General features: G+C 37.2%; 1 protein-coding gene, 2 long non-coding RNA genes and 2 pseudogenes across 4 annotated transcripts; 1 reads left to right on the top strand and 4 right to left on the bottom strand.

Annotated features, from left to right (window-relative positions):
• Window positions 1–5,909: 5,909 nt before the first annotated feature.
• On the bottom strand, window positions 5,910–7,100 carry LOC147504898 (uncharacterized). Its single transcript, XR_015220484.1, has 2 exons — window positions 6,418–7,100; window positions 5,910–6,268 (listed from the first exon to the last, which is right to left on the bottom strand). It is a non-coding gene; the product is annotated as an uncharacterized LOC147504898 (long non-coding RNA).
• A 9,316-nt stretch (window positions 7,101–16,416) lies between these two features.
• LOC147504897 (endoribonuclease Dicer homolog 1 pseudogene) lies at window positions 16,417–18,447 on the top strand (annotated as a pseudogene).
• A 12,608-nt stretch (window positions 18,448–31,055) lies between these two features.
• On the bottom strand, window positions 31,056–36,025 carry LOC147504895 (uncharacterized). Its single transcript, XR_015193148.1, has 2 exons — window positions 34,943–36,025; window positions 31,056–31,330 (listed from the first exon to the last, which is right to left on the bottom strand). It is a non-coding gene; the product is annotated as an uncharacterized LOC147504895 (long non-coding RNA).
• Window positions 31,983–34,949, bottom strand: LOC147504896 (uncharacterized; annotated as a pseudogene). Its single transcript, XR_015193147.1, has one exon. The product of XR_015193147.1 is annotated as an uncharacterized LOC147504896 (transcript).
• Window positions 36,026–38,179: 2,154 nt separating the features above from the next.
• Window positions 38,180–40,283, bottom strand: LOC147504894 (uncharacterized). The gene is given in 3 exon segments (XM_086605398.1): window positions 38,180–38,964; window positions 38,967–39,394; window positions 39,715–40,283. Coding segments are annotated over 3 exon segments (1,782 nt in total).
• Between the last annotated feature and the right edge of the window lie 31,806 nt (window positions 40,284–72,089).

Below are 72,089 nucleotides of genomic sequence, written 5' to 3'. Positions count from 1 at the left end.
GAGAAATATATACAATCATTTAGGGTTTGATAAACTATGAAAGATCGATAAAATTTCAACAAAAACGAAATTATTAGAAAATCTCTAAAGCCATAACTTATTAAACCAAACAATAATTAAAAGTAAAACACTTATCTTTTTTTTTTTTGTCGTCTGAAAGCACTAGGGATATCCATCTTGCCTGAAACCCGAAACCCGCCCAAAACCCGAACAAAAAACCCGCACCGAACTGTGCCCGAACCTGACAAAACCTGAACCCAAACCCAGACCGAAATACATAGGGTAGGGTAGGGTTTGGTCTCACTCTCTAAATCCAAACCGACCCGAGCCCGATCTGATAATTTAGCCCGAAACCCGTTAAAAGGGCTAAAAAACCCGAAACTGAACCCGGACCAAAACCAAACCCAAATCTGGTTTCAATTGCATATTACTAAGTTCATATAAAAGAATGAGTTAGATAAATATTTGGATTATGATCTCATTCATGTTTACAATGATGAGTTATTTAATATATTGGATTATGGAAAAATTTATGTCGAGATTTCCAATTTTTTCAGTAATTGCACGTGATCATATATCTATAGTTCCTTCCAAGTTCATCTATTTTTAAAGCATATAAAAGAATTATGTCTAAGTATAGGTAAAAATTACTTCCAAGTTCATTAGAAGTTTTATTTTGTTTGAAGGATTGGTGGATAGCTGAAGAAGGAATAAAATGTAGATATATATTTTAAATGAGGTTTTTTATTGTCTTCTTTCTTCATTTATATTGGGTTTTATCCTACCCGAAATCCGAACCCGAGCCCGATGGGTACCCGAAATATAAGGTTAGGGTAGGGTTTGGTCACACTTCTCAACAAAATACCCAATTCTAAGCCCGACCTGCTGAAAATCGGTCCGGATTTGGGTAACTCGATACCCTTTCAAAACCCAAAAAGTCGGGTTCGAGCCGGGTTGGGTACCCATTTGGACATCCCTAGAAAGCACTATCCTTTGTTATACTAAAATCTTTTCTTAAGATTGTGGTAAAAAGGGGTTAGATAATCGAAAATAACAGAAAGATAGAGGAAGAACGGACTGTCAAGGTGTGTGAATACATTGTACTTAAAAAGAGATTTTGCATCTCTACTCAAAGGATTCAATGACTGAAATAGACTAAGATACACTTCAATAGCCTACTCTACTAGAACAGTCTCTACTAACAGGATTCAATGACTAAAGTAGACTAAGATACACTTCAATAGCCTACTCTACTCTAGAACAGCTATGGCGGCTAAGGCTTAAATGAAAAAGATGGGTTTAGGACTCTATAATTGAATATTTCTGGTTGATGATGACAAACCTTTATATAGAGGTTCAAGTCACTTACAAAAATTTATCTAACCAATCTACTATCTATATACTAAAGCAGAGACTTCTAATGAAGGATTTTCTCTCTTATGTGGCACTCTAATATGAGAGTTAGTTTTTTTCTCTGTCCTATGTGGCACTCTAATATGAAATATAGTTTTTTCTAATAGGCTACAATACTACGTACATTAAACCTCTTTGGAGAGTTTGAGTGTATTTATAATTTTTATATTTAGAGAGTTTGAGTGTATTTTCAATTCTTATATATATGATCAAATAAAAAAAAAATTGCTAAAAAATATTATGAATCAAATATTTTTTGTGTTCCAATTTTTATATATTTGATCAAATAAAAAAAATTGCTAAAAAATATGTGATTTGTAGAAACTAATACCCTATTACAAATTATACAATTTTAGTGTTTATGATAAAGTACCAATTTATTTCGAATATATCTTTAACACGGCCTCAGAACATAGTTAAAAACAATTATACAAAAAATAACATCACAAAATATATAATAGAAAATAAAAAAAAAAAAAATTAAACAAAAATAACAGCAAAACAATAATGACAAATATTTTAAAAAATATATAATACTGAATGAAACTAACGTTAAAAAACAAATAATGAGGAACCGAAAAATGGATGCAAACGCATCGAACTAACCTCAAATAATATTTAATGGGGAATTAGAAACTGGATGCAAATGCAAACATTAAACTAATATTAAAAAATAATTAATAGAAAATGGGAATATGGATACAACTTCATTAAACTAATCTCAAATAATAATTAATGGAAAATCAAAACTTGGATGCAAATATATCAAACTAACATAAAAAAAATAATTGTCGGAAAATCGGAAACTGGATGCAAATGTATTGAACTAACCCTCAAAGATTAAATTATCGGAAAATCGGAAACTAGATGCAACTGCATTGAACTAACCTCAAAGAAAAATGAATTATAAATTAGAAACATGATGCAAATGCATGGAACTAATCTTAAAAAATAATTAACGGGAAATCGGAAACCAGATGCAACTACATTGAACTAATCTTAAAAAATAAACGAGATGCAAATGCATTGAACTAACCTCAAGAAATAATTAACGGGAAATCGGAAACTAGATGCAAATTCATTAAACTAACCTCAAACAATAATTAACGGGAAATCGGAAGCTAGATGCAAATGCAACTTTATCAAATAATAAACGAGAAATCGGAAACTGGATGCAGATACATTAAACTAATCTCACAGAATAATTAATGGGAAATCAGAAACTGGATGCAAATGCATTGAACTGATATCAAAGAACAATTAACAGGAAATTGGAAATTGGATGCAAATGTATTGAATTAATCGAAAAAAATAATTAACCAAAAATCAAAAACTGGATGCAACTGCATTGAACTGATCTCAAAAAATAAATAACGGGAATTGGAAATTGGATGCAACTGCATTAAACTAACCTCAAAATATAAATAAAGGAAAATCATAAACTGGATACAAATGCATTGAACTAACCTCAAAACATAGTTGGGTTATATGTTGTGAGAATGTCTCGATAAGTATAGTTTTGCATTTAAAATGGTGTTTATTTTATCTTTTTTCGTATGATTGGGAACTCATTGCTATTCAAATAGCTTCATTATATATGAACTTCACCTTATTAGGCAATCTCACAAAACTTCAATCAAACTTATTTTAATAAACAACAAAATGAAGTTGAAGGATTTTTATCAAAGGTGGGTTCTTTTTTTTAATAGAGAGTGAGGTTTTCACATTATAAAAAATTTGGTTGAGTAATAAATATAATATTAATATATAATAATTCTGCATATTTGCAAATATTTTTTAGAATAATTAATATAACAACACCCGTTCGTAGATAATCTTTGAAGATTCCACATAGTGAATCATACATAATTTAAAGAATAATTAATGGGAAATTGGGAACTGGATAATCTTCGATGATCCCACATAGTAAATCAAGCATAATTTACTTTTTATGTCATGTTTGCAAGGACACTAGAAGTAGAAGTTGGATGATCCCAGATGGATTAGTAGAAGTTGGTATTACACACCACATTGGATAATTAAAAGGAAATCAAAAACTAGATTCAAATACATAACTGAGCTCAGAGTAATTAAAGGGAAATCGGAAACTTTATGCAACTGCAATAAACTAAACTCAAAAAGTAATTAACTAGAAATCGGAAACTAGATGCAATTGCATTAAACTAAAGTCAGATAATAACTAACAGGAAATTAGAAATTTGATGCAAATTATTGAAAAATATTTAACGGGAAATCGAAAACGGTATGCAAATACATCAAACAAACCTCAGATAAATATTAATGGGAAACCAAAAACTAGATGCAAATGCATTGAACTAAACTCAAAAAATAATTAACAGAAAATCAAAAACCGAATGCAACTGCATTGAACTAACCTTATGGAATAATTGGTGGGAAATCGGAAACTAAATGCAAATGCATTGAAATAATCTCAAAGAATAATTAACGGGAAACCAGAAACCGGATATAATTGCATCGAACTAACCTCAGAGCATAAATAATCAGAAACTGGATGCAGATGCATTGAACTAACCTTAAAGAGTTATTAATGAGAAATCGGAAACTGGATCTAAATGCAATGAACAAATCTCAAAGACTAATTAACGAAACATTGAAAAATGGATGAAACTGCACTGAACTAACCTAAATGAATAATTAACGGGAAATTATAAATTTGATGTAACTGCATTAAACTAACCTAAAAAAATAATTAACGGGAAATCGGAAACTTGATGCAAATACATTGAACTAACCTCAAAGAATAATTAACATAAAATCAGAAATTGGATGCAACTATATTGAACTAACATCAAAGAATAATTAACGAAAAACCAAAAACTGGATGCAACTGCATTAAACTAAAATCAGAGATTAACTAACGGGAAATCAGAAATTGGATGCAAATGCATTGAAATAACCTCAAAAAATAGTTAACTGGAAATCAGAAGTCAGATGTAATTGCATTGCACTGACCTCAAAGCATAAATGTCTATTTTTTTAGCCTTCTCACATGAGTAATTAGTGAGTTTATAAAAATAGACTCTTATATGTATGTAATTTGTATAAAAATTGTAAGCAATCAAACTAACCTACAAAAACAATTAACGGGAAATCAGAAACTGGATGCAGATGTATTTAACTAATCTCAAAGAGTAATTAATGAGAGATTGGAACCTGGATGCAAATGCAATGAACTAATCTCAAATACTAATTAACGAAACATCGAAAACTGGATGCAACTGTACTGAATTAACCTTAATGAATAACTAACGGGATATCATAAAGTGGATGCAATTACACTGAACTAACCTCAAATAATAATTAATGAGAAATCGAAAACTTGGTGCAACTGCATTGAACTAACCTCAAAGAATAATTAATGAGAAATTGGAAACTGGATGCAACGTACTACATTAAACTAACCTCAAAGAATAATTAATGAAAAATTAGAAACTTGATGCAAATGCATTGAACTAATAACCCTAAAACATATTTGATTTATATGTGTGGGGACTAAATGTCTCGACAAATATAGTTTTGCGTTTTAAGTAGTGTTTATCATAATTTTTTTATTGTGATTGGGAATGTCATGCTATTCAAGTAGCTTTAATATTATCTTCACCACATTAGACATTCTCACAAAACTTCAATCAAACTTCTATTGTTAAACCTAACAATAAAAAGAAGTCGATGAGTTTTATCAAGGTTTGATGTTTCCTTTTTTATAAAGAGTGGTGGAAGAAATTTAAATGAGTAATTAATATAATTATCATATCTCATAGCTATGTATAGTTGCTAATATTTTTTAGAATAATTTAATATAACGACACCCGTTCATAGGACACGTTCATGTGATAAATCTTTTCAAGTAGGAGTAGTGTATTCTTTGAGGATATGGAAACAATCAATCTGTTTTAGTGATTTGTACACTTTAGTACATAAGCCGAGCGGTGATGATTTACCGCTAAATCACCATAAATCAAATAAAACTATTATATAAGCTAGATCGAGTTTAAGATAATTCCATTTGAAAATTACGGATTAATATCTAAACCACAAAGTGAAGAGGCTATCTTAATTTGATCCCTTAGTTTCCAAGTACTTATGCACCATAATCAACTTTCATTAACGTATTTCGGTTTATTTTCAATAAAAATATATTCTGATTCGAAAATTTGCCGCTAAATCACCGTAAATCTAAGAAAATTATTATACAAGCTAGATCGAGTTTAAGATAATTCTATTTGAAAATTATGGATTAATATCCTAAACGACAAAGTGAAGAAGTTATCTTAATTTGATCCCCCATAATCGCTGTTCATTAACGTATTTTGGTTTATTTTCAATAAAAATATATTTTGGTTCGAAAATTTGTGTAAGACATTTTGTAAAACCTTTTCAGCACACAAAATATTTAATAGATCCAGGGCGTATGCACGGGGTCCAAAATCTAGTGTGAGACTAAAACAAGAATATAGACTATAAAATTGGTTTCCAAGAGTTTACTAACCAATGTGGGACTATCACACAAAATACTAGGAGAGAAAAAACACACTTATTCATCTTCTCAACTAAGCTCACATAAGTATCTGAAATACCAAAAGGAGAATTCCAACATCAAGTCCTTGGTATGGGTAGTTAGCTTCAGTGGCGAGTCCTTTGTTTTGTTTCATAAATTCGAAGGCATCTTCCATGAGACCTCTTTCACAACCTTGGTCCTGGCCACTAGTGTCACAATCAACAAGCTCTTGCTCCGATAAGGAAATCAAGTTTTCAGTTGAGATTTGGGTAATACCTTCCGTAGCTGCAACAGCAGAGAATGCCCAACAACATCCTATATTTTGTTTTATAAAAACAACAGTTCTACCTTACAAGAATAATAACTAAAATACTACAAAAATCAGTACTTCTAAAGTGAGCAATAAAAGAATACTAATGTTATAGAACTACTATTAGGCGTCTTAAGTATTGAATTTAACTTACCACATTTTCCCTGGTTCTTGATGGGTGTAACAGCGCCTTTCATTCTCCAATCTAGTGTTGATGACAGGGTAATAACATTTTCATATCTGAACGTCGATAATGACCTTTGTTTGGCTGATTTCTTTTGTCCATTTCGAGATGCAATGAATTCTTCATTGGTCTGATCTGCATATTCATTGACACTCAGCACATATGACCGACCTCCATTCTTGTTAAATGTGTAGATAAACTCCACATTAGCATTAAATATTTGGAAACGCATATGATTCTCAGCAATGTCATTGTATATTCGACCATACTCGGTCATGCATCGCTAATTCCTGTCTTCCATGGATACCGCTGGTTGGTCGTCACCATGGTCACGAAGTGTACGTGATGACATACCTCGAAATGCAAATATGACCAAAACGAGCAAAACCGCACACAAGCTAGCACTGCCATTGGCTCGATGAATATGTAGCCATGATCCAATTCACTAGGGGGAGGGGTGTATGTGACTAAGTAGGATTGCTCTTAATGTAAAGGAAGAATTGTTTGAGTGGTTAACTAATCACATTCTTAAATTTATATAGGCACACACTTGAGACGAGTCCAGTGTATGAGCTCTGATGGAGGCATTCATCAATGTGCAAGAGAAGTAGTTCCACTGGTTTATCTGTTAAACTTGTGCCGATCGAGCCCAGGGTCGATAATCAAAACTTGATCGACTGTTAAAATTTGATTTGTCTGTCAACATCAACGTTCTACTTCCTTTATATTCACAAAGTATCCCATTGAACAGTATAATAGCCTCATCTAATTAACTAATGAACAGTATAATGATGTCTGCTTCCAGTTAATCAGACAAAAAACAGAACCATGCATTCTTTTACTCAATGCAATTGTTACGTATAGTATTTCACCTTTCACTTTCATATTGACGTTCAAGGGTACGTTTAGCTGATTTGTGAATGTCAAACTGTTTTCTCTAATCCTACTAGTGGTAGTTGAGATCATTCCATACAACGACATCATTATACTCAACTGCAAAGAGAATATGAACAAAATAAAGGTAAAACATACGTGTATTTCTCAAGTTTGCTCGAGATAGTTGATGATCCAGAAGGACCTAATCCTCCATGTGTTTTTTCTTGGTAAGTGATAAGAGCCCAAAACTGTAGTTTTAACCCCTTAACAATAATATTTTTAGACTAATTATGCGAGTAATAAATAAGAGTTAATGCTGATTACGTGCTTTTATGTATTTCAGACATTGGAGTCAATTATGTGCAGAAATGTGTCACTTTTGCGAGATAAAGGAGTAATAGTTGGTTGCTAAGAAGTTCTGTGATTAAAGGCCAAGATTCAAGGAAAAAAAACATTTTTAAAACCCGGTCAAAGCTAAAAAGTCAAAGTCAACACGGGCAGAAACAGTGCGCAAAAATCAGTAGAACTTCTGAAGACCGTATATTTGGACTCAGACCTCGAAATTGGGCCTACCTTATGTCAAAACGACCAGCTCGGAAAGAGCTTTCCATTGGTCTAAACCTTGACCTAATTAGAGGAGCAAAAGTGAACAAAATGTCTGCTGAAGTAAAATCTAACTGAAAAGGGCTTTGTGGACTGAAGAGATTGGGTTCTGGGTTCGATTTTCTGGCCCAAAACATAGCTCCTCAGCCCATGCACGAAAATGTGGCTCTGGTCTCCTCCATGTCAAGACACAAGACTTAGCTCTTAAGCATTCTAGTTTTTAGTTAGCCATTAGCCAATAATTTTAGATCTAGTTTTAAACTCCATTAATTAGTTCATTAGCTTGATTTAGATATAGATTTTATTTCATTCAGTTAATTAGTTTTTCAATTCCAATAGATTAGTTAGAACAAAGTAGATTGTTATTTTAGAATCGAATTTAGTTTTCAATAAAGTATTAGTTTTTCTATTCAACTTAGTTTCATTAGATCAATAAAGTTAGTTGTTACTCATAATCTAGTTTTAAGTATTAAATCACTTAGATCTAATTTCAATCATTTAGTTATCAATCATTTCTTAGTTATTAGTTTAGTCTTGAATTCTTGATTAGATCAAGATAGTAAATTTACAATCTTTATATCATGTCTTGCTTAATTCATATAGAAATGATAGTTTGATGACTCTAGGCTAAACCTCCATTAGAGGGGTTTGAGGAAGCCTTGATGAAAACTTGATTTTTTCTAGCTTAGAAATCGTCGTAATAATCTATTTATTTCTATAAAATAATTAGTTCACCATGAGAATAGGTTTGATTGCTTCACATGCTAGTTATTATTTGGTAGATATTGTCATAAATAATTAGGGATTAGAAATACCATTTGTTTATGCGAAAGCATTGAAATTTGGATCACGACGAATCTTCACTAGTTAATTAAGTCAAGTTAAGGTGAAATCAATCCCCCCTAATTACTTATCATATAGTCAAATTAGAAATTTCGTAGTTTGAATTATCGTATCTTGTTAGTATAATTTTCATCCTAGTATAATTTACACATTACTCTCATTAACTTTGGATAGACCAATAATCTTAGAAAACATTGAATTATAAAGAACTAGGAGTGGAACAAATCTTCTACTCCAACTCTATTGCGATAACATCGAGAGTAGAAAATTTTGATAAATCCTAAGCGTAAAATAGGTTTAGTTTTACTTGCGTTTGAGTATTGTACTTAGTCGTGGGTAAAACTATCGTTTTGCATAGTATCAAATGGCGTTCGCTGCCATCTTAGTTACGTTTAGAATTGTTTTCATTAGTATTGTTAGTCTTTTCTAAGTCCCATTAAACCCACCCACCCTTGTTGTTTGTAACAGTGATTGTTTGGTTCAGAAACTAAAAAAAATTACAAAGAACAAGCCTGAGCGCAACCCGCCCCCTACTAAGGCTAAATTCAAGCGCCCCCCACGCTGAAATGCTTGGAACTCGAATTGGACTTGGCGACCCGCACCCTACCAAGGCAAAACTTCGAGAGCCCCCTACGTTAAAGCGCCTAGAACTCGAGTTGGATCTGAGCGCGACCCGCGCCCTACCTAGGCTAATTATGAGCGTGAACCGCGCCCTCTTCTGGAAAAGCCCGATTTTCACTGGTTAGTTCAAACTTCCATTACTTCAAGTTATTAAGTGTTTCTAACTTGTTACACACACTGAGCTCACGTATACAAGACACTATTCATAAGCGAAGCAAGGAGGCATTTAGATACTTCTTTCTTCCACTCCTCGCATCTCCTATTAGAGGTTTATACTAGCATATCAGGATTGTTTTGAATGTTGTCGTGTTTAGTTAAGATTGGTATTAACCTTGCATGAGATTAAGGTCAGGCAGAAGAAAAACGCCTAACGTAATCAACCGGCAACGTCAACAAATACGCCTTTCTAGTATACCACTCACTACACCTCTAGCTAATATACAACACACCCCACCTGAAATAATGGCTGAAGAAAGAGAGTCTCCTCTCTCTAACTTTTACAAAGCCTTGAACGATAGCCCAAAATCTTGCATCGTTCTATCAGACCTAGTGGGGGATTTCCGAGTCCCCCCAAATATATTTAATTTGTTACCCATTTTTCATGGGTTAGACCATGAAAAACCTTATCAGTACATGTGTAGGATTGACCAAGTCCTTACAACATTCCACCATCCTACGGTTGGTACTGAACAAATTAAACTGAGGGTATTTCCTTTCACCTTAGCCAATAAGGCGGCGTCTTGGTTAACTGCCTAAGCGCCTAATTCTGTGGACTCATGGGCCAAACTTGTTCAACTATTTATGGAACATTTTTACCCATCATTGAAGACAGATGAAATGCTTTCCAAGATTCATTTCTTTCGACAGAATTCTCATGAATCATTTTCAGTGGCTTGGAATCGTTTCACCGATCTTCTTATAGAGTGTCCACACCATAACCTCGCGAAAAACACGTTAGTTCGTGCCTTTTTCAAGGGACTGTTACACCACCACAAAGAAATGCTTGACATAATGAATGGGGGGTAGCTTCCTCAGTAAGGGAGCCTTAGAGGCTTATAAATTTTTAGAATATCAAACAAAGCGTAATAATAACTGGGGGTAGTGACGATATCTCCTGCTCCGCTAGTTCTTCTACAACAGTTAAGGCCGCCGGTATGTTTGAGATTAAACCTGATCCTGTACTAAAAACTTTATTCGAATCTCTCACTAAAAAGGTAGAGGCTATTTCTGTTCAACAAAAGTCTATCCCCGTCATAAATGTCAACTCCAATCCATGTAATTTATGTTTGAGTCCAGAGCATCCCGACTCCTTTTGTCCTCTCGCCTATGAACAACAACAGTCACAACAAGATAATGTTTGTTCCATTAATAGCGAACCTAACACACCTTGGCGACAAAACCACAACTTCAGTTGGCGAAATAATCAACAACCTCCAAGGTTTAATAACTAAAATGTTAGGCCAACAAACAATTACAACCAAGCTCCACCGAGGCAAGGACAAGGACAAGGGAATTATAATAATTATAATGCTAATAGAGGTATCATTCCGGTAAATAATAACTATCAAAATCCACCCATTAATAATCAACGTGACATAGTTTCTGTCACGCAACCTATAGCTAACACTCCTCCACAACCGGATCGTTTCGATGCCTTTATGCAAACCCAATAATAGATTTTACAGGCCATCCAACTTTCTTTACAACAGTTAGCACAAGAGAAAGTACAGCCCAAAGGTGTGTTTCCAGGTCAAGCGATACCTAATCCTAAAACAACAAACACAGCCTTTGAGATAAACGGTAATACTAGTACTGAAAATGCAAACGTAGGTGAGCTAAATGCCATCACCACTCTCCATTCTAGCAGAGTGGTTGATAATACCGTAACTATGATTATAGTTACCCCACCAGTAGTCCCTACACCGGATATTGAGCTAGATACCGAAATAGAAACTGAAGATCCTACACCTGTAGAGGTACCAGTTAAAGCACAACCTAAGAAATAGAAAGCCAAGGTTAAACATCATGTTGATCCATATGCTAAATATAGAGAGAAACCACAATTTCCTCAGAGATTAGCTATGTTAAACAAGGATACAAATTTTGACGAGATTAGGGAAGTTTTTAAAAATCTAACGATAAACTTACCTTTTCTTGAAACAATTAAAAAGTTACCTCACCATGCTAAGTTTTTCAAAGAGTTGTGCATTATTAGGCGTAAGACAAATATTCCTAAAGACGCCTTTTTAACTGAACAATTTCCAACTTTAACTGAACACAATGGAATCGTTAAGTACAAGGACCCTGGTCGTCCTACTGTACAATGCACCTTAGGGGATACTCACACGACTACTGCATTATTAGACCTGGGGGCGAGTGTTAACTTACTCCCTTATTATTTATATAAACAAATAGGTCTACAGGAGATGCAACCTACAAAAATGTCGTTGCAATTAGCTGATCGGTCTATCAAGTATCCTAAGGGTGTAGTTGAAAACGTGCTTGTTAAGGTTCAAGATTTCTACTATCCTGCGGATTTTGTTATCCTTGATACAGAAGTCGCTAACGACTCTGTTCTGATCATTTTAGGGTGCTCTTTCTTGGCAACTGCCAACGCTCTTATAAACTGCCGCGATGGTTCGATGTCCTTGTCCTTTGGCCATCTTTTTGTTGAGGTCAATGTTTTTAAAATGATAAAACAATTTTCTGATACGAATATCGATGGAGAAGTTAGCATGATAGAGAGCTTAGCTCAAGAGTATTTTAGCAACACGTTTCCTGAGAATCATATGCACCAATTCATTTCCTTCGAAAGTTCTAATTTCGACAAGGACTCTCTGGATGTAGATGAAATTGAGTAAGATTTCTTTCAACTCTTTTGCAACTCTTCATTGCCACCTCGCGAGTCCCCACTTATCAATATCCATTCATCCCTCGACGCCATGATAGAAGAAAAAAAATTCACCTTCTATCCCAGTGATTCTTCTAACCCACCTATTGAGGAATGTCTTGCATATTTAAAAGATTCTGATGATCTAGAACTGAGAGCATTAGGTGAGCGCCATTTACCTACCTCATATCATCCTGTTACTCATTCACCTTTCATCAATGTTCCCCGCCCTCCACCTTTTCAAAGAAACCTTGAGTTTGCACTTGACCCTCTTGCTTCTTCTGCACTTAATGATTTTTTAAATCCTCCTAATATGGAAATAACTCCAAAGGGCAAAGTACTTGACACCTTCATTTTCAGAATTGAGACAGTTCCTACCTACACCATGAATGAGTTTTGTGCTAAACCCACTTTCTCATTTTTTCCATTCCTTACTTCTAACACTTATCCATATCCAACATATCTTCCACAAACATCTATTTTCTCACGATTATTCACTTGGACACCCTCTCGTTCAAAGATAAAGAAGAAGGTGCATGCTCGGTTATGTTCTCGATCTATCAGACTTCGCTTTCATTTCACTAAGTTGCGTCGTAGAAAATCTTGGTGCTTAATTCTGTTTGGGGGTGTATTCCATGTTATTTATTTATGGAAAGACCCACAACTCTTTAGGTTGTTGATATATATATATCCAGTTATTTGTTAAAGTCTCGAGTTTCTGACTATAAACAACTCATTTTGTTGGTTGGTGTACGTTCTTACACTTCTATATATTGGTTAGTGCACCATTCAGGTAACTGGGCCCTCCCTATGGAGTGTGTGGCTGTAAATACCGGATTCTAAGTCCATGTTTAACATAATTCACGTTTTCCACTCTTGCATGTTTTCTCAATTTTTGAGTCAAGTTTCTCTATGGTGTGAATTATGCCTTTATTGTTTTTCATTTTTCTTATAGTAAATCTTATTCATAAAAAGAAAAAAAATATCAAAACCATGAAAATAGTAATCTAGGAAGTCTCGAGAATCTAACTTTAAAAGACCCACGTTTTAAAACAAATTTTCAAACTTCATTACCAAAATTTTGTTTGGGAGTGGGGTGTTGGGTTTTCTTTCCTTGATTGTTCAAATTTCCATTTGTGTTGCTTATGTTGTTTAATCGTATTTTGATTCGGGTTAACATTATCTATAAATTTAGATTTCATTTGTTCGCATAATTTACATTATTCACGCACTTCGAGGCATCTATCACCTTTCTATATGACATCCGCGGTTAGATTAGAGTGTGGTATGGATCATTGGATTGGAAATTCTCTCTTGATTGTTTGCATATCTCATTCGCAAAAATCAGACCAGTAACGAGTCAATAATTCCAATTTTAATTTTTGCGCACATGAAGACAAAATGGGCATTTCCGAATTTGATTGGGCTTGGGCCTAAGTGAACAGTACAATTCAAGAACGCATCACGTTCTTCTTCTTCCTCACTCCATCTTCCACCATTACCAAACTTTAAACCTTATACCAAAATAAAAAATAAATAAAAACCTAAATACAACCATGCCAAAAGTTTAAACCCACCCCAAACTTTCCCCACCACCATCTCCAACAATTTCAACTACCAAAACAGTAAAAAAATAAAAATAAAAATAAAAAAAAAACTCGAACCACCGCGCCATCGCCCAAACTTTAAGTAAGTTTGATTCAAACTCCATCCCCACATTGCATTTAAACCCTCAAATCGTTTCAAAACTTCAATGGCGCTAAGACAAAGAATATTGGCGAAACAAGCTTTTACTACCGTCCGCTTTACACCATTTTTTGGTGACGAGATGATTAGGAGGGATTGGAATAGGTTGTGGTATTCGACAGATGATTTCTACCACTCCGATTTGGTTGAACAATTCTATAAGAAGAGAGAGTTGGATGGTCAGAGAATTTTTGTGAAGGTGGCTGGGACTAGAAGAGAAGTATTGAGAGAGTTGTTGGCTGAGATTTTAGGCATTAAGCCTGAACGCCACCTCGAAGCCACCTTGTAGGAATCCCAGTATACTGGAGTTCCTGCATTGATGAAAGACACTGTCATGGAGGGTCAATACAATCCGAATTCTCATTGTGTTCGACAGTCATCTCTGCGAACCAACCAACTGGCTGTAGCTCAGTGGATTGGTAAGAACATCATCGGGAAGGAGAAAGTTAGCGACATCAATCTGACATATCTGCACGTTCTCTGGATATTGCAGGAGAAGAGGTATAATTTCTGCATCCTCTAATTTATTTTAAATATGATTAGAGGCGTTGGCAAGAGTGTTGTGCCCTTTCTGATATTGATAACTAAGATCATGCTGTCTTTTAGAGTTGTTACAAAATTTGTTCGTATTATGATAAAATTGCATTCAAATGAAATTATTTATGCGGAGTGTATCCAAAAGACTTAGAAGTTGTCGGAGGATAGGGTGGTTGATTCAGATGAGGATATAGAAGATATGACATGTTTGGATGAAAATGTCTTGGAGAGGTGTACTTCTAATTTAGAACGCATGTCAGTGTTGCATAGTGGCTTGCGTTGCGTTTATGGCATTTGTGAAGATGTACGGGATAGGCAGATTATAATTCGAAATAAAGAAAAGAACCTTTAGACGAGTTTTGAAGTGCTCGACAAGGGTCAGGCGGATCTCCAGTATAACTTGGAGACTCTCGTTCAGCGTCAAGATGCGCATTATACAGAGATGAAGGCAGAGATGGAAGCACAGCACCGGTTCCAAGTAGAGATTCTACGACGCATGCCACCCCTGGGGGGTTCTGTTTCAGATGAGTCTGAGAGGCATGAGCGTCGTCGCCGAAAGACGAATGGCTCGGGCCCTTCTTCATCCCAGGCCCAATCTTCATCTCAGGGTCCATCTTCATCACGTGGCTAGTTGTTTAAAATATATATATATATATATATATATATATATATATATATATATATATATATATATATATATATATATATTGATTGATGTTGTTTTTATTGTTTTTATTAGTTTGGACGTTAAGTTTTTGAATTCAGTAGTTAAATTTGAATTCGGTAGTTAATTGTATATGAATTTCGAGTTTTAATTTAATTTGGTTCTTTTCAAATTATGCGTTGATTTTAGTGTTAATCCCACATTCCCGAAATGTTTGGGGGTGGTGTTATTTCTTCTAGCATGATTTTTATATGATCCACAATTTTAGAAGTAGTTTTGCGGTGATTGTTGGGAATATTGCCGATATTGGCATGCCTATGATTAGATTTTGTGATAGGATGAAATTTCAAAGACTTAGGAAGTTACTATTCTAAATTCAATCTAAAAGATATTAGGTTTGTTTTAGAAAAATGAATATGGGCTGTTTCCGTTTTAGGTTTTGAAAATATTTTGTTTCCGGCAACTGCCTTAAACCTTTTTGGCAACTTGTCGATTCATTTTAGAAACTAAAACCTTATATAAACTGTTTCGGCAGTAAACTGCTTCAACACAACGAGAGCAATGGTAAAGAACGCACTAAGAAACAGAGGAATTTGATGTTAGGGGAGATGAAACTGAACCAAATAATGGCTGCCTACGTACCCAAGATCTATTATCTAGGGATCAAGTTTCAACGTAGTTCCTTATGAAAAATAATGTGGTATTTATAGAGGTAGAGTAGAGAGTCCTTGTAGCTCAAGTAATCTTGTTGCTTGAGTAATTGTGATAGAATATAACTGTCAACTGATAATTATCTCTTTGATAAGAAATGAGTCTGGACATAAATCAATGTACATTAGTGGCAAGTTATGTGGCTAAGGTTCAGCCTTAGACACATGAGTTAATGGGTTTGTACATTGATCCATGATATTGCGAATTGGGCTTTAGCCCTATTGATTAAATGAATAAAATAGAGACCCCTACTAATGGACGTTTGCCACGTAGGTGGGGGTCGAACTGCCGCCTCTTTGTCAGGCGGAACAAAGTTCACATGGCAAAGAAGAGAAGATAAATCACGGAAAACGTGAAATAATAAAAGAGTAAGCGGAGTGTATAACAAAGTGTCGTGTGAACGTAAACGATAAGAAAATGGACAATCGGAAAAAATTCGTGAATTAGCGGAAATGAAAAAAAATTCAAATTAACGTATATGATACGCAAGGACGTAGTTAAATAAAAAATGGCCGAAAATGCACAGATAAAATAAAAGATGCACATAAATAAAATTTCAAAAGAAATTGAGTGCCGAACACTGTACCGAACGCATTACGTAACAACGCGAAAGTGATGTCGACGACGCGTGCCAGCGGAATATCGATACGACGATGTGAATGTTGAAATTAAACATAGGGGCAATATAGTAATAATAGTAAAAAAGGAATTTAACTACGAATTGGATTCAAAGTTTTCAGATTAAATAAGAATGTAGAGTAGATAAGAATTGAGAGTAGAGATGAAGTTGGAGTTGGAGAAGAATTCCAGTAGCAATGGAAAGCCACCGCGGAAACCCTATATAAATAGTGGCTATGCTGCCAGTTTTCCCAATCCATGAAAAACTAGAAACTGATCTACAAGAAACAACCTCTTATAAGAGGTCGTGGTGTATCATACTACAAGAACCTCCTCTCCCCTCGGTTTGAGAATCCAGAAGATCAGGAAGCTGAATCCGAAGACGCTCTTGACAAAACATACTATATTTTCCTCCCTCCCGAGTTATGTTTTATTCATCCTCTTCCGGGTTCACTTGTTCGAGGTGCTCAAAGATTGCCTTCAATCATGAGGAGGGTTGAAAGTATGCTTCTTGCTGTTCAGCTCAAGGACATGATTAATTATCCTCTACCTGCTTTCAAGATTTTAGAAGCCTTGACTGCTGCATCGTGTCAAGAGACGTTCTGCTATGAAAGAGCAGAGTTACTTGGGGATGCTTACCTGAAGTGGGTTGTTAGTAGATTTCTTTTTCTTAAATACCCCCAAAAACACGAGGGTCAACTTACAAGAATGAGGCAACAAATGGTGAGTAACATGGTCCTTTATCAGTTTGCTCTGAACAAAAGACTTCAATCATTTATCCAAGCCGATCGATTTGCTCCATCTAGATGGGCTTCTCCCGGAGTACTTCTTGTTTTTTATGAAGATACTAAGGATGCAGACACATTCATATTTGGTGAGGGAGGCCGCTCTGCTAAGACAGAATCAGAAAAGGGTCTCCGTGATGATGGAGACGAATACGATATGGAAGATAGGGAGGTTGAGAGTGATTTGAGTTGCTATAGGGTTCTATCTAGCAAGACACTTGCAGATGTTGTTGAAGCCTTAATCAGTGTTTATTATGTTGAAGGGGGGAAGAATGCCGCACACCACCTCATGAATTGGATTGGAATTCAGGTGGAGTTTGATCCTAAAGAGATAGAACATACAAACAAGCCATGCAATGTCCCAGAGAGCATATTGAGGAGTGTTAACTTTGATGCTCTGGAAAGTGCCTTGAATATAAAGTTCAGAGATAGGGGTTTGTTGGTGGAAGCTATTACTCATGCTTCACGGCCTTCATCCGAGTTTCCCGTTACCAACGACCGGAGTTTGTCGGTGACGCTGCCTTGGATCATCTAATTACAAGGTACCTGTTCTTTACGCATTACCGATCTACCTCCGGTCGCTTAACCGACTTGAGAGCGGCTGCTGTAAACAATGAAAACTTTGCTCGTGTCGCAGTTAAGCACAAGCTTCATGTCCACCTAAGGCATGGATCAAGTGCCCTTGAAGCCGTGATTCGAGAGTTTGTAAAGGAAGTTCGATGAATTATTGAAACCAGGGTTTAATTCCTTTGGTTTGGGAGATTGCAAAGCACCTAAAGTACTTGGAGACATTTTGAATCCATTGTTTGGCGCAATTTTTCTTGACAAAGGGTCGTAATATCTTTGTTGTCCGGGCGGGTATTTCAACCGCTTTTACAGCCAATGGTTACTCCCGAAACACTTCTGATGCATCTAGTGAGGGAGCTTCAAGAACAATGCCAACAGCAGGCTGAAGGCTTGGAATACAAAGCCACTCGAAATGGCAATCTTGCCACAGTGGAGGTTTACATTGATGGTCTTCAGATTGGGAGTGCTCAAAACCCACAAAAGTAATTGACTCAGAACTGCGGCAACTATCTTTACCCAACAAAATCCATACTCCCTTCGGTGTCCACCAACATTATACGGTATAACACCATCTAATGAAGGAAACGAGCCTCAAGCTAAGTGAACATGGAAGCCGCTATAACATCTGACGATGTTGTACGAGCTGGTGGCGCCAGTATCAAAACTAGTTTTAAGTTTTGAACTAAAACATGATACGGTGCAACTCCCACAAAGGAAGGGCACCGCACCTTCTTTTGCTTTAATAATGGCCGGGCATCCGAACTTACAAGAACATACATGATATGGTGCAAATTCCGAAGTAAAGGAAGGGCACCGTGCACTGTGTTGAACCGATTTGGCCTGGTGAACCAGATTTTTGAGCTTGCTGACCCGGTTTTTGACCCATCTGACCCGTTTTTCTTGTTTTTTCAGGTAGTAACTACCGTACTATACGGGCGAAAAATACTCGAGAAGAAAATTCGATGACGATCGCAGTCTTGGTGAGGTGGAAAGAAGGTGAAAGATACAGTGACTACCTGAAACCACGTCAATGGTCGCTTAAGGGAAAAAAAAAAAAAAATACTAGGATTTGAGAAATTTGAAATGGAGGAAGTGTACGAATTTGAAACGAAAGTCGAAGAAGATGAAGTAGTAACGGCTTACTCACAATTAAGTTGCGGGAGTGCAATTTAATCAAAGAAATTGAGCAATTATTGAGTTATTTTGAGCTGCCGAAGAAGACGGAGAAAAGTTCAGAGAATATGACAAAGCGGTGGCAAAAAATTCAACAAAGATGAAACGGGTATGTCGAGATTTTATTTTTTCCAGCTTAGCTTCAAATTTTGGTTAAGTCCGAAAGACTTACTTAAAAAATTTGTATTTGCGTCGCAGGGTTGAAACGGGCGGAATTACGAGCAAAAGATATTGACGAAAAGTTTCAAACGGAAAGATCACAATGCCGTAGAAAAAAATAATAAAGAAGTTGAATAAAGTTTTCGCTTTAGAAAGTTAACGTAATGCGAATTTTTGCCGCGACCGAAAACAACAGTTAATGCGAGCCTTGGAAAGTTTCGCTCGAAAAGTTCGGGCTTAATGCCTTAGAAAAATAATGAAGTCATTCAAAAAATTTCAGTCGGTAAATTTCTCGTGAAAAGATCGACGAATGCCTTAGAAAAAAATAATGATAATGACGCAAATTTTCGCCGGAAAATTTTTTAGGAGAAAGATCGGCACAATGCCATAGAAAAAAAAAAAAATGACATTGACGAAAAATTTTCGCCGAAAATTTTTTTCGAGAAAGATCGGCACGATGCCATAGAAAAAATAATGATCGCCGAATTTTAAAATTTTCGCCGGAAAATTTTAATTAGAAAGATCGGCACAGTGCCTTAGAAAAATTAATGAAGTTGACGAAAATTTTCGCTCGGAAAATTTTTCGTAGAACGATCGGCATAGTGCCTTAGAAAAATTAATGAAGTTGACGAAAATTTTCGCTCGGAAAATTTTTCGTAGAAAGATCGGCACAATGCCTTAGAAAAAATAATCAATGCAGAAGATAGTTAACCGAAAGTGCTAAGCGAAGCGAATGCAGATTTCGAAGAAGAAAACGAAGATTTACTCGAGCGACCGTAAGATAATTGACTGAGACAATGGATTAGGTAATTGTGTGAATGTAATACCATAGAGCTAAAACTTCTTTTGATGAAAAATAAATAAAAATAAAGTATGTGTTTGCTATTGAATGTTGTTTTTGTGACAGATAACATACCTGTGGAAAATTGACAATGTTGTTGATTTATGTAGTTAAAATGAAATAGAACGAGACGCCCCCATGTAGAGAAAAAGGCCCCCAATGCGTACTTAACTTTGCAAAATTAGGCTAAGCGAGCATAAAAGCGTTCAAACTTAGGCTGACGAAGCTAAACGTGGTAACCTCGTCAGATTTTGTCGGAACGATAGTAATGGACTAAACGAGCGTAAAAGCGTTCAAACTTAGACTGACAAAGTTAAATGCGATAACTTCGTCAGATTTTGTCGTAACGATATTAACGAACTAAGCGAGCGTAAAAACGTTCAAACTTAGACTAGCGAAGTTAAACGTAGTAACTTCGTCAGATTTTGTCGTAGCGATAGTAATGAGTAAACGAGTGTAAAAAGTGTTCAAACTTAGACTGACAAAGCTAAATGTGGTAACTTCGTCAGATTTTGTCGTAGCGATAGTAATGGCTAAGCGAGCGTAAAAAGCGTTCAAACTTAGACTGACAAAGCTAAATGTGGTAACTTCGTTAGATTTTTTCGTAATGATAGTAATAAACTAAGCGAGCGTAAAAACGTTCAAACTTAAACTGACGAAGTTAAACGTGGTAACTTCGTCAGATTTTTTCGTAATGATAGTAATGAACTAAGCGAGCGTAAAAACGTTCAAACTTAGACTGACGAAAAGATGATTGTAAAAGTGATGTGTCTTGACCCTTCGCTTCTAACGGCGGCGGAGAGATAAGCTAATGAATCTGCATGACGTAAGTCATTTCGGGGTCTTTGAGTGATAGAGATGCTATCAAATTGTCGAGCAAGACTACATATCAAACTAAGATAAGCCACCATACGCTCATCTCTTTCTTCAAAAGACCCACCAAACTGATTAGCAACAAGGCGAGAATCCGTGTATAGCTGGAGCTTTCACGCCCCCAGTGTCAAAGCTGTTCTCAAGGCACAAATGGCAGCCTCATACTCGGCTTCGTTATTTGAAGCGGCGAAGCCAAGTCGCACAGATTTCCCAATCTTTTCTCCGCCGGGTTTAACAAAAACACATCCAATTCCAGACCCAGATTTACTATGCGAGCCATCTGAGTAAACAATCCATATGTCAATGGGATTAGGAATTGCGTTTTCATGTCGGTCTTCGTCGCCCCCAATTAGCGGCGGCAGAATGTCTTCCATAGATTTTTCCATCAATGTAGCTGCCAGCTATATACCACTAGGTTGACCCATTGAAGGACTTGTTAATATAGGAGGACTAACCAAGTATTTCTTCAGTTGTTGCAATGCCATCTCACAATCAATGTTCCAAGTTGCCGCCCTCTTTAAAGTCTGGAAGAAGGGATGACAACGATCGGAATATTTAGAAATAAATCTATGAAGAACGGCAAGCCGACCAGTAAGTCGTTGAATTCCCTTCTTATTTTTGGGTGATGGCATATCAATAACGGTGCGTATTTGATTAGGATTAGCCTCAATACCTCTACGAGTCATGAGGTATCCCAGAAATTTTCCAGAAAAGAGGCCCAAAAGAACATTTGGCGGGATTGAGTATTATGTTATACTTGTTAAGCCTATCAAAAACAAGTTAAAGATCGGAAAGATGATCACCCGTATTGTTCGATTTAACGACTATATCATCGATATAAGCCTCCATTATTTTTCCCAACAGATCGGAAAAAATTGTATTGAAGAGTAAAATCGATTTCACCCAGAAGATTTAAACAGACAGACGCCCCCGGTCGAGCCTATGTGGAAGATGACACTTGCCATTACCTCTTACAAGAGTTAGAGATTTTAGGCGGTACACACTTTTGGGTCCGACTGGAGATTGTCTTTTTCTTTGCGTGTAACCAACCTATCTAGGTCGGTAATTTGTCTGGGATTGTGGTCTTCCCTCTAGTTACCTCTGTGACACCTTCCATCCCTGCCTGGTCAGACCTGTCTGGGATGGCCGTTTTTCTCAAATATGTGAGGTCGGCCTTCCCTGTCAGGTCGGTCCAATCTAGGATGAAGGTTTTCATTATACTTTCTTCTGCGACGCCTTTTTTCCCTGTATGGATGGACCTGTCTAGGATGGCGATTTTCCGCAAATCTGCGAGGTCGGCCTTCCCTGTCAAGTTGGTCCAGTCTGGGATGAAGTTTTTCCTTATACTTTCTTCCGTGAAGCCTTTTTTCTCTGTCTGGACGGACCTATCTAGGATGACGATTTTCCGCAAATCTGCGAGGTCGGCCTTCCCTGTCAGGTCGGTCCAATCTTGGATGAAGTTTTTCCATATACTTTCTTCCACGACGCCTTCTTTCGAAGGCGTTTGTACCGCCATTTGCGGTAGCGGCGACAGCGGTGCTGCTGCTTTCCGGAACCTAGTAACAAAAGTATGTAACTTTTCGTTACGTTGTTGCTTGATGTTCAAAAGTGAGTCAACATCCTTTGGTGTCTTGCAATTGTGGCGGAAACGATAAACAAACTGATTTTCTAGTTCATTGTATTGGTGAATTGATCTTGAAGGCAACTCACTAAAACAGCGTAATGCTTCTCCCTTTAGAGTTGATGGAAAGAGCTTACACATGAACGGATCATCTCCACCACCCCATAACACCAACTTATTTTTGAACGATAGAACATGCAAGCCAGGATCTCCTTCCGACTCATCATAAAGTTCAAAATCGGGTTGTTTGAAGTCGGGATGGTGGTAAGCTTCCTGAATGTCGAGCTAAAACTTATCAAGTACGCCATCATTGACTGTCAAGTTTTTCATTCTTACATCCCTTAACTCTCTATCGTTAAGTTATTTTGCAATCAACTCTTTCAACTGTTGTTCTGTTAGAGTTAAAGTATTGGCTCGAACAACTGGACGCCCCCGGTCGTGCCCATGTGGAGAAGAATACCTTCCATTATCTCTTATTGGAGTTAGAGATCTTTGGCGGTACGCACGATCAGCTCCGACCGGTGATTGTCTTTGTCTATCCCTATAACCAGCCTGTCTAGGTCGGTAGTCACCCTTGGCCGGGTGGTCGGTATAATTATACCACTTCTCCATGTGTTGTTGCTCTTGTCTGGGATGCCCGCCTTCCCAGTCATGTCGGACATATCTCGGATGGCGGTCTTCCCTGAAATTGCTTCTCAGAGGTAAATCTTCTATTTGAGATCGGACATGTCTAGGGTAGTAGTTATCCCTGCCAATCCGATTCTCCCCATAAGTACGAGTAATAGGGTCATTACTCTTAAAGTGTGCACTGGTTGATTTTGTTTGAGAAATAACACGTTGTTGAGGACGATGAAGTGGATCTTCAAGACGGTCCCATACACTGGAATGGCCTGCGTCCCTTCGTGGTCGCCTGATGTTGTTTAATTTGCAGCCTCATCCACCGGCCTTTGCCTCTTTGCCAGCTTCCTTCTCAAGTTCCTATTTTAAATTTTTGACTTGTCGTAACTCACGCTCAACCGTATTAGGAGTGGCGATAGCGGAGGCGGTGGTGGTGGCGGTGGCGCTGCTACGGTTGGATGTTGAGAATTGATCTTACCACTAGGAGCAACTTGATTGTTCAACGGTTCTTGCATTGGCTGATTTGAATTTTGAGGGTTGCAATTCCTATTAGCAGGAGGAATATGTTGACTATTTGATCTGCTTCTTGTGCTTACCATCTTGATTGTTTCACGGCATAATGAATTCTAAATTCCCCACAGACGGCGCCAATTATGTTTCGACAGTAAACTGCTTCAACACAACGAGAGCAATGGTAAAGAACGCACTAAGAAACAGATGAATTTGATGTTAGGGGAGATGAAACTGAACCAAATAATGGCTGCCTACGTACCCAAGATCTATTCTCTAGGGATCAAGTTTCAACGTCGTTCCTTATGAAAAATAATGTGGTATTTATAGAGGTAGAGTAGAGAGTCCTTGTAGCTCAAGTAATCTTGTTGCTTGAGTAATTGTGATAGAATATAACTGTCAACTGATAATTATCTCTTTGATAAGAAATGAGTCTGGACATAAATCAATGTACATTAGTGGCAAGTCATGTGGCTAAGGTTCAGCCTTAGACACATGAGTTAATGGGTTTGTACATTGATCCATGATATTGTGAATTGGGCTTTAGCCCTATTGATTAAATGAATAAAATAGAGACCCCTACTAATGGACGTTTGCCACGTAGGTGGGGGTCGAAACATAAACTTCCTCCATTCTACACCCAAAACCCACACATCTCACTTTCATCTCTCACCTTTCACTCCCAATTTTTCCTCTTTTTATTCTTCACTTCCGCACTCAGACTACCCGGAGCACGACCTGCGCCTCAATAAGCGACACCTGCGCTTGAACCACCTGTGACTCGATTTAGTGAGGAGCGCGACCTGCGCCCATCTCATGCTAAAAGTGAGCGCGCCCTGCGCCTAAGTGCCTAGAACTCGTTCATCGTCAGAGCGCACCCCGTGCCCTAACTTCCTTAGGCACGAAATTTTTTGATTTTTTGTGTGTTGTTCCAGGATCGTTGCAGCTATTCTAAAGAGTAGTTTTGTGATGACATCTCCTACAGTCATACCGGAGCAGTCTTTCGAAGACTTGTTGGGAAGCGAGACTTATAGAGGTTGGTTCCGCGACAGGATCTTGCAGTTAGGATGGCAGCATCTACTGGTAAGTGATGATAACTCATATTTACCTCAGCTTACAGCATTTTTCTACAATAATATTACTTTCTATTGTAACCAAGATGGAGAACAAAAATTTTCCCTTGCAATTGAAGACACGACCATAGAATTCAGTAAGTCTTTGGTAGCGTATGTTTCGAGATTGCCCTTGCCTGATCCTATGCACACATGGAGATATATGACCGATAATGCATACCTCTATAACTATACATATTTCCATGAGTATTATGGGGGAGGCGTATTTCGTATAATGGACCAAGGGCAATATAACATAGCCCTTGGTAGCCTGTCTCTGAATGTAGGCACCACCATGTTATTCATTATGATGAATATTTTAGGGGAGTGGCAGTTTACTTCTGCAAATAGTACCGCTGGTGACGTTTTCCTTGCTTTAGCTGAGGGATGTTGGCGATATGACATTCCCAGAGTATTAGTGGCTAGTCTAAAGAGAGCCCAAAGCATGAGGCATAAGTATCTTCTTATGCCTATTTTCGTTTGTCGCATCATGCGCGGTTGTTTACCTGAATTCTGTACCCAATTCATGCATTGGAAAAGGGTTGAAGTCATGAGACCCACCAATTGGGTGGTTCGTTCATTTCGAGTTATGACTTGGTCGGGTTAGCAGGTGCAACCTCATTTGGTTGCTCCTTACACCCCATCAGACCAAGTGACACTCGACATGTTAGCGCGGGTTGATGACACACGGCGACGGGCTTGGCAAATCACCATGGCATGGCAGGATGCGAAGGAACCTCATTTCTTTGAAGAGGATGAGGATGATGCTGAAACAGTGGAGATAAGGTAAGTTTTTAGTTTTAGTTAGTTTCTGCTTATGTCCCAAACAATTTAATTCTTATTAATCCCATAACGGGTGGAACTCATATAAAGTTGCGTCTATTTTTCTTTTTCTATATTAGTATGTTTAACCTTGTTTTACAGATGTTCCAGAATTTCACACGTTTCCATGGTATTTTCTACCCTTTTTATTTCAATACTTTGAGGACAAAACATGCTTCTTGTTTAGGAGTGGCATAGAAACACGTGTAATTAAGGCATCTGTTAGGATATAGATTGGTACAATATGCACTTATTTTTTAGTTAAAATTTCAAAAATTCAAAAATATAAATAATGAGTTTATGCTATACACTTAGGAATATTGGTATTGTTTTCTTTCTCTGCTCTCAATAATCTAGAAGTCTCACGTAGCGTTTGTATTAGAATAGTTTTTAAAAACTTAGGTTAATATATATATAGATAATAATCTTTGCATCTTTCTATAAATATATTGCATGAGTATCTATGATTGTTTGGTAGTAAATTTCTGAAATCTAGGCTAGAGTACTTATTATACAAATCCTGTGAGAATATAGCCTAAAGCCTTATATGAGTGAAATATTTGAAAAATGACATGAGGGAGAAGTAAAATCCGGATAGAGAAATCACACATCCACTTGCTTGATCACTATACCATATCATAAGCGAGAATTTAGGCCCTCTTTGGATTGATATAGCCAGAAATTCAAACTTATGAATTATTTTCCACTAGTCGCCCCTTTGAGCCTTTCTTTAGCCTTTCATAAACCAAAAATCTTTGACCCTGTTATAAAAACAAACCAAAACAAAAAATCAACCTACCCATTATAGAATGAGTCTGAGAGTAGGATGAGTGAAGAAAAGAGAAAGGAAAAACCTGTGTAAACAAAAAATTAGATAGTTTCTTCAGAAAAGAAAAAGAAAAGAAGTTTACATCCAAAGAAAATAAAATAAAAATAAAAATAGAAACAAAATAAAAACTCCAAAAATAGAATAAAATGAGTTAAAAAGCCAAAATAAAAAGGCTAAGGATGGAAACAAAGTGTAGAAACAAAAGAACAAGGGTTTCTCTAGTTACGTAATATGAAGACCTTATTATCACAGACTTGTCCTTTTTGAATATCCATTTCCTTCCTTCTTAAACCATCTCCTAATCCCCGCAACACCTAATAAAGACCTCTAACTCAATTAGGAATAGGTTAGTGTGATAGAAAGTGGCAGATGTGTTTGATCGACTCTGGCTTCCTTGTGTGTCATTGAGATTGTAAGGTAAAGTGTGCCCACTGCACATTGGAGTAGCAAAACTTGAGCAGAAAAATCAGAGTGGTTTTTGTCTTGACATTTATGTGAGGACCTACTTAAGGACGCTATTCCGAGTTTTCAGAAACGGACCTGCTAGTGCATTTCATATTATTACACTATTACTCATTGTATATATGTTTATTCGTAGATGATTAATTATTATGCATATATTAGTTTAGGTTTCGACTTAATCATTCTGTATTCATTGCTAGTGAGATGTATAGATAATTGAGACATAAATAAAGAAACAATAGTTTTAATTCTTAGTCGTTGTAGTATAGATGACGTTTGTGAGTACCTTCACTGGAAAACTCTCACGAGGTTATAACTCGTCCACTAGCGAATTCCAAGTGGTTTAAGGCCTTGTCGCATGTGGTCAATGCAATCGCACTCGGCAAAACGAGAGTAGTTAGAACTCCATTTTTGGTCACTTATTCCAATTTCTCATATTTGCTTGAGGACAAGCAAAATGCTGTTTGGGGGTGGTTTGATAAGAGCCCAAAACTGTAGTTTTAACCCCTTAACAATAATATTTTTAGACCAATTATGCGAGTAATAAATAAGAGTTAATGCTGATTACGTGCTTTTATGTATTTCAGGCATTGGAATTAATTATGTGCAGAAATGTGTCATTTTTGAGAGATAAAGGAGCAAGGGTTGGTTGCTAAGAAGTTCTATGATTAAAGGCCAAGATTGAAGGAGAAAAAACCTTTTTAAATCCCGGTCAAAGCTAAAAAGTCAAAGTCAATGCAGGTAGAAATAGTGCACAAAAGTTAGTAGAACTTCCGAAGACCGTATCTTTGGACTCAGACCTCAGAAGTGGGCCTACCTTATGTCAAAAAGACCGGGTCGAAAAGAGCTTTTCAATGGTCTAAGCCTTGATCCAATCAGAGGAGCAAAAGTAGACTAAAAGTCTGCTGAAGTCAAATCCAGCTGAAAGGGCTCTGTGGACTGAAGAGATTGCGTTTTGGGCTCGATTTTCTAGCCCAAAACATAGCTCGTCAGCCCATGCACGAAAATGTGGATCTTGTCTCCTCCATTCAAGACACAAGACTTAGCTCTTAAGCATTCTGGTTTTTAGTTAGCCATTAGCCAATAATTTTAGATCTAGTTTTAGACTCCATTAATTAGTTCATTAGTTTGTTTTAGATCTAGATTTTATTTCATTCAGTTAATTAGTTTTTCAATTCCAATAGATTAGTTAGAACAAAGTAGATTGTTATTTTAGAATCGAATTTAGTTTACAATAAAGTATTAGTTTTTCTATTCAATTTAGTTTCATTAGATCAATAAAGTTAGTTGTTACTCATAATCTAGTTTTAAGTATTAAATCACTTAGATCTAATTTCAATCATTTAGTTATCAATCATTTCTTAGTTATTAGTTTAGTTTTGAATTCTTGATTAGATCAAGATAGTAAATATACAATCTTTATATCATGTCTTGCTTAAATTCGTATAGAAATGATAGTTTGATAACTCTAGGCTAAACCTCCATTAAAGGGGTTTGAGGAAGCCTTGATGAAAACTTGATTTTTTCTAGCTTAGAAATCGTCATGATAATCTATTTATTTCTATAAAGTAATTAGTTCACCATGAGAATGGATTTGATTGCTTCACATGCTAGTTATTATTTAGTAGAGATTGCCATGAATAATTAGGGATTAGAAATACCATTTGTTTATGCGAAAGCATTGAAATTTGGATCACGACGAATCTTCACTAGTTAATTAAGTCGAGTTATGGTGGAATCAATCCCCCCTAATTCCTTATCATATAGTCAAATTAGAAATTCCATAGTTTGAATTATCATATCTTGTTAGTATAATTCCCATCATAGTATAATTTCCACATTACTCTCATTAACTTTGGATAGACCGATAATATTAGAAAACATTAAATTCTAAAGAACTAGGGGTGGAACGAATCTTCTACTCCAACTCTATTGCGATAGCATTGAGAGTAGAAAAATTTGATAAATCCTAAGCGTAAAATAGCTTTAGTTTTACTTACGTTTGAGTCTCGTACTTAGTCGTGGATAAAACTATCATTTTACCAAGTATCAGTAAGCTAACTTTTGTATAAAGAAGATTTTGTGTTAATGTATTTCTGTGCAAATAAATACATACGACACTAATCAAAACTAAAGTTACGTAAGGGGTAATTGCATCGTTGTATGCACTACCACCTTAGGAACAAGCTAATCCAAGCTACACTACGCATAATAAGGGGTCTCTCAGTTATAGCAGTTGTGATCACCCTTCATACTTCAAAAGTTTCTAGCTAGCATCTAGGCCATCTTCTCATGTTGTCCCATGGTAGTTTCGATACCTAGTTAGCTGGACCTAATCCTTCATACAATTACTTTATGAAGCTGAGGACGACTCGTATTTTCGAATAGATAACTTAAGTGCATCCTTAAAGGCCATTGCCAAGGGAAGCCCTGTACTATATATGGTTATGTTATTCCATGTCCTAGTATGAACCCTTTTGTTAACTACATGTTTGGCATGGGAATTGATTCAAACATCAGAAATTCCGTAGAACCATACTGAGGGTTTAGAGGACAAAGTTGTGGGAGAATGGATGCGTGAAGGTCAGTGTAATTATCAAGATTTGTTTTGGTACTAATGGAAGTAAGTCTCTTTCCTGACTCTCCGCAATATGTCTTCAGCAGTTGTATTGATGGCTACATAATTTTTTGGATCCAATTCTTCTTTAGCGTCTTCTCATATCTTTTTTTCTGAGGAAGTTGGATATCTGTTCTTGAATATGCCTCATTAGGTCTTTTCATGTCTGCTCTAACATATTCTTGATTATACCATCATCTCTGTCTCAAACTTCTTTATCTTTTCTGGATGATTCTAATATTTGCAGTATTGTTTGAATTGTTGCTGCCAAAATCCCTTCCTCAACTCGGATATCTTTTTCTCCTTTTTCATGTAACTCCTGCAAACTTTTTACCTATTTTCAAAGTAAATACTTGTGCATGTCCCGATGTCTAATATGATGCTGGGATAAGACCTGTTTGGAATGCCATATTTGCAGTCATCTCGGCTTCGTCCAACTTTTCAACTGATTGTGTTTCTACTTTAAAACGAGCTAAGAAATCTTTAAGAGATTCCTTTTTCCCTATTTCAACTGAAACAAAACCGATACCTGCTTAGGCTTTATCCTTTGATGCCCATAATTTGTAAGAATTTTTTCTTCTATCTCTCTGAAACATGAAATTGTCCCTTCTTGTAGAGAACAAAACCATTTTAATGCTTTCCCTTTTATACCGGATGAAAATGACTTACATAACAAAGAGTCCAAATATACAGTTCCTTGGTAAATTGAGAAATGATGTCGATATCCAATCAAATGATCCATGGGATTCGATGTGCCATCATATTGATTGTATTTTGGATTCTTGAATTTGGGAGGAAGAGACATCATCTCGATCTCTTTTTTAAGTGGATTTCTACTAACATCGTCTGCTATCTAGCTTTCTTACAGATGCAGATGCCTTCTTGATCAATTGATCTCCAAATTGCTTCTGCATCATTTCCTCAATCATTAATGCTTTAGTGATTGGCTATGGTGTCGCAATTTCCTGAGTTTCTTGTACTATTCTCTCCCTTATCGATATAACTTCTTGCTAGTGACTTCTTTGGATAATCGGAGAGACAGAACTGGATTCTTCCTCATTCTTGCTGTTTCTTTCTTGTTGTTTCTTCTTCTCATTTGCTTTCTTCATTTCCTCATTCTCTCTTGCTAACAACTTGTTTTGCTTTTCTATTTCATTTAATCTTCTTATGAAAACTTGAAAAGAAACTTCTTCCTCTTCTTGTATATCTACAATTCTTTCACCCTGTTCCTCCATTCTTCTACTTCTCGATCTTCGTGTTACTCTTGTTTGCAAATGATTTTATTCATTTATCACGTTCTTGCTATTTGTATTCTTCTTTGGAGGCATATTGATGATTGGGTTTAATCCTCGAAAAAAACTCAGTTGAAGAACAATATGATTCGATCTTGATCGATTGTTCGCACAACAAAGAATAAGAAATCAAAACTGTTAAAATCAAAGCTCTTGATGCATGGACAACACCAATGTAATGATCAAGAAAGAAAGACTCGTGTTATTGTAAAGATTGATTAATGGGATAACAAAAAAATGAAGCTTTATTGATAATTACCCTATTGATAATCTCTAATGGAGTTACAAAAGTGATCTCGTTTCCCTCCGATTACAAGAAATGAAAGTAGGAAAAAAAAAATTAGAATCCCCTTCTCTCTCTCTCCTGCTTTGGTCTTTTTATAATCCATCATTCTCAACTGAGTTCCAATCATTTGTTGACCCGTGTCCTTGTTCTTCCTCTCTTTCTTCTTTCCCGCCTTCCTCTCTCTCTCTCTTCTTTCCCGCTTCTTTCCTACAACATACAATTAAAAGAGTCATGTCGATATCTCAGTTTATAAACAAAATTACAGGTCGAAATATCATTTAGTACCATATTTGGCCACTACAGTCCGCCTGCCAAGAATGCTGAAGTGCATAACGCTAAGTGGAGTATATATGTAAATGTGTAACTACAAAATTCCTCAAATATTGTTCATCTTTCAAAAGACCAGTAGAAATGGATCGATACTTGAAGTACTTCAATGTAACTAACAATTTTCAACCATCTAAGCTTATATCATATTCGTTAGGCAATACTAAGCTACACAGATTGTGTCCATTCTTTTGAGTAGAGTTTTTATTCAGTCAATAACAGGGATGTACTTTTTTATTCCTTCATATCCACTTTCATTATATTTTCGCAAGGGGTTATACTGAATCAACTGTAAATTCTCCTTCCCGATGAAGGCAATTGAATTCTTTGTACCCTCCACACAGAATTAGTAGAGTTTTGTGTGATTCTGACAGCTAAACTGCAATCTGCAGTTTCACCAACAGTGTCGGCAATATTTAATTCCGACTCCTAAGAGCATGTACATTGCTAATATATATTTCGTGGAGAATTTTTTTTGCTCTCATTCACGAGCTAATGCCACAGAGACATCAAACAAAATTAAGTAACAAGATGAAGAGTTGAAATCAATTAATAGACACAGCCACAGGTTTCTCAACATTATCAAAAAGGCATCAAGTGGTTTTCTAATACCCACCAACCAAAAGCCTAGATAATCTCCATGAGGAATTAAGTTAATTAAGTTCAGACCCAACCAAAAATACACAAAGCACTCGTCCTTCAAATAATCTCCATGACATATAATACCCAAGGAATCTCCACACCAGTACTAATTATGAATCCACTACAACATAATGACAACAAGAAGAAGAACAGCAGCACTAATAATACCTCACTAGTTTGTAAGAAATAAAAAGGCATCATCTGTACAAGACTAAGATATCCATACCATATCTCAAACCTGTTCGCTAGTTCTCTTGATCATGTAAACAGGGGGATAAGAAAACTAAAGACGCCTGACTCGCCCCCCCTACAGACTTGAATCTCTAAATTTGCCTTCCACGGCCATAGTGTCAGATCCCAAGTTCCCTTCAACTCAAAGAAGAAATGTCTTAGTGATCATCAACATCTTCCCGTTGAAATTCTTTGCCTTTGTGTGTATCCTGCATTCGCAATTCTTCATATGCCCTCCTCAAAAACTGATCCCAACCACACTACCTGGGCTTGTATCCATGTAATCATATGGAACTGCAGTCTTTAGACTTGGTCAAATAGCACATTGGCTCTCTACAACCCGGAACTGCACTAGTTCTTCTTCCCCAAAACTATCTTCCAACTATTCTCAGCTGAACAGCAGCGGCAAAGTGAAGGGGGCCAAGGATTAAAATCTAAAAGCTTAGCCCGCTTATACATGGTAACATAAACATCAAATGCAAAATTCACTGATTCAAACTTCTACTGCACATTCTTTTCAAAGAAATCTTGGATCAAAATTTCAAGATAACATTTTTTCTCCAGAAGAACAGGGTAAAATTCAGTGACCTATTGCTGGGAGACGGCAATAAGATGCTGATTTCGAACAAAGCAACGAAATTCCATTTCAGCATGGAAAGATGAGTACCACTTTCGTAGGGCAAGAAAAATGTTGGAGGTCTAGATGGAGTCCTATCGGTGCGAGATTCATAGGCATGTCAAAGATCATAAAACAATGATACTGAGGATCGTACAAGGGTGTGATTTCACTGAAGGAGGTGCATTTAAGGTTTCCAGTTGTACTAATCCAAGCAGAATCCTTTGGGGTACTCCAATTTAGTTTAGGGAATAGCTCCACCAAGATAGACTCCTTGATGCCTAACTCAAATTCTGGGAAACTTGGTGGTGAAGGAGGTTGTTCTTCAGACCCTTCAGTGACTTGGAAATCCTCTTCTTCTTCAGGATTGTGGATTCTTCTAGGTAAGGCATCTTCACCAGAGATGGATTGGGGAAGCATGAAGGGTCCGGAATCATCCCGAAGCTGATGAACAAAGGTCTCTGGAAGCTCATGGATTAGGGTTTTGATTGAAACTGATTTGAAAATTGGGTACAATTCTTGGATTTGGCATCTGTTCACTTCTTCTTCCCGCATATTTAGACCTACTGACAATTATCGTTGAACATAACTGGTAAGACCCAGTCGCAAAGAAACAAGGGTTCAAATTTTTTGTTCTCTTGAATATCTGGTAACGCCTCGTTGGTATTGTTAGTCTTGAAACTGACTAGAATACTGCACTGCAGTGGGCGTGAGCAGAGCAGAAGTGAGAATCAACAATGACCACTGCAGGTCTACAGCTGCAAGTTTGGAACACATATACCAACACTAATGAAGATTAACAACGAGGGCAAGGAAACATAAACAATCTTCAAAAAAAAAACCTACAGAAACAATTAGTTAAATCAAAATAAAAACAAACAACATATAGTGAAAACCCAAATTTGACTACATTTCCTCCAATAACAATATGAGTAATGGAAACAAAATAAGAAACCCGAATAAAGTAAAAGATTCATTTTGGCTTATCATCAGCATCCCATTCATCTCAATAAGAACTTGGACCCTCAAAAGTTCAGATAAGCAGCCATCATGACAGATATGTGAAACTACAATACTCCAGGGAGAAAACTATATCAAACAACTTTTTTGTACCAAGTAAAAATTTAGAAAACAAATTTAATAGTCATATAATAGTAAAGTTTCCTTCCTAGTTGTCTACAACCATATAGCATAGCCAACAATTTGAATAGAAATGTAAACCCAATAATTATTTAGCTAAAGCAAAATATAAATACAATTTTACAATGTATGCTTTGCATATACGTGTGGAAGAAAGAAAGCGTGTGAATTAAGAATGAGAAAAGTGAATGAAGAGAAAAATGGGAGAACAAATCTTACAAGTTTATAGTTTGCACAAAGAACTATGGCTTATTTTACAGTGAACATCTTCTTCGCTGATGAGGTTATGCTTTAAAATAGAAATGCTTGTAGAGATTCAATTAATGAAGTGTTTCTGCAATTTAACTTTATGTATTAAGTTTATTCTATACCAATCTTCATTGGCAATTATGTAAACAGGTATGATAAGTTAAAAGTAGTAGTGACTGGTGAAAGAAATTAATAAGCATGCAATGAAATTACAATTATTTATAATGAACTCTGCCAGTTCATAACGAAAAAGTAATAACTGCTTTAGTACCATTAAACAATGAAACGCAGAATAAAACAATTGCAGAAATCAAAGGGAATAAAAATTAATTTAGATAGACTACAAGAAACCCGATAACTAAAACAACTACCACCTGAATTGCAATTCAGAGAACAACACAAATGAAACCCAATGAAGGACCAGAATCCAGTATCACACAAAGACACAGAAAGAAGACATAGTTGAACCATGCATGCAATCTATCAATCTATCACAAAGACGCATTGTATTCATATGAATGTGTCGACAACAAATTGATGATGGTATGCATCAATGAAAGAAAGAATGAGCAGTGAAAATATTTTTTTTCTTAAAAAAAAGTGGGAAAATATACCTTTGAGTTTTGAGAATAACAGTGTATTCTTGTTTCTTCTTCATAAGGAAATCAGGAAAGCAGTTACGATGTTGAGAAGTATATTTTGGTTCATATTTGAAAAGACTTTCAAGCGTATAACTGCTTTGTTTTTGAAATTGAAGGAATTACCCTTGTAATTAAAGGCAGCCTAAATTAGAGATTAGAGATTTTGATAACCCAAACTCGTTGAGCCAGAAATGGTTACAACAGGGAGTCCGCTTTTTTGCAGGGAAAGAGATCGACCACTAGGTAAATTTTTCCCTTTGACTGAGGTTTTATTAAGTAGAAAACTCAAAATTAACAGCACATCAATATATTCATAATTCAATCAAGTCTGACAAGGGAAGAGAATGCACTGAAAATCCAATACCAAACGAAAGAAGAATAAAGAAGCAAAAAGCTTTTTCTCAGATTAAAAAGACCGACCTAACCAACGTATGCTGAAGAAAGTACTCTTTCAGTTAAGGGTACTAAAGCTTGGATAATCATCCCTATTCCGTGATAAACATTATCAACTTCATAAGATGGTAGGTGAAAGCACCAGCCTCATTTTTACTAGCAAGATTAATAAGTTGCTTTCAACTGCATAATGATAATTGAGTCTGCAAATAGAGTTCCATATCAGAAGCTTGACAGCCTGTGACCAGCATCGACTTTAGTCTAGCTTACTTCAATCTAATGGTTTGCTTCCAATTGGAGATAGCTGATTCTGCCAACAATTCCCAAATCAGAACCTATAATATCTCAGTGAAGTATTTCTTGTTTGTCCTGTTTCCTGGTGTCTCTGCTGAGTTTGCCGCCGTTAGTACTTAATTCTGTTGTTTCGCACCTTGTAGACCCTGGTTTTGATGAGTTATCACCTCATACTATTATTTCGGTTTTCCAGGTCATTCTCGATCTTAGAAAAGTTATATATGTCATTGTTTGGTTTCATAAATATTTCAGTGTTGTTGTTACTGTCTGTGGTAATTTCAAATTCTCCTTTAAGCATCAATTCTTTGCTATGATGGGCTTATCTTTGTCAGGTGGAAGGTTTCTACCATTCTTCCCGTGTGTTTAGACATTTCCATTCCTATTGTTACTAATGGACCACCAAGACTGTAAAAACTTCTAATATATAGATTGCAAATATATAGACATTTCCATTCTTCCCGTTAGTACTTACTAATGATTGCAAATATATCAATTTTTGGCTATGATTTGCTTATTTCTAATAGCCAGAAGGTTTCTACCCCGGTCCCCGTGTCTTATAAGGTTTTTCTATTCCTAAGCATTCCAACCAATTAATTGTTTCGATAGTAACTCCATCAGTATTAGATTAAACCACAGAATACTCATATGCCATCAACACTCATTACAATAAGGCTCTTGCCAAACAAACAGGAAAATCACCCTGAGGGTCTACAACTCCACATATTACATAACAATTAGGGCTTCTGGGTAGGCTAACAAGTAACCCCTATTATTAAACAAAGAATTCATCAATAATTAGAGCCAAATACAGAGTAGTAGTATACTCTTCCATAAACAATAATAATGTGTGGTATGCACCCTTAAGTATATGGTATCTATTTTCATGCATCCACCTTTAAGAAGGACGTTTAAGTGTTACAAGTATCACTACCAATAATGCAGATTCAGCATAAGGTAATAATTTCCTCTCAATCATTACATAAATATATTAGAACGCCTTAAAATCAATGTTTTGAAAATCGAACCGGTGATCGAACCGATTTTTTGTTAAAATGGTTCAACCAGGTTTAACCATGATTCGACTCGGTTGGACCAATTGATGTTTATTTAATAATTTTTTTAATAATTACAATAATACAATGAATAAATACATATTTTAATTCAATATTAATTGGTATTATATATCAAAATAAATTTCTTATACAAGAAATACATAGTAGTATGTTGGTTTGGAGTTTGGATTATCTTGTTTAGGTGTTATCCGGTTTAGAGCTGAACCGGTTCAACCGGTTTGCCGGTTCAACCACGGTTTAAGTTTAGACCGAGGGTCCAACCATAAACTCAAGTTTTAACTGAACCGAACCGAAAATTCACCGGTTCCGGTCGGACCCCAGTTCAACCACCGATCCGGTCCGGTTTTCTAAACACTGCTTAAAATAGTTGCAAGAATCAATTAGAGAAAGAATCCGTTAGAAAACTACCCATATATTAGGAATTAGGACCACACAAAACTTTTCATTGGACCAATTAAAAAGGTACTTCTATAGAGTGGCAAACATGTAAGAAAAAGTATTGCCCTCTAAGACTACATCAGAACTTATAAAGATAAAAATTATATAAGTCATCAAAATTTATCAATGAGTTCATTCGTATAGCAGAGGATAATATTCCATACACAAAAGTTAGAATTGTACATTCGTCCATTAGCGCATACGCAAACAACTAATTTTTTAAAATAATGACTGAAGTTGAATGGTCGGAATTATCAATATAGCAGTTTAGGTGCCCATGTGACATGTGTTATGATATGGGAGTCCATTACCCGGAAAAAAAATGAAAAAAATAATAAAATAACAAGAACAAGAACAATAATAATAATTGACTGATGCTAAGAGGTCTTTTGGGTCAGGGGCCCTTTGTCCATCATGACAAAAGTGTGTAACCGTTTCTTTTTCATTCTCTTCTTCTTCAAAATCCCCTATCTTTCTCTCAACCAAAACCATCAAAATCAAAATCACACACACATTTCTTTTAATTCTTCTTTACTTTTCTCTCGACCAACCACCAAATTCCCGCACACCTTTCTTTTAATTCTTATTTTCTTCTTCTTTTTCTCTTCCTTCATAAAGTCTAGACCTAACGTCAGTCTTTACCGCCCTTCACGGTTTTATAGTAATAATAATAATAATAATAATAGAATATAATTATAATAATAAGAAGAAAAAATTAAACAACAAGTGAAGCACATAATTTATACAAAGATGCACATCCTATATATGGAGACAGGAGACAAGTATACAGGTGGGGGTCAACCTAACCCCAGCTTAATTTGAAAAAAAAAAAAAAAGACAGGAGACAAGTATACACTTTCTGTTGACACACAAATTAGAAAAAGAATGGAAGAAGAAAGCAACTTACAGAGTTCATCATCCTGGTGGGATTGGTTGGAATCTTCAAAAGGAAATATTATTAAGAATAAGTCCTTATAGAATGAGCCATCAATCAACATGCCTACTAACGCCTTTATTTGTCACTCAACAAGAACTTACAAAGAATCTCTCTATCTTTGTCATTCGTTTCATCTGTCACAAGCACATGCAATATCATAGACGTAGTTTCAGCATTCACTGAGAAACCCTTGCCAATCATTGCTTTATGAAATTGGAGTGCCTTTTGAGTATCTTTTTCCTTGAGAAATCCTTGAACCATGATATTGAAAGTAAGGTCATTTGGAGCTACACCCCTCTTTTCCATCTCAATCAACAAACTTTGAGCACTATTGGGCATCCCCTCCTTACAAAATCCATTGATCATTGTGTTATATGTTATGGTGTTCGGTTGCACCTCTTTCGAAGAAAGGCTGTAAAATAGTTCCTTTGCTTCCAATAACTTTCCTTCTTTGCACATGTGGTGAATAATACTGCTATAAATCACAACAACAAGACTTAACCCATTTCTTTCCATCAAATTAATCAATTCCATAGCTTCAGAAAGACCACTGTTAGCACACAAACCTTCTATTAAAGTACCATATGTGAGAATATCTGGACTTTGTCCATGAGTTTGCATGTCTTCAAAAAATTTCTTTGCGTCCACAACTCTCCCAACCTTACATAGCCCACCAATAAGGGTGCTATATGTAACAACATCAGGATTCAAACATTTGCACTTTAAATTCTCATAAAGTTGCATAGCCTCATCTAATCTCTTAGCCTTACAATAACCATTAATCATTGTGTTATAGCTAACAATATTGGGTTCCAGACCAACATCCACCATTAAATCAGAAACATTTGTAGCCTCTTCCTTTGACCCTGCAAACAACACCCATCCATCAAAGAGTTATATGTGATAGTGTCAGGCGCCACATTTCTTTGAATCATCTCCTCTAATAGGTGATGTGCCTCACTAAGCTTCCCTTCTTTGCAATACGTATCGACCAAAATATTGTATGTTGTCACATTTGGCCATATTCCTCGACTGATCATATTGTGTAACAATTCAGTTGCCTTGTACCAATAACTGGAGAGGCATAGGCCATGAATCAAAGAACTATATGTGACGACATCAGGCATTATACCTCTTTGAAGCATCAATTCAAACACTTGTAGTGCTTCACTGGTCCTACCCTCTTTACCAAGGGCATCAACGAGAACGATGAATGTTACTACATTCGGTGAGATGCTTCTTTTCGATATATCTTCACACAAACTTATGGCTCCTTTTAATTTACGAATGCTGCATAGTCCATGAATCAAAGAGCTAAAAGTAATGGTATTTAGGACAACTCCTCGACCAATCATTTCCTGAAAGAGATTGACGGCATCATACACTCGGTTTTCCTTGCAAAGACTATCAATGATCATATTGTATATGTGGACATGAGGCATAAGTTTTTCCTTTTCCATTGAGACCATCAATTGAAGGGCAATATCAGAATTTAGTGACTTGCAAAACCAATTGATGACGACCCCATAAGTGTTTTCATCACATTGGTATTGATTTGCCACCATTTTGTTGAACAATTCCAAAGTAGGTGTCATTTTCCCTCCAAAAACAGCCCCTTAAGTAGAGCGTTAAAAGTAAAAGCAGTCGGTTGAAACCCACGTTTAAGAATGTTCCCCAACATAGCAAACCCAAAATCCACTCGACCAATACAAGAGTAGCAATTGATCAAGGTGCTAAGCGTCACAATACTTGGTTGGCCTCTAGCAAAAGCTATTGCATTGTACATAGACAAAATAATATAATAGTGTTTGGTCTTGACAATGGCTCGTAGCAATTGAGTAAATGGGTGAATGGAAGGCAAGGGTCGAAACCGAATCAACTCATTAAAGAAACCCAATGCCTCGTCAAGCTTAAGTGTTCTAGATTTACACCTTTCTCTAACTAATTTGTCTAATAAATCAAAATCAAGGGGGTCTTTATCGACAGAAGTAGTTGATGATTGACGTGGGTGATACGTATTAGTAGTAGTAGTAGTTTTGAAACGAGAGAAGGAAAGAGAATGCAAAATAGGAGAGAGAGAGTACCAGAACAAACCCTCCTTAACATTGCCATTTTGAGCTAATGGCTGCAACAGTTGAGTGTAGAACATAACAAATGAAATCCAACTGAGTAACTGCATGTCTGTTGCATTTTTAGTTTTTCACTCTCCTTTTCTCATTAAAAGTGGAAGCCCAAAACCCGAACAAAATTCTCGGAGAGAGAAAATATTCTAGTGAGTAACCTACTCTAAGAAATGAATCTCATGAAATGTTTTTTTTTTCTCGAAGAAAATTAGAATAGGATGATCGTCATCTAAATTCGTAAGGCATAAGTATTGGCTTTAATGAGAGTTATCCTCAGTTTGGAAACTCATACAAGAAAATCTCAAGTGAATCACATCCATTTTGTTTTGATAGAACATTCAACAGATCGAACTTAAGTTAAAAACTTTATTATCTACTTGCAGATTGCCTGACAAAACCGGAGCATAGTTGCATATTTTCAACATTGATGGTGCTATGAATTGGAGAGATTATTTGACAAACTTAATATAGTGTTAATATTAACTAGATACATTATACTAGGTTTAATTTATTACATTCCACGGTTCATACAACTTGACCGTAACTCCATAAGAGAAAGTGCAACAATAAAAAAAAAAAAATTAGAAATAGAATGGGACACAGTGAGGGAGACACATTAAGAGTGTTGTGAAACCCCAATATAAACTCAATTTTGGCAACGAAGTATGAAAACAATCATTTCCTTTTCAATTCCTACTAATTTAATAGCTTGTTTAGACAGTAAACACCGAGTGAAATAATGGGGCATCAAAAAAGTTCAGACAATAATTTGCTATTTACATCATATCGTATAATACTTGTGAGTGCCCGTGCTTTCGGCACGGAGTGCATAAATTATTATTATTAGGTGTACTAACATCCCCGTAATACTTATTGTAGTTTTTGTTACATTATTATATAGTTTTAAATGTTTTTTTTATTAGTATGCTTAGTATACGAATCGTGATTAGTTATAGGCTTGATTTTGTATATAGTAAATATCTACTAAATATTTCGCCAAAGCATCAAAAGCATTTAGAAGTAGATAAATAATGTATAAATTTGACTATCAGGGGAAATAATGGTAATAAGAAAACTTGACAGTTACAATTTTTTTGTTGAAGATAAGATAGTGGCAAGTGATAATTGAGTTTAACTCGTGATGTATTACAAGTTAATCTATGTGGTCCATGGAATTTGACTCCTATTCTATATCATCATTTATTGCGATTGGCTTCTCTCCAACCGAGACCTTTATTTTCATGTATGACTTGTAGATGTTGTTGAAAATATAATTCACTGCTTTTAGATTTGTAATAATTGAGGTGCTATGGGCCTTATAAATGGTGAATTTGTCTTCAGAGGATGTTGATGCTGTCTTGCTTGTATTTGGAGCTATGATTGGCAGATTATCCATTCCTGAAAAAGAAAAATATTGATTCAATCAACAGATTTGAAAGGTATGAGGTAGGCCTAATTCCATCGGACAAAAGCATAGATTAGTAGCAGTTGCAGTAAGGATAGCTTATTATGATTAATGGGCTTAATAATAGAGGGAAAAAATTAAAAATTAAACTATTTAGAAAGAAAGAATTTAAAATAGATACAAACATACCACAATGAAGAGGGGAAGGAAAAGGAAAACTTTTTAACAAATGTTGTTGTTTATCTGGTTGAAAATGATTTATATAGAGTTAGAGCTTAACGTGGAATCTAAAAGTGAAACCCCGTGTTAATTAAGTTATGATTGACTTTATTACTAATGGGTTTTAGTTCTGGTTATTAATGTGCTTTGAAGTTACACGGTTTTTGTGGCGTTAAACCCTCAGTTTGTTAATAGCATAATGGAAGCATTAAACAACAGGTCATTCAATGCCAATTCGCTGTATTCTGCAGTTTAGAAGCGTGATCTGTTTGCAACCACGGGGGTTTCAATGTCGAAATGGTTGTGCTCTTAAACGACTTATTCCAATTGTATCCATTTTGGTTATCGAATCTGCTGAAGGCTCCATCGCAGATAATTTTGAGGTAGCTGGTAAGCTGCTATATAAAGTCTGCTGAGTGTGGGCACACTCAATATTGCTATATGTGGGTTGTTATGGAAGGGGAGTTCTTGGCTTGGGAGTTGTAGGCTTCAGCGACTGCCTTGACATGATGTCGGGGATGATTACACCCTGTATTGCAGCATGCTCAAAGTTGGTCCTATTTTGGCTATCCATATTCCTAAACAACAATTTCAGGTGCCCTAGTTAATGTGATGTAAAGATAAGTAACCAAATTAGGTATCTTGAGCAAGTTTGGTTGCTTGCATTGTAAATATCAGTGCCTGACTAACCCTCAAATAGTAGTTCAACAGTGAAAGTCTTTGACTCCTATTATAAATGGGTAGAACTAAGGTGAAAGAAGAGATACCCACCCATTCTTGCTTTAACCAGGCAAATTCATCTGTTTTATAATTTTCAAGAAACATTTAATTTTCAAGAACTAAGGTGAAAGAAGATACATAATATTTGCAGGACATAAGCAGACATATGTTAGCATGTCATGAACACAAACAGGCCTTTTAAAAGGTGAGATTACCCTGGAAATTACAAGAGTATTAGAATCAGGCACCATAAGCTAGCAACTGAGTGTGTTTCAGATGGCTAGAACTAAAGTAAGCTTTGAAGGAGCAAAGAACAGAGCCCAAACCACAGCAGACCTAGCACCTGAACAATATTTATGGGCCCTTGTGGTGGTGGGGAAAGAAACGGTCCAAAGACATAGTTTGATATTCCGCACCATATGAACACTTTAGGTACTTCACTCCATACCAAATTCTGCTCCAGACCGTTGGAAATCGGCGGCTTTGGCATGTTGTATTACCAATGAAATGGAAAACAACAAATACAAATCAATGGATAAGACAAGTGATTTCCACATAAATGTGGCAAGTTTGACTACCTTGAATATGGATAAATGCAGTGTATTTTAAGAGTAAGAGTGGAATAGTATTAAGTTTTTTTGTTTGGAATGTGATATTACCTGAAATACATGAATAAGGTTGTTTGCTTCTCATGTATCGAAACCTAATGCTTACAAAGGGAGGCATTTTTCAGTAAACATATAGCCTGCAAGTAATTTAATGATGAAATGGAGAAGTGAGATAAGGTCATCTAGTTAAACAGCTGAATAGAGAAATGCTTAAATCAGGAATGAGATGAGCAACAGCTATAAAAGGCGACGATTGTGAAATGGTGGACTCACAAAAGCATGTATAGTGGCCAATGCATAATAACAAAGTAAAGCAACTATTTCCCAGGACAATGACATACCTTCAACAATACATTGATGGGAGGTATATCAACAGTGTTCATCAAAGACAACATAGACACATAGGGGATCTATTCTGTTCAGTTCCATATAGCCATAACATGTGATAAAGTAACCAACTGATGGTTGATTGAAGAGCAACATTTTGGGGTGTCAATACTTACAACATAAGTAGGTTGCCACGTTAGGGACAGCCTACATGCATGATTTAATGTGAATAAATAATGATATTATTATAATACAATCACATTAGGCGATAGTGGTTGCTGCTACATAGATTGGATAGTAGAATTGATTTTGTAACTCGAGTTATGTTTGAGGTAAAATAAAACATCCGCTTATGCATACATGCTTACAAATAAAACAATATAGGCAAACTCTTGTTGATACTGGCAAATGACAACTTTCCTCTATAGTAACAAGGTAAATGTTTTTCTTTGGTCTAATTTTGACTGGAAAATGTTTAACATCAACAACAATGCAAAGAAATGTACCTACGCAAATACTTGTTAGGTATAGTTTTAGTATAGTAAATACCTTTAGGATTGTCCGAAGGTATTCAATGAGTTCAAAGAAATTTTGTATCAATTCACTCGTATAATGCATGGTAAAAAAAAGAAGTAATGGTATGTTGAGAATGTGCTGTATAGTTTTATGTAATCAGTCACAACATCTATAACTATTTGGTTTGAATAAAGACGCAAATGAAAAAAGAGGATTGTCTTAACTATTTCATACTTAGACAAAAAATGGCAACTTTGCTCCAAGCTACTGACAACGAAATAACGAAAACATTATTTAGTGGAAGGAGGTAAATAATAACTCCACTAATAATAGGGAATAAGTTTACATATGAAAATAAAAACAGGTCTCAAAAAAGTAACTGACGTTGCTAATCGGGAATAAATAAATTTACAGTTGAAAATGAAAATAGGTCTCAAGAAAGTAACTCAACTAATTTTTTAGTTCCATTTGAAGCAACCTATTGTCAAAAATTAATCAGTTTCAACTTTCAATCTTCAAATAATATAATTATTGATAAATGATAAGCACCCAAAACTGTAATATTAAACCCCGAGAGACATAGCATTTTGGTCGATTATGTGTTTAATAATCATGTAATAATTATATTTTTGTACTTTTGCAGGTTTCCGCATTTAAAATGAATATAATGATAAAACATGCATCGAAGTACGGGAATACTGGAATATTTGAAGTTTTCCACTCAACCTCAGTGAAGTCCAACAAAGCCTAACTAGAGCCGAAGTTTCCAAAAGAACAAAACCAGTGTAGAACGGGTCCACATATAAAGAAGAAGCAAACTTCCGAAGCTCAAATCTGATAAATCTTGGTGTCGACGTTGGCTAGTGAACTGCCAGAGCGACTAGGGCGACAAACTCTACGCAAAGACAGAAAGTTGTAAAAATGCCAAAATCGGCGCCGCCACTGGACATACTAAGTGGACCCACTCGGTGGGGCCAAAAGGCATGACAAGTTAGCATAGGCAGGTGGTAAGAAATGGTCACAAAATTGTGCCACCTTACAATGTGAGAAGACACGTACCTGTTCAAAGATTGAAATGAAATTGAGCAAAGGGACAAATACAAAGCACAAAAGGACGAAACATTAAATAAAGTTTTGTTTCGTAAACAAAACTTTGGTTAAAAGGGATTCACATGCAAACAAAACTTTGAATATCAAAGTTTTGAATGTCTCAAATTGAGAAACGGCCAAAACTCAATTAATCCTTCTCCAGTCTCCAGCCTATATATATGAGGGGTAGCCTTTGATATTCTTCCTTCAAAGATTTTCATGCTCTAAAGATCCGCTTAGCAATTAGTTAGTTTTATTTCAGCACTTACATTCCGTCATTTTCATTCCAGCAGCTTAAATACTGTAAGTCAATTTACCCTTAATAACAATCATTTCTTTTCTAGTGTAATTCCGGTCCTACATTTATTTACTTAATGTATACAGCAAGTTTTATTATTTCTTCAATGACCATGAGCTAATCCCCCCCTCAGGGGGAGGGTTATGCTGCTCGTGTGAGAATCCGGATTGACTCTTTAATATTCTAGAATCACTGTTTAGGAACTAGGCATAGATTAGACATCCGGTCCCAAAATGATTGAGATTGTACAAATTTGGAGTGCTGATGCTCTAGAACAGTCTCATGCGCGACCCAAAATGTCTCGCGCGCGACTCTATGGTGTCGACAGCTTTCCAATTTGTCCAGCTGATGTGGAATCGAGCCAGGAGCTGAAATAATATTCCAGAGATGAAATATTAGTTCAATTCCTTATGCTAGTGCGATGCGGCTCAGAGATGTGGGCATGCGCTAGGGATCAATACTCGACATCGTCTCCAAACACGAAACGAATTAGAGATGTAGTGACGTGGTAATATAAACTGTTGAAAAATGATTCTTGCATGAGTATGATTAACTCTTTCCCTGTTCTCTATCTTTGGTTATCTACATCAAAATCACCGTAGTAATTTACATTATTTGCATTACCATTAATTTAATTAAAACCAACTAAAAAACCTAAAATCCTACTCACCAAAAATTGTAATTCCAGTTGTGAACCTTTCCGAGCCCTAAGGTTTGGACGATCCCTTACTCGACCTATCCTACCAAACCCATGTGAGTAAGGTAACTTGACTAAAACGTACGACTATACGGACTTTGGACTTGGGACTTTGGTCTTTGGACTTCGGACTGTGGACCTCGGACTTAATTAATCAATAAAACCATTAAATGTACAATTAACCGTTTTTATCAAATGGCGCCGCTGCACGCCGAAGGACTCTGGACTTAACGTAATAACTGGAACACATCACGTAAAACCCCCTCCCCTACCTCTTCATTTTTTTAAATTTCCATTTCTTTTGCAATACTAACGTATTACGTACCTGTTTGCCCCAACTTTTTCTACTAACAGATATCTGTGAACCAGATCTTGTTTATTTTTATTAGCACAGTTTAAGTATTCTGTAGAAACTTGAAGTACTGAACTGACAAAAGAGTCTCGGACGAGACTAAATTAGTAAAGCGCGAGACTAACCTGGAGTATCAACACTCCAGTTTTCAGGTACATGCCACTTTCCTTTTCAGTACTCTTTTGGACTCTCTTGTCCAGTTTATCCAGTAAGTTCACGAGCTCGGGAGTTAGTTCGATCGTGTACGAGGAATCGCGGGACGCCAGGTTTCAAAATTTTAAACTCCTCAAACTTTGTCGAGGTTATTATTTGGTTGTTACTATAACCTGTTTTACCTTGCATGTTTGTGTGTTGATATAAGAACTCTTTGCATATAAATATGGTTCGTCATTACATCTTCACATTAACACGATTAATATGATTTGAATATATTTTGATGTATGTGTAGTTTCAAAGCACCTGCTTAGAATATTTTTGTATGTGTATGTTACATCAATTCATGTACGCGGTATTCATTTGTATGAGTTCGTTCTCGACATTCCCCTAGCTCACATTTAAGTTGCATGTATCAATAGCTATAGATTATTGCATGTGTAGACTTTCTGCGTAAACTAGTATATGTTAATTAGTTTCTATTTTGGCATCTATCATTTTTAATTGCATATTTTGTAATCACGTCTCCATAATACATTAATTACATAAACTAAAAAAAAAAAAAAAAAAAAAAATCATAGTAATTAAAAATTTCATCTTAATAATCTTAATAATATCCCGCATAATACACCATCATAAATTATCATCCTATTCCATCAGTGTCTAGGAAACTCAAAAGATTGAGGTTGCCTAATTAAGGAACGTGCTAGCACGGACAACCTCCCTCAATCCTCTTAGGTGACCTGACTACTGGAATATTCACACGTTATCCTAGCTTACTTGCTCGAGTTAGCAACAGCTCAGGAAGACGTGCTTCACCTCCCTCCTTCCTTAATTCTAAAATCACCGGAATAAGATATGATTGAGGAGTCTGAAATCACCGGAACAACAACATAATTTATTACCAGGGATGTCAAAGGTTTGTGGATGTTGAAGGTTTGTTATGAGTTTAGAATGAAATTCACTACATATTTTTAGACTTTCAATTGAGATTAGTTGTTCAGAGTTATGTAGTGGCCCCGACTTATTATGGCCTGAGTACTGTATTTTTTTCTTCCACGAGTGCTGGATTTGTGATGGCTTTAGCATTAATTTAGCTCCTTATGTAGTGGTTTTGCTTGCAAAGTGGGCTGAATTCGATAGGGATTAGTTTAGAGTTTCGCCATGACTTTTAGCATGGATGTTGTGTTGAGTTGAAAATTTTAGTTACTTCTTAATAGATCTAATAGATTGCATTTAGTTATGGGTACTCTCAGTTATTTATGTTAGGTTAGTTCTTCAAAGTGGCCATTGGCATATTTCAGGTAGAGAGTAAGGGTTTAGATCGATTGATAGATGGTGGTATTGTAAAAGGGTTGCTGTTAAAAGGCATCAGTTCCTGTACTCCTCTGTTTTCAAGTCCCATCTAACCAGAGGGAAACTGTTCTTGCTATTGTTGATAACACTTAATCTAACAACCGTTGTATAGGACTATGTGCTCGCTAGCGTACGTTCATTTTGAAGGTCATTGGAGTAGCAGCCTAATATCAAGAGTATCTTCTAGCATCCTTTTGTAGCTTACCCATTAGTAACTCATTGAGCCTTTGTAATGTTTAGACGTAGTGTACAAAGAGAGTGATTAACACTATTGGCTTAGTGTAACGTTTTTAGCAAAGCAATGGAAACTTTTGTTTTAGTGTAAGCTAAGTAAACTGTGTCAACTTTCGTATTAAGAATATACGTATTGTTTGATTAGTTTTCTTATGAATCCACTGTGACATTTGTGTTGTGTTTCTCTTCTTTTTCATCCCTCTTTCCCAGTTCCTGTTGTTTGCAGATAAAAGAAAACAATAGAAGACAAGGACAGAATAACAGGTAATAACCAAGGCGCGGATTAGGCTGTCCTTAAGGAAAGATTTCGCCCCTTCCAATGGTGCAGAAAGGCAACAGTGGCGTCTTCCTCACAGGATTCAATGGTTAACAGCAGTCTAACTTTGCACTAGAATAGACTACCCTCTAGAACAACAATATAACTCTCTCTGGTGGCTGACAGGAAGAAGAGAAGAGAAGAAGATTGAAGCAATCAAAGACTTATCTGTTTCGTGTAGGTAAAAGAAGGGTGTATCACGACTTCAACTTCTGTTTTGCTGGTGTGTATGGAGGCAGCACGACTTCTGTCTTCTCTCTCAATATAGAAGCAGCAGCAGCACTGTATACACGAGTTCTCTCTTCTGTGTCTCTCTCTAGCTGACCAATTTTTCTCAAATACTTTGTATTAAATTCTATTACTTCTGGCCATAATCCAAGTACGGCGAAGGTTGGGTGATGCAGACTGCAGAGTATTAAACTACTTTACCTCAGTTTAACTTTTAAATAGTCAATGCCATGCTATAATTACCGGTAAAAAATGTATAGGCATATCACCTATATGACCAGTTAACAGTGTCCTAACTCCTGGAAATCAGACGCAAAACTCAACTTACTTTTCAGGAAACCCGTTGGTATCTACTATTTACTACCATTTGCCAAGTACGTTGCTCTGAGGATGAGGTCATGTGTTTTGCATCTTTACTAGTTTACTCCGTAATGGTGATGTCGCAGGCGCAACACGCGTGCAGAGTTGCTAGTACAAAGAGATGCTACTTCCCTTTCCCTCGTTATTGCCTTTTGGATAAATACAAACCTTCCAATCATGACCATTGGTTGTGAAGGTCTCAAGTAATAATATTGGCTTTTTAGTTCTGAAAATTTCTCAATCTTCCATACGTACTTGAAAGGAGCAGGATAGTTAGTTGATCATTGATAACGATTGTCCTGTCATAGTACTATGGATGAAGAAAATTTCCGCTCTGAAAATACAAGTGTCATTGACAAGATACCCGCCCCATTTGAAGGCTCATTGAATAACTCGAGGGATAAGAACTTGTCGAAACCAGACTCAGGCTTCTTTGCGTGAAAACGACTTGCTCCTTCTACTGGCAAATACTTGTAGCAAATATGATTGAACACAAACAATTGAAGGTCACTAGTATCTCTTTGCTACTCTCAGAAGAGCTCTTGTTCACCAATACCAAGTACATAGAGATGTGATCTTCAACATCTTTTTCCTTGTTTCCAAGATCGAGGATAAATTGCTAATTTCCATTTGTCTTCTGCAACTTCAAATTCACGTGACTCAACTCTTTTCAATGAGGAATTTGAAAGTAAAGAAAATGATTCAATTTCGAACCTGAAGTGAGTTGGTGGTTCCTCTCTTAGTAATGTAGACAATCCAGCTTCCATGATCTCTTTTCTTGATGATGATTCAGTCCTTTGATGATGGTGCAACATTTTATAATGATATCAACTCACCGTCTGTCTACCTGCATGGGTATGTGAGTACACCACATTGTTACCAAGAAGTCCTTTCAGTTATCTAGGCCTGGTTCCTAAATGCACTTGAAACTTGAGACCAGTAAGTTGGTAAGTACTCAAGTAGATTACGTGATCGAGCACTCAACAGACCTTGGTGAATTGTTATGGTAACAAGATCACATGTTTCAAGAAGCCATTTAAACATGAGTACTAAGGGATGAATGTAAAGTTCTTCAAGACGGTATAAAGAGAGCTTGAAGCGGTGAGGATATCAATACACAACTTGGAATGAATCTTCTTTCTGTCAATGTAAGATCAAGGTTGAAAACTGTGGGATAAGTAAGAGAAGGTGCAGGGCACGCCCTTGGCCAGACAAAGTCGAGGGCGGGGCGCGCTCAATCGCCTGGAGGTTCGACAAGACAAGAGCGCGGGTCGCGCCTTCATCAAGACTATTATAAGCGCGGGGTGCGCCCTAGTCGGTTTTGACAGAGGTTTGCTAGATTCAGATGTTTTCTATAAAGGAAAGTCTCCAATCCTTTTAGAAACAAAAGACACAAATTTGCACTCATGTTGTGCTATATAAACACCTCTGTAACACAAACCAAACAAAATTAAGCAAAACCTTTCTTCTCCCGTGGACGTAGGTTGCCGCATTGGCACCGAACCACTATAATTCTTGTGTGTTGTTTCTTAATTAGTTGTTTAATTCTACATGGTATTAGAGCGGAGTGCTTAATCTATCTTCTAAATCAATCTAGATAAATACAATACACTATGTCAAATCCAAAACCAAACCTAAAGTCTGCTGTTACAACAGAGACTGATTTTAATCCTGGTTGGAAGCTGTCATCAATTCTCTTGAATGGAACAAACTATATACCTTGGTCTAAGGTTGTTTCACTATCGCTTGGTGACAAGAGGAAATTAGGGTTCATTAATGGTGCAAAGGTGTGTCCTGCCATTGATGATGTCGAATATGAGAATTGGGTTTCCTATGATCAGCTTGTTCGATCTTGGTTACTCAATTCTATGGAGTCTACTATTGTTGGAATTTTTACTTTCTCTAATTCTGCAAAGGAGATGTGGGATTCAATTGAAGACTTATATGGAAACTAGAACAATTCTGCCTGTGTGTTTGAACTTCAACTCGCAATCGGTGCTTTGCAACAAGGTGAGAAGACTTTTACAGAACACCTTGGGAATTTGAAGAAATTATGGGATGAGTTAAACATATATCGTCCACACACCACAGATGCTAAGACTCTTTTGAAATGGGCTGAAGAGGATAAATCTTCACAGTATTTTGCAGTCTTAAACCAGAATATGAAAATTTGGAAAGCAATATTCTAATGGAAAGCACTTTTCCATCACTTGTTGCTGTTTGTGCAACTATTCAGAGAGAGGAAACAAGGAAGAAAACCATGAACTCTGAGGTAAAGTCCTCAATCTCTGAATCTACTGTATTACTTGCAGAAAACGATTTTCAAAAGAAGTCACAGGGGCTCGGAAAAGGTAAGGGAAAAAGGGAACCGTCTCACTGTGATCATTGTGGAAAGAACTGGCACACCAAGGACCGCTGTTGGGAATTATATCTGCATCTTAAAAAGGAAAAGGAACTGTCCAAGAAAGAGCATGTCGCTGTTGCCGAGACATCAATGTCCAACTAAGATATTAGTCATCAGTTGAGTCAAATTTGTAGGAACCGTTATTTTCAGAATCAATATTTCTACAAACCGCGAGAACCACGCGCAGCGGAATTAATGGGTTCTCACGATTTGGATAGGGAACATACCTTTTAGATCCGGTTTTGATAACTCTGAGAATCCAAACTTTATGAATCCGAATCAACAATCAACCCCTTGATCTTCTGTTGTATTCCTTTAGAATAGATTAGACGTTGTGTGGACAACGATCTACCAATCCCCTACTTTCTCACAAAGCTAGATCCAATTTTGAATCAATCTTTCCTTGCCTTTTTTTCTGTTAAGATGAATAGTAAATTTCGGCCAGAGAGAGATTATTCTATTTATAGGCTACAACAGGGACCATGAGGAGAAATTAGGGTTGGGCCTCCTGACGAGCTTGGGCTTCCCATGTTCTCCCAGAACACACGGCCCAAGTTCGTCAACAAATGACTTATTCCACTAAAGGCCATTGTTGCACTACTGCCCTAATCCCAAATTACGTGTCAGCGTTTATGGGCTCCATATTATATGCTCGTTGATCTCCCCGTGTTGAAGATATCGAATGTCCATTGATTAAGTCAAGTTACTGACAACTACATTAATCAACTTCTTATGTCCTTGAGTAGTACCACTCAACCTCATTGTCATGTCGGAATAAATCCACCTACAGGGTTTACATGACAATCTTTTTGAGCTCCTCAAGGGGACATCATCAACTCGACTTCTTGCGGGACACGGATTCCTTCTATAATCAACAACACACCTTACATACAATGTCATTATCCAATCCATCGAGTTTGTTGATTCACAAATGAATCTCACTCATTGATGATTTAAAGTAATGTACAATGTACGTATATCCGGATTAGGAGGACAAGCATCCATAATAACAGAGGCGTTTGTTCTCTTTTATAGTCAGTATAAGGAGAAACAACCTCACTTGGTCCTGTTCAATACACACAAAGTGTACTAGTGTAATCCTATAGTCAAGATAGACTAATACCAGATTATACTACAACCGTACCAATGGTTTGTCCAAATCTATCTAGGTTGTGAACGATTATTTATACTTTATAAAGGTGCGATGATATGATCTTACGTATTGTTCACACCATATCATCTACAACATAAAGTATTAGACACATGCATATAACTAATAATATATATAATATGCATAACATTTGCCCATATGATTCTCATTCAAAATATAAAGAATTAGAGTTAATACAAAAGTAATGCTTTTAGTATATAACCCTATCAAAATTCTCCAACAACTCACTAAGTCCACGTCATCTAGCAAAGGTCAGTTTGCCTCAACTCATGTGTCAGGTAATTTACATGCCTATTTTACTATGTCAGAAAATAGTAACTCATGGATAATTGATTCGTGCGCTACGGATCATATGGCTAATTGCCCTGCCTCTGTATATAATTTTGTGTCCAAAAACAAAAAACATAATATTTCCATAGCCAATGGCTCCACCATTCCCATTCTAGGTAGTGGTCAAGTGGATTTTTTTTAATCAAAGTCTCCAGAGTGATGCTCTAGTTGTTCCTTCATTCCCTGTTCAACTTCTATCTGTTGGAAAACTTACCAATTCTTTAAATTGTGATGTCATTTTTTCTCCTAACTCTATCGTCTTTCAGGATCGAAAGTCGAAGAGGACGATTGGTGAAGGAATTTATTTCAAAGGACTCTATTTGTTGAAGTCGCATAAGAAGGCATGTCAAGCTAGTGATTTACTTGAGAGTCGAATTTTGCATAAAAGACTTGGGCATCCATCTAGTCATGTCCTGTCAAATTTGTTTCCGCATGTTTCTTTAAACTCTGATGATGTTTGTGATGTTTGTCAATTTTCTAAACAAACTCGTTTATCTTTTCCAAACTCGAATTCTGTGTCAAATAAGTTGTTTGAGTTAATTCACTCTAATTTATGGGGACCTGCTCCCGTTAATTCTTATGATGGCTATAAGTATTTTGTGTTGTTTATTGATTATAAATCTCGTGCTACATGGTTATATTTGTTGAAATCGGATACTGAGGTTGTGATTGTATTCAAGGATTTTCATACTATGATTACTAATCAGTTTGGTGCAAACATCAAGATGTTTAGATCTGACAATGGCATTGAGTTTTGTAAAGGTCAGTTACCTGAGTATCTTCGTAGCCAGGGGATAATTCATCAAACTAGCTGTGTTGGCACACCTCAGTAGAATGGCGTGGCTGAAAGAAAGAACATACACCTTTTGGAGACCACTCGTGCTCTTATGTTGGGCATGAATTTTCCTAAGCAATACTGGTCTCATGGCATCTTAACTGCTGCCTATTTGATTAATTGTCTTCCCAGTTGGGTTCTTGGTTTCAAATCCCCATTGGAAGTGCTCAAATCTAGGCTGCTGGATCTCTATCATCTGCGAGTGTTTGGGTGTGTTTGTTATGTGCATCAGCAAGCTATTCATCGAGATAAATTTGATGCTCGGGTTACTCGATGTGTGTTTGTTGGTTATTCTACCACACAGAAAGGCTACATATGTTACAATAGGGCGACAAGGAAACTGGTTGTCTCTCGTGATGTCTGATTTGTGGAATTTGAAGCTTTCTTTCACGATTCAGCTGTGCCTAGGAATCGGTCCCAGGGGGAGTGTTTGGCAGATTTGGCACCTCTCCTAACTGTTATGGCTGATTTGGCACCTCTCCCAGCAGTTGGTGAAGGCATTGTTCCTATCCCAACGGTTGGTGAAGGCATAGTTCCTGCCACTGAGGAATTGGGCTCTACTGAAGCAAGGGCACGGGCGCGCTCCCAGACTGAGCAAACCGAGGGCGGGGCACGCTCTGGGGCTCCTCTAGCTCCTCCAGTTCCTCCAGTTTCTAGAGGAGAAAAAGTTTATTGACGTTATTGGTTTTATACTTAAGTCTGAGGTCCACAGTCCGAAGTCCAAAGTCCAAAGTCCAAAGTCCGTATAGTCGTCCGTTTAGTCAAGTTACCTTACTCACGTGGGTTTGGTAGGATAGGTCGAGTAAGGGATCGTCCAAACCTTAGGGCTCGGCAAGGTTCATAACTAGAATTACAACTTTTGGTGAGTAGAATTTTAGGTTTTTTAGTTGGTTTAATTAAATTAACGGTAATGTAAATAATGTAAATTACTAACGGTGATTTCGATATAAATAAACAAAGATAGAGAAACAGGGAGAGGGTTAATCATACTCATGCAAGAATCATTTTTCAACAGTTTATATTACCACATCACTACAGCTCTAATTCATCTCGAGTTCATAGACAAACCCGAGAAGACGTCGAGTATTGATCCCTAACGAAATACCCACATCTCTGAGTCGCATCGCACTAGCATAAGGAGTTGAATTAATATTTCATCTCTGGAATATCATTTCAGCTCCTGGTTCGATTCTACATCAGCTGGACAAATTGGAGAGCTGTCTGACACCATAGAGTCACGCGCAAGACATTTTGGGTCTCTCGCGAGACTGTTTTGGAGCATCAACACTCCAAATTTGTACAGTCTCAATCATTTTGGGACCGGATGTATAATCTATACCTAATTCCTAAGTAGTGATTATAGAATATTAAAGTGTCAATCCGGATTCTCACACGAGCAGCATAACCCTCCCCCTGAGGGGGGGGGGGATTAGCTTATGGTCATTGGAGGAATAATTAAACTTGTTGTATACATTAAATAAGTATTTGCATGATAGGAATTAAACTTGAAAAGAAATGACTTTTATTAAGAAAAAATAACTTACAATATTGAAGCTGCTGGAAGAGAAAATGATGGAATATAAAGTATTGGAATGAAGCTACAGACGATAACTAAAGCTAACTAACTAATAAGCGGAAGCTAAAGCATAAAATGCTGAAGGGGGAATATTGAAGACCCCCCTTACATATATATAGGTTGGTCTCTGGTGAAACCTTTAAATTGGTTTCGTCCTTTTGTTGAATTGAGACATTCAAAACTTTGAAATACAAAGTTTTGGCTTTACCTGGTTTAATTTGCTTTTTTGTCTTTTCCTCATTTGTATTCCTTTGCAATTAATGTCTTGTCTTCAGCCAATTCAATTCAAACTTTGAATTGGTACGTGTCTTCTCATATTGCAAGGCGGCACAAAATTGTGACCATCACTTGCCACCTACCTATGCTGACTCGTCATGCCTTTTAGGCCCGCAGAGTGGGTCCACGTGGTGTGTCTAGTGGCGGCGCCAATTTTGGCATTTTTACAACTTTCTGTCTTTGCGTAGAGTTCGTTGCCTTGGTCGCTTTGGCAGTTCACTAGCCAACGTCGGTGTCCAAATTTATAAGATGTGAGCTTCGGAAGTTTGTTGCTTCTTTATATGTGGACCCGTTCTGCATTGGTTTTGTTCCTTTGGAAACTTGGGCTCTAGTTAGGCTTTGTTAGGCTTCACTGGGGCTGAGTGGGAAGACTTCAAATATTCCAGTATTCCCGTACTTCGATGCATGTTTTATTATTATATTCACGTTAACTGCGTAAACCTACAAAAGTACAAAAATATAATTATTACATGATTATTAAACACATAATCGACCAAAATGCTATGTCTCTTGGGGTTTAATATTACAGTTTTGGGTGCTTATCACACTACCCCCAAATAGCACTTTGCTTGTCCTCAAGCAAAGAAGAGACATTAAAATGATAAGTGGCCAAAAATGTATTGTCCTAAGCTACGTCTCATTTCGCAGAGTGCGGTTGCATTGACCGTATGCAACAAGGCCTTGAACCACTAGGAATTCCCTAGTGGACGAGTTATAGCCTCATGAGAGTTTTCCAGATAGGATACTCGCAAACTTCGTTTATACTATAACGACTCAGTAACAAAGACCCGTTTCCTTAATTAATCTCAGGTATCTATACATCTCACTAGTGGGGGAAACAAAAATTAATTCTTTCAAAATTTAAGTTAATATACATACAATAATCAAAACATCTACATATGAGCATGCATGCAGTGATCTTTTACAATGAAATGTACGAGTAGGGCCGTTTCTGGATCTTATGGATTGTGTCCTTAAGTAGGTTCTCACAGGTATGTGTCGAAACACAATTTCTCTCTTATTTTTCCACTCAAGTTTTGTTAACTCCAATGTGCAGTGGGCACACGTTTCCTCACATACTCAATGACAGTCAAAGGAGCCGAGGTTGAGAATTCACATCTACTACTTATTATCATACTATCCTACTCCTAGTTGAGCTAGATGTCTTTATTAGGTTTTATGGGGCTTAGGTGGTAGTGTAGAAGAAATTGGAATGGAAAATTCAAAAATGATAAGTATGAGAGAATAAGGTCTTCGAGATATTTATACTAGAGAAATCCTTATTTTCTTCCTGCTTCTAACATGGGTTTCCATACTTGGCTTTTTTAAGCTTTTGTATTCCCTTTTGATTTGATTTGGGAGAAATTATACCTTTGATATTTCTTTTGATTTATGGAAATATATTTCTATTTTTCTTTTTCTTTTCTACTGAAGCAGGTAACTGATTTTGATTTGTGACAAGATTTTTCTCTTCATTTTTCTGCACTTCATCCTATTTCTCATACTCATAATTTAGGTAGGCTTATTTATTTGTGGTTAATAGATGGGTAATGATTTTTTGGTGAAATAGAAAGGGTTAATGAAAGGTCCAATGGGGCGACTAGCGATAAACTTTTTTTTACAGGTGTGAATTTTTGGCTATATCGATCCAAAGAAGGCCTAAATTCTCGCCTAGGATTTGGGCAAGTAAGTAGACGTGTGAACTTCTCTATTTGGAAAAACTACTCCTCTGTGTCATTACTCACATATTACACATTTTAAGGCTTTTTGGTTAGATTCTTACTGGATATGGAAACTAAGTTGTCTAACCGTGGGTCCTAGAAACTTACTGCTGTGTATATTTAATGATAGTCAGTGCATGAATGCTTATGAAAAGATGTAAAAACTATTGCATACGTATTAACTCAAGTTTCTAATAACAAGTCCTAATTCACATGCTAGGGTGAGATTTCTAAATATTTTTCATCACAGAAAAAGAAACGAGAATTTGTCACTAAATACGTTTATTTGGACATAAAATAAAACTATATACAACTATATGGATGCTTAATTTTTGCAAAAGGTTCTCGCCACCCCCAAACAGTCGGACACTGTGTCCTCAAAGTGTTAAGAGGAAGAAAAAGTATACCTGAGAGGCTTTGAGCAAAAATATAGCTGACATCTTCCACAGAAATTTATTGTAACACACTATATATTATACATCATAAAAGTGAAAGCACACTGTTAGGTTATTTATGTTTCATAGCAAAACGTAAAACAAATATGTACATCAACTCACATTACCCTAATTACGAACTTGGGGATGGTCCATCCTTTCTTCGTCTCTGTAGAAATGCCATTCCTTTGCGTCATGCCAATCTATCATAGCTTTCCAGACTTCGTTCCACTTCCTCTTTTTTGAAGTGTCCAGATGAGCTATCATTTTATCATCATCAGGGAAGGAACAAAGTTTCTTTAGATACCTTGATGGGTGCCCCCATGTCCGAAATCGCAAAGAACGAATTATCTTGTTTGTTGGACACATAGAGTCAACCTTTACCCAGTCATGAAACAATGCCGCAAACTGTGGGAAGTATGTTTTCATTATCCTGCATGCTATAACTGGCAAAGTGATATAGTGTTGTCGAAAGGACCGAGCCCTCTTAAGGTTCTCAATTACTAGGTCTGTGATGTCGAAGGCGGTATGTTGTTTGCCTTAGTGCATGGAACGTCTTACAAGCTGATTTTGAGGCAGTGGAAAAATGTCAATCCCCTATGATGTTCAGAAGAATAAATAATATGGCAGTTCCAACATTCATGGTCATACTGGCTAGTGGAATAGTGATGTCTGGCCATTGGCCAGCTTCTGCACGTTCAATGACTTGATCAAGGCCATCGCCATAACGGGTGGCAAATTTTTCCCAAGAATAGTCTTTAAAGTTGTTTTCTATCATGTATTGAATGGGGATGTCTGGTTGAAAAGGAGGAAGGTCCAGAGCCATAGCAACTGCCGGCTTGTAAAAAGGGTGGCGGGTGTTACTAATACGGATTGCAAATCCGTTCGGCACGAAACCAACATCAGGTAGATCCTCCATATGATTGTAAAAGTAAGTTGCCAAACCTGGAGAGTATGTCTGCTCAGGGTGTAGTATCAAGGAGTTCCAACCAACTCGAGTGATAAAGTCTCTGAAAAGATGTCCATATGCAGGAGAATTCAGCAACAAATGGAAATATTGTTTTGGAATCATCTTTGGAGATGCCATCTTAGAAGACGTGTGAAGGAAGATACCACCTGTAGACAAAGATAAACAAAAATGAGAATACGATAGAAATGACTAATTAAAACAAATTACATTTATTTATCATAGGAAAATTGCACTATATTTAAAAACTAAAAAGAAAATGACAAAGAATATAAAATTGCAAAATTTAAATTGTGTCATGGGCCCAAATAACGGCGAGGATCCTTTTGTGAGAGGAATCTATTTATAAGATTTTCGATGCCGTTAATCCGTGCAATAGCTCGTTGCAACATTTCACTCTGTGTCTGGTAAATCTCGGCGTGGTACTCCATTATGAGAGTGTGATTTGCCGAGAACAGATTGTGGTTGTGCAAGAATTGTGCTTGTTCCTCTTCTTGTATTGTCCGCAGGTCATGAAATTCATGGAGACTGGTGATGATAATGTTCTGACATTTATATAATGTCATTAGTCCTTGTTGAATTAAACGAAGGCCTTCCATAGGATTAAATACATTGCATAATGCATTTTCAGTGAAGATGTTGTTAGCGGAACAAGCTTCGTCGGTTTCTGTATTGACATGGTTCTTTGCAACGTCGGGATTCCAGAAACCGTTCCTACAAACTGAGTGAATGGTGAGAATGTTAGCTATTCTGAGAGGCGTATTAGGAGCAGAAATAGAAAAACCCCAACGCATCATGATAAGTGTCACAATGGTTGGCAACGGAGTTGCCTTTTTCCCGACACGTGCGATAGCGTTCCAGATAAATTTAATAATGCAAAAATCATTGCAGTTAGTATGCAAGACCCAGAGTAGATGGAGTAGGGGTTTTGTTATTTCGGAAGTCTTAGATGTGTTGAGCACATTATGAGCTAGCCATTGGATCACAGATAAATGGTTTCTTTGCAAGGATCGCTGATAAACAATAAGGTTTTTCCGGTTGTATTCGCCGTGAAAGATAGTTGCAGACATCATATGTCTGATATTGTCGATTGGTGAATCCTGAAGATGTATCCCTTGGTTTGTAATGGGAATTTGAAGTACCTCGGAGATAATTTCCATAGTCAATTCACGCTCGCATCCGTTTGCACGGACAAAGAATTGCCCGTTTTGGAAATAACCGTGTTTATAGAACAACAGGATCAATTCTCTGGAATAAAATGCCTGCTTATGATGTAAAAGAGGGTACCATCCTCGACGTAAAATTTCTGTGTCAAAAAATGGATGAAAAAGACCGTTTTGGAAATTTTCCATAAAATTTTGCTCGGGCACGAAAATTCGAGTGAGGGCCATTAAAGATGGAGTGGTGAAGAAAATTTAGCGGAAAAAGGGAAGTTGGTGTTTAGAGGTGTCTATCCTTGTTATAAATAGGCACCAATCCGAAGATGTAGAAAATACGGATCGAGGTGTCACATGGTAGTTAGACCACGTGTATCTTCTAAAATATGGTACAAATGTTGATGTAGTGTGGATGAGAAGAATGGGGCATGTGACAAGGAGTGCCCTTTTTTTTTTTTTTTTTTTGAAAAGAAATAGCGTAAGTAGAAGGATAAGTAAGATGTAGATATAATATCATAATAAGATGTAACAACGTACAGAGATGTGAAAATATACCATAATGACACAAGAAATAAAATACAAACTTAAATATTAGATAGAACTATATGCCACATTAACAACATTATTATAATAAAACAACCGAGCATGAAGACTTGAGTAGCATATTCAATCTGCTGCTGCTCAAACTTTTCTAGTGCATCCATGAATCTTGAAACTTGGAGCGATCTAAAAACGATTTTTAGAATAAGAAGTGTAGAGGGGAGAAGATGAAAGGAGTGAAATGTGATGAATGTGTTGAACTTATTTATAGAAGAAAATTGAGCCGTTTTCTGACTGTTTTTAGATGTGATTTCATGACCGTTTTCTGACCATTTTTGGTGCGTTTTCATGACCGTTTTCTGACCGTTTTGTAAAACGTTAGTTTACGGTAAAATTTGCCGTTAAGTGTGACATCTAAAATATATATGTATATATATTTATATATGTATATATATTATTATTACTAATATTATTATATATGTTTCTACCTATAAAATATAATATTGGAGATAACTAATATACTATTTAATAAGGCAGAAATTTTGGAGAATGTAGGAATTAACAGACATCCTAGGTTCGAAAATAAAAATGCAAACACGTAAATAAAATATCCGACATAATTAATATACAAGAATGGTGAAAATAAACTGTCTACTGAGAATCCTTGGAGGCTGCAGGAGAATCCTCAGGGGCTGCAGAAGAAGAACCAGGAGTCCTGCGACGGCGTGCAGGACGAGCTCCTGTGGAGGCTAACTGCTCCTGGATATCACCTAGAGTATCCATTACCTAAGCTTGAAACTGATGCTGGTTTGCCATGGGCATTCGCTGGAACTTGTTCTGGCGAGTAGTCATTTGGTCATGAAATGCATTCATGGAAGCTCGCATTTCCTGCTGAAATTCGCCCATGCTGTTTGTCAGCAACTCGTGGCGAGTGGTCATATCCGTCCTTAACTCGCCTAAGGTATGTTTCATCGATACCTAGCGAGTGTACACGTCTTTCATGCCACTGTTCATAGCACGTAAGGCATCCATAGGGTGGCTCATCATACTCTTAGTAGTTTCATCAAAGAAGGGTGGGTGAGATGGGCCTACGTTAGCGTGCTCGGCTGCCATTGGTGCTGTGGGTTCCCAAGGGGCCAATATGCATTTCTTGAAAACAAGCATATTCTTATATAGTGGCATAGGGAGTAACGGGGTGGTAGATAGGAAGCCCAAATTAATCATAACTTGCATTATAAGAACGGCTAACCTGCAAGTGGCATGTGTAATAATATCAAAAAGAAAGGTAACTATGCAGAAGTTACCCTTGCGCTCTTAGAGAATCCAGAGAAGGTGGAGGAATGTCTTGTTGATGTCCGAGGGCTTCGAGGTGCCAATGACGTTCTGTCCCAGCCATTGAGTCACAGTTAGTTGGTTTCGTCGCACCGAGCGCTGATACGCGCATTTCCCATCCATATTGTACTCGCCCTCAATTAGCGTGTCGAGCATTAGGTCGTAAGTCCGTGGGTACACGGACTACTGCTGAGTCAGCACGTGGTCGACCAGAGGAATGCCCGTGATCTCGTTGATGTTAATTAACCCAAAAATGGTTGCCATTAAAGCTCCTATTGTGGTAAAATTTCATCACCAAATCCTTAGAATATAACCCGCCATTTGCATACAACAAGTACTCCCATCCTCTAGAGTGTATTTCCGTATCAAAGAATGGAGCAAACATCCCATTTTCGAATAGAGCTCCAAAATTTTTCTCCACTAAAATTTGCCTGTTTCTGGCCATTAGTGCTCTTAGGAAGAGGCTGGCTATTGATTTGAGCTGAGGGGGAGAAATGGGAGTTGGCGTGAGAAGGAATTGGCGGGATTCGAGTTTTGTAGGGTCGCTACGCGACTTGGTTTTGACATGGGCTTGTCTCGTGCGAGACTAAAGCGGAGGGGGACCAAATCAAGCCTAAAGCCCAAATAAGACTAAAAAATCAAGCCTAAAAAATGTCGACTAAAAATCAAGCCTAAAGCCCGAAATAAGCCTAAAAAATGTAAACGCTCACACAGGACTCGTTCAGACTCCGAATTGGATGAATGAACTATCGAAATGATCGGCACAAAAAATACTATCCAATTATATGAGTCATTCTCAAAGGTCACAAGAGGTTTTGAAAAGAAGGAGGGGTGTTTTATTAATAAACAAAGTTTTTATTTATATACAAGGGAGATTTACGTGAAAAACACCGGATGTCCAAAAGAATCATCATCTAAATTCATAGGCAACTGTCATGTAGGCTCTGGAGTGAACCCAATCTAGCCAGATTGTGGCTTTACCTTTATGTATTATAGGGTTAGGGGCAGGACGGTACCATCCTGGACCGTGCACGTTATGGTCTAATAATATTGCCCTTATTACATACAACTATCCTCAAACCACCCCAAAGGGAACTCAAAGTAACCAATTCTAGAGGTTGGTCTGGTGGAATCCATTATCCGTTTGTGTTCCAAGTATGCAACATCCGAGGTTGAACACGAATCTCTATGTGCACAATTTAATGCACGGGATTTTTTTTTAAAAATGCAATAATATATACATATCTACAAGGTGAGTCTTTTAACATCAGATCCTCAAGACGAATCGAGTATTTTAATGTCAGATTCTCAAGACGTTTGCGAGTCTTTTAACGTCAGATTTTCAAGACGATTCCTAACCTGTGGGAGAAATGGCGCGACGACGAAGATTATCCTACGTAGCTGGTGTCAGACAAAAGTATACCTTAAATAGGCTAGTATTGGATAGGAAGTCAAGACCTGAACAGAAGGGTGTTTGACAATGCATACACCACCCCATCCTTCGCACACGTCATTTACGAGTAAAAGTACTACGACCATTCCCTATTCATGATGAGTGAGACTTACACCAAATGATTAGCTGAAGTTCGTGAGGCAGAGAGTAGAAAAGGGAAGAGAAGGAAGGAGGTGAAATTTTAGGTACCCATCGTTTACCGGCATGAACGTTTGCTTGCGTTGCAGAAGACATTTATACTCAGTTCTGAAATAGAGTTTTCGTGGACTAAGGTTCTGGCGCTTGCAACCACACACTTCAAAGAACTTTTGACATCATAAAATAGAAGATGGCCCGACTATCAAAATGGCGTACCCTCTATAGAAACAAGATTGAGTACACCAAACGAAACATCTAGTCTATGTAGACCGGATCCTGAAGAAGAGTCTGTTCAACATCTGGGGAGCGTAATTCGTGGTAATGTTTGAGGCGTTGTCCATTGACTTGAAATTCGCTGTTATCTTGTGGATTAAGCAAAGAGATTGGTCACAGCTGACACAATGAAAGGACCAGACCATCGTGTTCTCAATTTACTAGGAAAAATGTGTAATCTAGAGTTATACAATAAAACTTTTTGGCCAATTTTGAAATTCTTACGCAAAATGTGCTTGTCGTGCACTCTTTTCATATTAGCTTTGTAGGATTTTGAGAGATCATAAGCATCACTCTGAATCTCCTCAAGCTCATTTAATTGCAGTTTTTGCTTCTCGCCTGGCTCGTTAATATTGTAATTGAAGCTTTTGATGGCCCAAAGGGCACGATGCTCAAGTTCAATTGGCAGATGACTATATTTTTCAAAAACAATGTTGTAAGGAGACATCCTGATAGGTGTCTTAAATGCTGTTCGGTATGCCCACAAGGCATCCGATAAGCGGAGAGACCAGTCCTTCCTTGATGGATTGACAATTTTCTCTAGAATGGACTTTATCTCTCTGTTGGAGACTTTCACTTGGCCACTTGTTTGTGGGTGATATGGAGTAGCAATTTTGTGAGTAACTCCATATTTCTTCATTAAAAACCCAAAAATTTTATTACAAAAATGTGTACCTCCATCATTGATGATAACTTTGGGGACACCGAAACGAGAGAAAATGTTTTCTTTTACAAATTTCACGACAGTCTTATGGTCAATTGAGCGACATGCGAGTGCCTCAATCCATTTGGACACATAGTCTATAACGACTAGGATGTAGAGGAAACCTTAAAAAATAGGGAAGGGTCCCATAAAATCAATGCTCGAAACATCAAAATTTCCATAATCAGGATATGATTTAGGGGCATCATATTGCGTTTGGTAATTCGACCTAGGTGCTGACAACGAATGCAAGCTATGCAATGTTTGCGTGCATCGCGAAAAAGGGTAGGCCAGTAAAAACCACATTGTAACACCTTGGCCGCAGTTTTCTTCCCACTGAAATGACCGCCGCAAGATTGTTTATGGCAAAAAGATAATACGTCGGTGTGCTCCCAGTCGGGAATGCAGCGATGAATGAGTTGGTCGAAACAATACTTAAAGAGGTAGGGGTCATCCTAGAAATAATATTTTACAGTGGACAAAAACTTTTTACGATCAGGACGTGACCAAAAGGAAGGAACTTCCTCAGTAACTAGGTAGTTAACGATATCCGCGTACCATGGAGAGGAGAAAATGGAGTACAAATACTCATCTGGGAAGGAATCACAGATAGATTCAGAATCACTATCACTGTCACTAACCAGCCTTGATAAATGGTCGGCCATGACATTTTCAGTTCCTTTCTTGTCTTTGATTTCCAGGGTGAATTCTTGCAAGAGAATGATCCAGCGGAACAATCGCTGTTTCGCGTCCTTTTTCACAAGTAAGTATCGTAGTACAGCATGGTCAGTATATACGATGGTGGATGATCCAACTAGGTAAGGGCGAAACTTATCCAAAGCATAAACAACAGCTAGGAACTCTTTCTCAGTGGTTGTGTAGTTACGTTGAGCGTCATTAAGAGTTTTACTAGCGTAGTAAATGACAATGGGTTTGTTATCACGTCGTTGGCCTAGTACGGCGCCAAAAGCAAAGTCGCTAGCGTCACACATCAGTTCAAATGGTTGAGACCAATCAGGGGGTTGAATGATAGGAGCGGTAGTCAGAGCAGTTTTTAGAGTATCAAAAGCTTGTTTGCAATTGAAATTGAAGTTGAATACCGCATCCTTAAGCAGGAGATTGGTTAAGGGTCGAGCAACTTTAGAAAAATCCTGAATGAATCGCCTGTAAAACCCAGCATGTCCTAAAAAGGCACGGATATCACGAACTATTCGTGGGAAAGGTAGGGAAGCAATTTTAACAATTTTAACTTTATCAACCTCTATCCCGTCTTTCAAAACAATATGACCTAGAACAAGTCCTTTGGTAACCATAAAATGACACTTCTCCCAATTAAGTACCAGATTTTTCTCTTCGCAACGTGTTTACACTTTAAAAAGGTTGGATAGGTAGTCGTCAAACGAATTTCCATAAATGGAAAAGTCGTCCATGAAGACTTCCATATAACACTCCACCATATCACTGAAAATGTGAAGCATGTAGTGTTGGAAGGTGTTTGGGGCATTGCAAAGACCAAAAGGCATTCGTCTGTATGCAAAGGTTCCGAAGGGACATATGAAAGTTGTCTTTTCTTGATCGGCGGGATCGATGACAATTTGGAAGTAGCCGGAATAGCCATCAAGAAAACAGTAGTAAGCATGACCAGCTAAACGTTCTAGCATCTGGTCAATAAATGGGAGAGGGCAGTGATCTTTACGTGTTCTGGCATTAAGTTTGTGATAGTCAATGCAAATTCTCCATTTTAATGGAATGCAAGTGGAGATGCATTCACCATTTTCATTTTGTATAATTTGAATGCCAGACTTTTTGGGAACAACGCGGACAGGACTAACCCAGTCACTATCAGAGATAGGGTATATGATACCCACATCAAGTAAACGTAAAACTTCCTCCCTCACCACCTCTTTCATGGCGGGGTTAAAGCGACATTGCAGTTCTCGCGATGTCTTTGAGCTGTCATCCGGATATATGCGATGCGTGCATACATTAGGGTCTATTCTTTTGATATCATCTAAGGACCATCCGATAGCGGAGCGGTGTTCATGAATGACACGAATCAAACGTGCTTCTTCGTCGGTAGTAAGTGAGAAGAAATTATCAGGATCGAGATGCACGTATTTCAAATCAGAGGGTAAAGGTTTTAAATCTGGAGTTGGAAGAGTGGGGATCAAGGATTCGTGAGGGGCGTCTCTTCATTGGAAAAGAGCGAGTCCAGTTCTTCTGAATTAGATGGCAACGTAGTAGTAGGGTCAAATAGTGGTACTGACTCTAATAATGTGTGGACATCCTTAATGTACAAGTCATCGTCAAACTCAGGATTATCAAATGAAAGAAATTGGTGTACCTCGTCTTCGGGAAAAATGTTTGTGAAATAATCCTGTGCCAGACTATCAACCAAGCTAATCTCACCTTCCATTATAGGATCGGGAAATTGTTTCATTAATTTGAACACGTTGACTTCGATAGAAAGGTTCTCGAAAGACAATGTCATTGAACTGTCCCGACAATTTATGAGAGTGTTAGTAGTTGCAAGAAATGGATGTCCCAAAATGATAGGAATGGAGTCACAGGCTACTTCGGTACCTAGAATGACAAAATCAACTGGATAGTAAAAATCTTGGACCTTGACTATGACATTTTATACTATGCCCTTTGGGTACTTGATGGAGCGATCCGCGAGTTGCAGAGTCATATTGGTAGGTTTTAATTAATAAAGACCTAACTGCTTAAATAAGTAGTAGGGAAGTAGGTTAGCACTGGCACCTAGGTCTAAAAGTGCGGTAGCGGTATACTTGTCGCCCAACGTGCATGGTATAGTTGGTCGACCTAAGTCCTTGTATTTAACCACACCATTGGTAGTAGTAATCGAGGAAAACTGCTCAGTGAGGAACACTTGTTGAGGAACATTCGTACGTCGTTTGGTGGTGCACATGTCCTTCAAAAACTTGGCATGCTTAGGCAAATGCTTAAGCACATCTAGAAAATGTAAGTTTATGGTCAAATTTTTAAAGGTTTCACGGATCTCATCAAAATGTTCGTCCGGTTTGTTCGTTGCCAAATAGGCAGGGAATGGAGCTTTTGGGCGGAATCGCGCATACGGATCAGTGTCGTCTTTCCCCAGGGACGTGGATGTAGATTTGGAAGGAACAACTTCGTCCGCTATAGGTTGTGAGTTAGGAGTTGGAAGGACGTCACCCGCGGCTTCCGTTGATTTGACGTCTGGCATACATATGTGATTGTCGATGGTTCGGCCAAAATGAAAAGTGGTGATGGCATTTACCTCACCCTGACTGGGATTACTAGATCCTAGTGCATTGTTGAGTTCATAGGCTGTGTCTGTAGGCTTAGGGTTAGGAACTGCTTGGCCAGGGAACGCGCCCTTTTGACTTTTATCCTGTGCTAACAGCTGAAGAGACTGTTGGATAGATGCTAAGATTTGATTTTGTTGATTCATGTAAGTCAGAAAAGTTTCAGCTGTTTTATCGACAGTGGATTGTACCAGTGGAGCGGTAGGAACAAGTTCACGGTTGTTGCTTACCGGTTGATTTTGGTAGCCATATCCTTGATTAGCGGAAATAAGGTTGCTGTTGTTTTGGTACCCTATATTTGCGTTGTTGGGAAACTTACTTTGCCCTTGCTAGAATTGTGGAGGATTTCCTTGATGGTAGGAATTGTAGTTCGCAGGTGGTCGTACAAGAGCATTGTTGACACCCGGAGGAGCTTGTTGTTGAGCAGGGGTTGCCCAAGCCAAATTCGGATGTTGTCGCCAAGGTGCATTAGGGATGTTGAAAGCACAAGCCTCTTCAGATGGTTGGGGAGGGCACTCGTATACCAAGGGATAGTTAAAATTGGTGTGCTCTGGACTTAAGCAAAGAGGACATGGGGAAGCATTGGCAACCATGACCTGTTTGGGTTTTTGATCATTTACTTGAACCGAAAGAGCATCGACCTTTTTGGTTAGGGACTCGATCAAAGTTTTTAATTCTGGATCGGGTTTGACCTCGAACATAGATGTAACCTTGGTAGGAGTGTCTATAGAAGATCTGTTTCTCAAGAAAAGTGTATGCTTCAGTAGCGCCTTTGTCCATGAAACAACCGCCATTCATGATAGACCATTAAAGAATGAACGGACTAAGACAACAGTGTTGAGTTGATGATGGGGACATTCAAGAAGCAGATTAGTAAATCTGCTCCATGCTTCCGAAAAGGATTCCTGGGGGTGTTGGTGAAAGAATTGAATCTTCTAAAGCATTTATGTAGTTTCTTTTGAGTATAGAACTTTATCATGAATGCTTGTACGAGTTTGGCCCATGTGTCAATGGATTGCAGTCCTGCGAGCCAAACTGAAGCTTTATCAGCTAAGGTGAAGGGAAACAACCTAAGCAAGACTTGTTCGTTGGTAACGGTCGGATGGCGGAAAGTGGTGACTACTTATTGCATCCGACGAAGGTGATTGTATGGTTTTTCATGGTCTAAACCATGGTAAACAGGTAACAAACCGAAAATGTTTGGCGGAATGCGAAAATGTCCTGCAATCTCATCGAGTTTAATGCAGGAAGCAGGTCCTTCTTATAAGGCAGTATAGAAATCCGAAAGGGGTTTCTCGACTGTGGGATTTCCCTGAGCCATAACTAAGGGAGATAATGGCAACGGAGATGCTTGACGAGGTTGATTAACGGAGGAAGAACTATGTCTAGGAGATAGCATAAGCAATTGTTTATTGTATTTCTGACGATGATATGTAAGTTCTAATTCCTTATTAGTACCAGACTGTAGTCTCATACAAATACAAGTTTTAATTCTAGGCTCATAAGAAATGAATTATGACAGGAGGATTTAGAATTAAGGAAGGATGAAGGTGAATCACGTCTTCCTGAGCTATTGCTAACTTGAGCAGGTAAGCTAGGATAACGTGTGAATATTCCAGCAGCCAGGTCACTTGAGAAAATTGAGGGAGGTTGTTCGTGCTAACACGTTCCTTAATTAGGCAACCTCAATCTTTCGAGTTTCCTAGACACTGATGGAATAGGATGATGATTTATGATGGTGTATTATGCCAGGTATTATTAAGATGATTAAGATGAAATTTTAATTATTAGGATTTTTTTATTTTTTATTTTTTATTTTTTTATTTTTTTAGTTTACGTAATTAATGTATTATGGAGACGTGATTACGAAACATTCAATTTAAAACGATAGATGCCAAAATAGAAAACTAAACATACAATTAACACATGCCAGTTTTACACAGAAGGTTTACACATGCAAATCTATATTATTTATATGTGAATAGAATTATGTCTTACACATGCAATAATCTATAGCTACTAATACGTGCAACTATATGTGAGCTAGGGGAACATCGAGAACGAACTCATGCAAATGAATACCGCGTACGTGAATTGATGTAACATACACATACAAAAATATTCTAAGTAGGTGGTTTGAAATTATGCATACATCCAAATATATTTGAATCATATTAATCGTATTAACGTGAATATGTAATGACGAACCACATTTACATGCAAGGAGTTCTCACACAAACGTCCGAGGTAAAACATGTTATAGCAAACAACCAAATAATATCCTCGACAAAGTTTGAGGAGATTAAGAATTTGAAACCTGGCATCCCGTGATTCCTCGTACAACGATCGAATTAACTCCCGAGCTCGTGAAGTTAGTGGATGGGGGATAAACAGGACTAGAAAGTCCAAAATAGTACTGAAAAGGAGAGTGGCTTGTACTTGAAAACCGGAGTGTTGATACTCCAGGTTAGTCTCGCGCGCTACTAATATAGGCTCGTTCGAGACTCTTTTGTCAGTTCAGTACTTCAAGTTCCTACAGAATACTTACACTGTGCTAATAAAAATAAACAAGATTTGGTTCACAGATATCTGTTAGTAGAAAATATTGGGGCAAATAGGTACGTAACACGTTAGTATCGCAAAAGAAATGGAAATCAAAAAGATGAGGGGGTAGGGGAGGGTTTTTTTTTTGATGTATTCCAGTTATTATGTTTAAATGTCCAGAGTCCTTCTGGCGTGCTGCGGCACCATTTGATAAAATGTTTATTGACGTTATTGGTTTTATACTTAAGTCCGAGGTCCACAGTCCGAAGTTCGAAGACCAAAGTCCAAAGTCCGTATAGTGGTTCGTTTAGTCAAGTTACCTTACTCACGTGGGTTTGGTAGGATAGGTCGAGTAAGGGATCGTCCAAGCCTTCAGGCTCGACAAGGTTCACAATTGGAATTACAACTTTTGGTGAGTAGAATTTTAGGTTTTTTAGTTGGTTTAATTAAATTAACGGTAATGTAAATAATGTAAATTACTAACGGTGATTTCGATGTAAATAAACAAAGATAGAGAAACAGGGAGAGGGTTAATCATACTCATGCAAGAATCATTTTTCAACAATTTATATTACCACATCACTATAGCTCTAATTCATCTCGAGTTCATAGACAAACCCTAGATGACGTCGAGTATTGATCCCTAGCGAAATGCCCACATCTCTGAGTCGCATCGCACTAGCATAAGGAGTTAAACTAATATTTCATCTCTGGAATATCATTTCAGCTCCTGGTTCGATTCTACATTAGCTGGACAAATTGGAGAGCTGTCTGACACCATAGAGTCTTGCACGAGACATTTTGGGTCTCTCGCGAGATTGTTCAGGAGCATCAGCACTCCAAATTTGTAAAGTCTCAATCATTTTGGGACCAGATGTATAATCTACACCTAATTCCTAAGTAGTGATTATAGAATATTAAAGTGTCAATCCGGATTCTCACACGAGCAGCATAACCCTCCCCCGGGGGATTAGCTCATGGTCATTGGAGGAATAATTAAACTTGCTGTATACATTAAATAAGTAATTGCACGATAGGAATTAAACTTGAAAAGAAATGACTTTTATTAAGAAGAAATAACTTACAGTATTGAAGCTGCTGGAAGAGAAAATGATGGAATATAAAGTACTGGAATGAAGCTACAGACGATAACTAAAGCTAACTAACTAATAAGCGGAAGCTAAAGCATAAAATGCTGAAGGGGGAATATTGAAGACCCCCTTATATATATATATATATATAGGCTGGTCTCTCGTGAAGCCTTTAAATTGGTTTCGTCCTTTTGTTGAATTGAGACATTCAAAACTTTGAAATACAAAGTTTTGGCTTTACCTGGTTTAACTTGCTTTTTTGTCTTTTCCTCATTTGTATTCATTTGCAATTAATGTCTTGTCTTCAGCCAATTCAATTCAAACTTTGAATTGGAGTGTGTCTTCTCATATTGCAAGGTGGCACAAAATTGTGACCATTACTTGCCACCTGCCTATGCTGACTCGTCATGCCTTTTGGGCCCGCAGAGTGGGTCCACGTGGTGTGTCCAGTGGCGGCGCCGATTTTGGCATTTTTACAACTTTTTGTCTTTGCGTAGAGTTCGTCGCTCTGGTCGCTCTGGCAGTTCACTAGCCAACGTCGGCGTCTAGATTTATAAGATGTGAGCTTCGGAAGTTTACTGCTTCTTTATATGTGGACCCATTGTGCACTGGTTTTGTTCTTTTGGAAACTTCGGCTCTAGTCAGGCTTTGTTAGGCTTCACTGGGGCTGAGTGGGAAGACTTCAAATATTCCAGTATTCTCGTACTCCGATGCATGTTTTATCATTATAT

The sequence above is a fragment of the Coptis chinensis genome, chromosome 4 (assembly GCF_015680905.1).
Source record: "Coptis chinensis isolate HL-2020 chromosome 4, ASM1568090v1, whole genome shotgun sequence".
Classification (NCBI taxonomy): Eukaryota; Viridiplantae; Streptophyta; class Magnoliopsida; order Ranunculales; family Ranunculaceae; genus Coptis; species Coptis chinensis.
The sequence above is the reverse complement of the archived record's forward strand: the minus strand, read 5'-3'. Positions and strand labels throughout refer to the sequence as shown.